The sequence below is a fragment of the Xenopus laevis genome, chromosome 3S (assembly GCF_017654675.1).
Source record: "Xenopus laevis strain J_2021 chromosome 3S, Xenopus_laevis_v10.1, whole genome shotgun sequence".
NCBI lineage: Eukaryota > Metazoa > Chordata > Amphibia > Anura > Pipidae > Xenopus > Xenopus laevis.
Window position 1 is genome coordinate 106,440,895 of NC_054376.1, and position 61,828 is coordinate 106,502,722.

At 39.9% G+C, this 61,828-nt stretch overlaps 1 protein-coding gene across 1 annotated transcript; it reads left to right on the forward strand.

Moving 5' to 3' along the window:
- The first annotated feature begins 654 nt into the window (after nucleotides 1-654).
- afap1l1.S (actin filament associated protein 1 like 1 S homeolog) lies at nucleotides 655-57,293 on the forward strand. Its single transcript, XM_018256153.2, has 18 exons — nucleotides 655-1,262; nucleotides 34,023-34,151; nucleotides 35,619-35,702; nucleotides 36,607-36,798; nucleotides 37,814-37,912; nucleotides 38,186-38,397; nucleotides 39,750-39,929; nucleotides 42,280-42,360; nucleotides 45,013-45,103; nucleotides 45,209-45,361; nucleotides 45,775-45,986; nucleotides 48,010-48,155; nucleotides 48,310-48,376; nucleotides 50,729-50,843; nucleotides 52,095-52,259; nucleotides 53,135-53,313; nucleotides 54,847-54,975; nucleotides 55,994-57,293. Exons 1-18 carry the CDS (start codon nucleotides 1,247-1,249, stop codon nucleotides 56,015-56,017), a joined length of 2,274 nt encoding a protein of 757 aa, XP_018111642.1. The 5' UTR covers nucleotides 655-1,246; the 3' UTR covers nucleotides 56,018-57,293.
- The last annotated feature ends 4,535 nt before the right edge of the window (nucleotides 57,294-61,828 follow it).

The following is a 61,828-nucleotide window of genomic DNA, read 5'->3' on the forward strand; positions in this document are numbered from 1 at the left end:
CCACTGATTATATTGACGTCAATGCCAAGGTATTTTAAGGAGTTGTGGCTCACAGTTTTGGGTGAAAGGGGATAGTGATGTGCAGGTCAGGGAAAACTGAGCCCATACCAGGCCCAGTTTTCCCTGACAGGTGTTTTACCGGTTAGGTGGCAACCCTACCGGGGAAGCATCTAGGCTGGGCTGGGGGGGAGGAGGGAGGGGGGTCTATGTGGGGTAGGGTTTTTTTAATAAGAGGTTTGTTTCTCCTTTAAGCATTCTCGTCCCTATACCTCCTGGGCCCCCCTGGTGATGGGTGAACCTATCCCATTTTGCTTCATGGAAAAATATGCAAATCAGTGAAAACTTTTCACATATATTGAATTATTTTTTAGACTTTTTATTCACTGCACATATTGTGCTATTTTTGGGCTACTTTTTAAGGGCCTCTTGGCTAGTTTTGGGCTGGTTTTGAAAATTAGACCTGGCAACCCTGGAGTGCAGTGTGAGTAACAGTACAACACTGTTTAATGTAAGACTACAACTTGTCAGTCCGTGTCAGTGTTGGGCAGCAGCTGCCGTGCCCCACCTGTCCTGCGCTCAGAGGAGCATATTTTTGGAAAGCACAAAGCAGTGAGATTATTATGTGAGAGGTTTCCCTTGAGTGGAACGTTTCTTGTTTCCTCTGGCACAGGGTGAGGCAGGACACTCCTCAAGAGCAGACCTTCCCTGGAAAGGCTTGTCAGCAATGTGTGGGCTAGTGACTAGTGGGGAGGGGAAGGCACTAAGACCCTGTGGCCTCTGAACAAATGAGAGGGGGCAGAGGAGGAGGCACAGGAAAAACTGTGCAAGTTACCGATGACTTTTTGCCTCCTTGATTTTTCTGGTAAGGGAGATGAGAGAGGGGCTGGGGGCTGAGATCAGAGGCATCTCGGCTAATCCCCACCGCTCACATGCAAGCATCCCCTCTGCCTAATATCACTGCTCAGATTAGCCCCATAGGGAAGCTATTAGGGCAAAGGGGAAATGTTCCTTTGCAGAATTTGGAAGAGGATCAGATAAACAACTCCTGAGATACTTGGACAGGACAGCAACTCCACAGCACAGGGGTCAGTGCAGAGACAGGGCAGGATCTGAGCCACCCATCAGCTCTACCCATCAGCTCTACCCATCAGTTCTACCCTTCAGCTCTGCCCATCAGCTCTGCCCATCAGCTCTACCCACTGACCTGCCACTGCCAATATCCGGGCATGCAGCTTTGAGCACAAACATGGAGCGAATCAAAGGTAAGTCTTCATCCTGCGCTACCTCTTACCTGTTAGGGTTGGCATATAGAGACAACATTATTATTATTTTGCATTTTCCCTATGTTCCTGCCCTGCCAACCTTGTGATGCATACTTAACTGCATGTGGCATGTCTTCTATTGCACCTGGTTGTAATCCTCCCCCAAAGCTTGTGCTTCAACTTCTGCCATAAAATGTGATAAAGGCAATTGCCAGTCCGTGTTGGTGTGCTCATTCCCTATAGGCAGCCTGCATGTCTTCTACTCAGGGTCAGACTGGGCCGGTGGGACACTGGGAAAAAACACAGTGGACCCCCACCGGACCAGACTTGCTCCCCTGATTATTGCGGCACTGTTAATGTATGTGTATGGGGGGGCATAGTTTAAAAGTTGGGAGAGGACCCCCGTTGACAGCCAGGAGGGCCCTTTTGGTTGCAGTCACGGTGGGCCCCCAATGTTCCAGTCCGACCCTGCTTCTACTCACACAACAGAAAGAAAATAGTCATGGTACAAATGACCTGCCCAAAACCTGCCATTTACAGTCAGGTTTTTCAGAGTAAGTATGATTTTAAATTGCAGTAAATATATGTATAATTATAATTCAATCCTTCACTTGTGATGTCTGTGCACAGTCAGTGTAATCTCAATAGTTAGAGACTAGACTGTCACTGAAATGAATACTTTTCTGTTGCCTTTGCTGCTCTCCCTGCTATTAGTGTGTATGAGTCATGGCAGCACATTAAATTAGCCCTTGATCAGACAAGCAAAGTGAGTCCTCTCTCAACACTCGTGTTTCTTTTGTTAGCTCTTTACAGGTCTCCCAAAGCCACACACATTCTTAGGGCAGAGACACAAGCTCAGGTTCGGGGAGACAAATCTCCTCTCCTTCAGGGCAACTAATCTCCCCAAACTGCCTCCCGCCGGCTAGAATCTAAATCGTTGGCGGGATGGCACTCAAGCGCTTTGTTTTCCGAAGTCGCCCGAAGTTGCCTCACAAGGAAACTTCGGGGACTTGGAAAACTAAGTGCTCCGAGTGTCATTGCGCCTGTCTATCTGGCAGGAGGCAGTTCGGGGAGGTTAATTGCCCTGAAGAAGAGGGATTTATCGATGGGCGACTAAATCTCCCCGAATCTGAGCGTGTATCTCTGCTCTTAAGTAAATGATCTACAGTCAGGGGATGCCCAGTATTTTGTTGTTGAACTGAGAGACAAGAGGAGAGTGGTAGTGCATGGCAGGACATTGCATTGCAGTAACTATATATGATATTAGAATGCTGGTAAATGGAAGAGCCAAAATATATTGTTTAAACTGCCGATATATGCTGATTTAGCCCACACCCACACAAGTTTTCTGGATTTGCTCACAGGAGAATAACTAGATGGCATTGGTACAAATGCACGTGTCATACTGAAATTTAAACAGTTTAAGCTTGTACAGGAACTCAAGAAATATTCTTATGGACCTTTTTATTGATTTTCTTATATTGCCATGCCAATGATCAAAGCTAAAGGTTAGGTTTTCTCAACCACAGTGCAATTTCAGAGAGGGCATGTTGCAATAACTGCTGACCAATCAGGAGAAGCAAATAAATGCATAACTTGCACATCCCAATTATAAAAGAGAGCTGCAGCAGTGGTAAGACACAGCAGAATGCAATGAGCTAGTGAGGGGCGAATTCGCTGTGAATTTGCACGTTTTGCCGTGGGCAAATTAATTTGCGAAACTGCGGAGGAAATTCGCCAGTGAAAAATCCTCTGCGTCAAAAAAATTTGCCCCCGCAATAGAATAGTCGAGTGCATACAAAATGTTGTGCATCAAAATTATTCGGCCACCCATTGACTTCAATGCGTTTCGCAAATTTTTCGGAAAAATTCATCCATCACTAAAATGAGCCAGTGGCCCTTCCAGTGGCGTTACTAGTTACTGGGCCCCATAGCAAACTAATTTTAGGGCCCTCATCATATACAGAGGTTTTTACCAATATATATATTGAACTTGCTCATTAATTATGGTCTCATGCGTGATGGGTCTTGGTTTCCACTGATTGGTTACCAGGCTGTAACCAATCAGTGACTTGAGGGGAGCCATATGAGTAATAACTGTTGCTTTTGAATATGAGCTGAATGCTAAGGATCAATTGCAAATTCACTGAACAGTTAGGTCCTGTGTGGCCCCTCCCCTTGAGGTCACTGACTAACTCAGAGTTAGAGAGCTGAAAAGCAGGAAGTAGTGTTCTGTTCTGTTATGCTAGACATCCAGTCACTCCAGCCTTTATAGATTACATTTTTGCCTAACTAACTATATTAGAATTTTTTTTTATTTCGCACAGCCTATCTATTTACCCTGTTTTTATTTTTTCACTGAACTGTTCCTTTAAGATAAGTCTTATTCCAACTTTGACCTGAGTCCTTATTCACCCCAGAGGACTCAAAAGCAAACAGCTCTGCAGTCTGAACCCCATTGGCTTGTGCTTTACACAGGATACAGAGGAAGCTGGGGCAAAGGGTGGGCCCAATCTCAGACTGATACCTAGGGGACTTCTCTTACTACTTTCCTGCTCCTCGACCTCTTGTTGTAGGGCCATTGTTAAACACAGCAGGACTTTGCCCTGAGAGCTCATGAGCTAAATTAGTGAATATATGTGAATGTAATTCAATAATCTGTCACACAGAAACAACCTGAATGGTAGCCTTGTTTATTTGTCTTCTCCTAATAAAACCAAACCCTGAATAGCTCTAAAGGTGGCCATAAACGTAGAGATCCGCTTGTTTGGTGATTTCGCCAAACAAGCTGATCTCTCCCCGATATGCCCTCATTGAGGTAGGCAATATCGGGTTTATCCGATCATGGGCCCTAGGGCCCAACGATGGGATCATAATGCTTCCAATACGGCCGGTCGGATTGCGAGACTGCATCTACGAACACATGCCACAATCCAACAGGATTTTTAATCCTAGTCTGATCTACATCTGGCCGACTTCCAGGCAGATATCGATCGGGGAAGCTTTGGTCTGTCGGCAGCTTTTATCCGCCCATGTATGGCCACCTTTAGACTTGCATGAGGATTAGGCACTCTTCTAGACTGATCTAGACTAATCTAGACTGCTGCACCAAACCTCTGTTTTACATCTCCTCTTAAATTAAGACATGTTATAAACATACTTAGTGATGCCAAGACAGCCATATCAATGGGTCTGCTGTACATTAGGATTCAGTGACACATAATACTGTACACAAACCATCATTTGCTTGCTGTAAACAGATTATAAAGTACTGTGAGTGTATAGTTTATTTTGTGCACTGAAAGTGTTTTGTGTGAATTTGTGTTTAAACATGCAATGGAGCCTGCTAGATGCCTCGTATTAACAATGCCTTTTACTGTATGTAGAACCACAAGAGGTGAGGTTTATGTAGGAGACTATGAAGAAAGGCAATAGAAAAGCTCTCATTTGAATGTAAAAATTTAATGAAGAGCTATAGGACGTTGAAAGTGTAAAATGCAGCCTCGTGATTGCTGCCAATTGTAGAGAAATCTAGTTTGGTATATTAGCAATTTAACATTTGTTACAAATTGTCTCTGTATTATAAATATTCTCTAGCATAGTAATAGGACATTATCTTGACATCAGTGGGTTACATCATTAGTTGCTTTGAGATGGTTGTTGCACCTGTGGGTTAAGCCCTTGAAATGTTATTTATTCTTAAAGATTTGCCCCATTCTCATGGTGTCAGCTAGTGACGCTGATCTCACTTCTGCCTGATACAATGAAACATTGTTGGGAGCCGTAAACAACATGGCCTGAACAATAACAATTCATGTTGAGCGTGAGTGGTCCGGAAATTCAGGCAGAGCAGTGCCATTGCAGAATCAGTGTGAGGAGCAAAACTGATTCTTCTAGGAAAGGCATTTTTTTTTGGATCTACACACAGTGCAATGGGCTACTATCTCAGGAGTTAAGAGCAAATGAGTCAGCAACTGATATCTGCCTGTGTATGGCCATCTTTGTTCAAATCGGTCAACTTGCCCCCCCCAGTCACTTGGCCACAGGCAAACATTCACAGACTTGTTGGGCCCCAATGCAGCTGTCATCCAATCTAATGACCAATCAGATGCAAGCCAGGAATGGCATCTTTTTGGATCTACACACAGTCCAGTAGTCTACTAACTCAGTAGTCAAGAGTGAATAGGTCAGCAACTGATATCTGCCTGTGAACAGCCATCTGTTAGGGTTGCCACCTGGCCGGTAAAAATTATGGTAGATCCCAATGTTATTAATAGGGAAAAAAAATAAATATATAGGAAGGCCGGTATTTTTTTCCAGAAAAGGTGGCAACCCTACCATCTGTACATAGCAGCCTACACACTTGTGACAGCAGATTTTGGGCCGCAGGAAATAAAAGATGTGTTCCCATGGGTGACAATTTCAGATGATTCCAATCAATGGTCACACTTCAAAATGTAGAACAGCAGTAATATATTTTCTTGACGGATGACCGTATACCTATAATTTAGGTCATGCAAATTAGGTAGAGCAGAGGTATGACTAATTGCATGTAAAGTGTAAAAGTTTAAATGTAAAGTGCAAGCATTTACTGCAGTGCTTTGCTATATATTAGTGAGTAGAGTAAACAAATAATGAAACAAACAAAGGCAATAGGTCCCAGCTTGCCAGAGTTCTCACTCTGCACGAATGTTGACTTCAGAGCATGTCTTCATGTCTTTTCACAGCTAAAGGGTTTACATTCTACTTTGTGCCACATTGATCTCAACACACAAGATGTTCATTGTTTCCTTAGCTGATAACCTAATTCCAGCTAAGCTTCTGTAAATTTTTCAACAACCTTTCTAAAATGTGTTCTGACTTGGCCATCAAGCCTGGTGGAATCAGGTTGGGCTCACAGCCTCACCTAGCTTCCAAATATATCATGTAATAATGATTGAGGCCAAAGTATGGAGATTCACAAGAGTAGGCTGGTGGATCCTAAACTGTGGGGCAGCCCAGAGCCTTGGTTGGAGGTCATATAAAGTGATAAATAGAGCTGAGCACATTTGCTGTTCAAGATTATCCTTTTTATTTGTATTCTGTAATTAAGTTTGACCATATTTCCCATCTGATTCTATTTATATTTGCTAAATTTGATAGATCAGATTTTAGGGTTTTGTTCCTCTTGACATTGCAGAGGAGCAGAACCATAACGGTTCCCAAGTGTTCCCGACTGGTATATTTTTTATTATGGTATCTGGGTGCATAAAAAAAGAGTAAATATTAAGTAGGAACTTGAGTTCCTCCATTCATGTACAGTATATGGGTTTACACAAGTTTCTTGACATTTTTCTAAATTCTGGGTCTGGTCACGATTGGAAAGTAATTGGATGGGTCAGGCACATGGTTAGTATCCATGTCTTATGCTTAGGAGATATGTCTATAACCAGTGCTGTAACACAATACTTATTTAATGATTGCCCTAAAGACATCAGATATTATGTGAATGGCCGCAACCAACTGTTGGGTGTGAATGAGTAAGCCATTAATTCTCCAACAGATTTCAGGAACCTCTATATTTAGGAGGGGATATCCAGCCCCAGGATATAAATAGTTGGCACCACACTTAATTGTGCCGCTGTGTTTGCTCTGTTAAATACTTTGCTAGAATGAGTCTTACTTTCTTGAAAAACTATAAATGTATTTATAAATGCCCAAAGTATTGACAATGTTTTGTGTGGTTGCCAGTCTTTTTTAAAAAGGTTGGCTAGATACACTACAAGGCCAACTAAACTGTCTAATAAAATACGTTGCCAGTATGCAGTGAACATGGATATCCCCATCCTCTCCCACCTCCACCCTGGCCTTTTGATTCTACAGGATAGGAGCATTTCCTATTTTTCCGGCGTTCTCTACTGTCCCCTCCCCAAGCAAATCCCGGCTTCCACCACAGGATGCGGCCTGCACAGGAAACATCTAAGCTAACATCCCGGACCATGCACCTGACCAGTCACCTTATATAGCATAGGAAGGGAAGGACTGTTGCTACAGCGGGTTCTAGTACAACACAATACCATTCTCTATGTCTAGGGTCTAAATCACTTTCCAAAGTTTGAGTTGCTATATGGAAACCTACTGGTTTTGCGTTTATATTGGTGCAGAAGAAGCAAATCACATAAATAAAATAATTGGGCTTATCAGAAAGTAATGGTCAGTGCATGACCTAGGTGCATAATGGGTGACCTGAAATATCCTGAATCATGTCAACAGGAATGTGTAAAGCTGGCCATACACAGGGAGATCCACTCATTTGGCGATGTCGCCAAATGAGCAGATCTCTCCCTGATATGTCCACATTGAGGTGGGCAATATCGGGCTGATACAATCATGGGCCCTAGGGACCAACGATCAGATCACAATGCAGTCCATATGGGTGGTTGGATCGCTGGACTGCATCAACTGACAGATGTGGACGCAATCCTACGGGAATTTTTAACCTGCCTGATTGAGTTCTTGCTGACTTTCAGCCAGATATCTGCCGACTCTGTCTATTGGCAACTTTTATCTGCCTGTGTATGGTGGCCTTAAGGGATTTGTCTCATACCGAGAACTACGGAGAAGGGCTTTTATGCATGTGAGTACTACATGGAGGGGATAACAGAAAATGGTGAAAAAGTGGATGGATTAAGAAATATCTGGTGACTGGGTAGATCATAAGGTGGCAACAGGTATAGGCCCTCATTTTAAACCAATATCACCACTGTCACATCAATGTCAGCATTAAAGGAACAGTTTGGTGTAAAAATAAAAACTTGTTAAATATATAGGCTGTGCAAAATAAAAAACATTTTTGATAAAGTTAATTAGCCAAAAATGTAATGTATAAAGGCTGGAGGTACAGGATGTCTAACATAACAGAACACAACTTCCTGCTTTTCAGCTCTCTAACTCTGAGTCAGCGCCACATGGGACATAACTGTTCAGTGAGTTTGCAATTGATCCTCAGCATTCAGCTCAGATTCAAAAGCAACAGTTATGACCCATGCGCCCCTCCCCTCAAGTCTCTGATTGGTTACTGCCTGGTAACCAATCAGTGGCAAAGCAGGAAGTAGTGTTCTTTTCTGTTATGTTAAACATCTACTCACTCCAGCCTTTATACATTACATTTTTGGCAAACTAACTATATTAGAAACATTATTTACACTGAACGGTTCCTTTAAAACAAACCCTAAAACAATGCAATATCTTTAATTACAGTATTCCAATAAGCATTTTTATTTAATCATGCCTAAACTATTCCTAGTTATATGTTTAATAATAAACTTCTAGAGAATTACCCCAAACAACAGCAAAATGCTCTGTATATTGCTATAATGTCGACTCTAGTTTAAAAGCTTAGTTCAAGAGATTAATGAGAGCTCCCCCATAATTCCCTAACATGGAAACCCTGGAGAGCCAATAAAATGTGCATACATGCAGTAATTAGTGTGAGTACATTGGGCTGCATTGTTGCTAGTACTTTGTATCACTTGCATTGTGGCACAGAGGCTCATATATCCTGCTTGTTTATATAGGGAACAGACACACACTGTGATTCGGGGAGGTTAGTCACCCGGCGACAAATCCCCTCTTCTTCTACCTGAATCGCAGTGTGTGTATCTTCCCTTAGTGGCTTTTTGACCACAGCGTAGAGGTGCGTGAAGCAGGCCAGCAGTATGTCAGCGCTTAATAGTAATACACCCAGGCACATTCATAATACAATTTCTGTTTATTAAAGCACAAGGGACTCTTGGAACAAGTGGCAGTTTCTTTTCCTTGTGATGGTTCATTCTGTGACCACCCAAACCCCTCCTTCAGTCCACAATGGCACATTTATTGACCTGAAGCCCTCCCCCAGGTATCTCAGAAACTATTCCAGTTAGTCATGGGTGAATCTAACTGGTTCTGCTTTGCCAAAAATACAGGAAGCGGAGAAAATTTGGCAAAATGCATTGAAGTCTATGGGTGTCAATTTTTTTTTGTTGTGCGAAATGCCACGTCAAATTGTTTTATCGCGTGCCTATTTTTTTTCACTCACTAGAGTCATCACTAATCCCAGTTCATAGCTCACTCAGGGTTTGATTCAGAACAGGCAGCTTATGTTTATACTGCTCTGTGGCTGTATAAGGAGAGAAGAGATGTCACTAAACACTGCCCTGTTTACCCTTTAACCTTTTTTAATTCTGTGTTTGAGAAGCACTCAACACCTACCCTGCACTCCATAGAGTATAATCCAAACCTTGAGTGCTCTATTCCAGCATTCCATGAATGCCTGGCACTCCCAGCACTACTTCAACCTTGGCACCTGATTGAGCGGCAAATGTGTTCTCTTTTGCATCATTTTCCATTCATCTCCACTACATGCACTCGGCTTATTAACAGGGTTTACTATTCATTTATTTTCTGTACAATAAATTGCAAAAGTGAGAGTGTTATCACTTTTAAAACGGAATTGCTTCCTAACTTTGATTTTAAAACTTCTTTACGGACATTGAATAACCTAGCCTTACCTTACCGCATTTAATTCTCTGACTCTCTTTTTACTATATGGCACTGAAGGATTTGTGGTCTTATAGGGAAGAATAGATTTCCTTTGAGATAGAAAGTTAGCCTTGTGATCACAGTCTCCAGAGTCCTACTTTCTCTCCGTGTGGGGTCCCAGGGCCTAGCAAACAAACAGGCAGCAGCTTCCTGGGACTTCTCCACCTCTACACTTTCTTTATTTTCTTACTTTTATTTCTGAAATGCAGGTTTGGTTTTTGTCTGTTCATTTTTTTTAATTAATTAATTAATTTCCTATCTCCTAATAGCAATATCTTTTTTAATATATCCAATTCTGATTAACTTGTAATTCACTGGTAATCTGAGACTGCAATAATTTCAGCACTGGCACTTAAATCGAATGAACTTTTAATGGTGTTTTATTTAAGGATTACATTTTTGTAACTTGTAATTAACGAACTTGAACTACAGTCTAGCTAATTTATTGGCACACTGCACTTTAAGGATTTAAGGATCGCACACAATTAATTGAGCACAAGAACTTTAGTTAACTAATTTCTTAATTCTTTTTTAAGGGTCAATTAACTACCAATAAATTACACCTGTAATCATTTATTAATTTATTTAAGTTACTATTTATTGCATAGAACACTTTGTCAGTGGGTAAAAACCAATAATTGGTCCAGCGACGGAGAGAGGGGGGTTTTACTATTTTCTTTACAAAAGTAATCTTTTTAAACATTTCCAACCATTTGCATTTATACATATTATTATTATTATTATTATTATTATTATTAACATGTATTTATATAGCGCCAACATATTGCGTAGCACTGATGCATATGATACATATGAGCTGCCATATTGTTAGCTTTGGCTGATAATCATCGGCACCATATGGTAATACCTAATTACCTATGTAGAATGATGCTGAACCAAGCAATATGTTTACCACTTTAACTATAATAAATGCTGCTGTGTAGTTAATAAAGATATCACGTGTTTAGTAACTAAATGTTGAATTCAATTGTCTGGTGTTAAAGAATTAAAGTGTCTGGTGGAAAGCTGAGAATTTTAAAAAACATTGGATATTATTATACTATAGGTATGAGACCAGTTATCCAGAATGCCTGGGGCCAGGGGCTTTCCAAATAAAGGATCTTTCTGTACAGAGAAAAAGGAAATCATTGGATTATGTGGATAAAATGTAGTCTATGGGAGACAGCCTTTCCGTAATTTGGAGCTTTCTGGATAACAAGTTTCCGCATAATGGATGCCATACCTGTATTAGACAAATATAAAGGGGATAAAAAACGAAGGCATAGAAACACAGTAGATGTTAATATATCTTTTATAATAATAGTATCTATTTTATAATGAAGGGATGTGAGCTGCCAAGAAATATTATATAGGCAGCTACTAGTAACACGTGCAGCTGCTATACCGTAAACCAACCTACCCAATGGCTTTTCCGTCCTCGCCTTTATCTGTTATATTTAGAGCCACATGTGCTTGTGTCTATAACATGATATATATATATTTAGAAACACTCAGCGAATGGAAGCGCTCTACAAATGCCTGTGGTTTGAGCAACTGTTGGAAACTGATTTCTTTGTTAACGTGATCCTCCTTCAAAAGATAATACCATACGGCAATCACACGTGTGACACCAAATTCAGAGAGGCCTGGATTTATGGAAGGTTGCATTGCATTTCACTGGAGTGGAGAGTATCAGCATTTACTCGTCTTCTCTTTGAAAGAAAAACTGAGGTTTGCTAGGCCTAAATATGCTGGATGGGCCCCATTACTGGTCAGTAGTTTGGCCTCCTTCGTAAGACTATAATTTAACAGGGATACTGTCATGGAAAACAATTTTTTTCCAAAATGCAGCAGTTAAAAGTGCTGCTCCAGCAGAATTCTGCACTGAAATCCATTTCTCAAAAGAGCAAACAGATTTTTTTATATTTAAATTTGAAATCTGACATGGGGCTAGACATATTTTCAGTTTCCCAGCTGCCCCAATCGTGTGACTTGTGCTCTGATAAACTTCAGTCACTCTTTACTGCTGTACTGCAAGTTGGGGTGATATTACCCCTCCCCCCCTCCCATCAGCCGAACAACATATCAATGGGAAGGTGACCAGATATCAGCTCCCTAACACAAGATAACAGCTGCCTGATAGATCTAAGAACAGCACTCAATAGTAAAATCCAGGTCTCACTGCGACACATTCAGTTACATTGAGTAGGAGAAACAATAGCCTGTCATCCTAAAGTGCTGGCTCGCTCTGAAAGCACATGACCAGGCAAAATGACCTGAGATGGCTGCACATTCCTACACTTGCTGGTTCAGGAATGAAATTTTATATTGTAGAGTGAATTATTTGCAGTGTAAACAGTGTAATTTTGAAATAAAGACGACATCATAAAAATCATGACCGAATCCCTTCAATGTACAGAGTGACCCTTTAATCTTTTGGGCTCCAGCACCACTGCACTATCCACAATGGTAATAGTTCCACCTCACATTTAAACTCCCAGAGCTATATTTAGCAAGACTCAACATGTAGCTCTGCTTTACAGCATGAGTAGTTGTTACCTGTCTGTGCTTTACAGCATCTGGCCACTAAGGTCCTTGTGGGACTTGTATGAGAGATGTAAGGAGTTCTGCACTAACATGTATTGTAACACACAAGGGGTAGTTCAGCAATTCTTGGGTTACTTTTCTGCTAGTGTAGAATCCTATACCAGCGATGGGAAAATGAAAGAGGCTAAACTTTAAAAGAAATATTCTACACTATATAATGTTTGTTCTGCAAGAATGGACTATGCAAAGACTTGTTACATGTGGCAGAGAAATCCTCCTTTATGTGGAATTCTTTTGTGTGTCTCTGGAAAAAAACACCAAATCAACATCATATACAAACTTTCTCTGAAGATGAGAGAAAATCCCTAAAATTAGCTCTTGTCCAATTTCATGGGTATCCGATCCTGTTGTGTCCCCCAGTGTTACAATGTCACAGTAATTACCATTACCAGTAGAAAGTCAACTGCTCCTCCCTGTGACCCTTAGGTCCCTGTTGTTTTATTTAGGAGGATAGAATATCTGAGGATCATTACAAACTGCACTATAGAACCGTGAGAAGCTTCATGGAGGGGCAATACAGAAAGGAACTGTGCTGTGCCCTGGGCTACAAAGATGGCTTCAGAAGCTGCATTATTTTGGTCATATACATTTCTTATTTTGTTAAAGAATACATGGAGGGTTTTAAATTTAGCTCTGTATGGTTTACAATTACACTGATGGAAAAGTATTGTACAAGTACTGCTTGCCCTTGAATAGCAAAGAAGTCTACAAGGAAGCTTGTTCTATATTCCTTTATTGTATGTGCTTATAATCAGTAGCCTAGAGCAAGCTCATTCATTAGGGGCCAACACATAATACTCCAGAAAGTGTGAAGTCAGTTTAAACAGCCTGTCTTTGTACATTTTTAATTTCTCTTTATATGGCTGATAAAATCATATTCATCCACTAAGCACAGCTGGGTTTATACTGGCAGCATCTGGTAGCAAAGCAAAGGTGTTTTAGGCCAATAACAGCAGTGCCCAAAACATTCTTCTCTCAAAGTAAATGGTAAGTGCTTTGACTATGGCAGTCGCTGGTGGTGGCAAAGAGCATAGGCTGCTTTTTTTCATCACAGCCGCTGTCAACATCATGCAATGTCATTAGAATACTAGGAATACACTGAACTCCCTACTTGCACTCAGCTTCGACTGGCTCTGAAAATACTGTGTGATGCAACCTATGCTGTGAGCACCCCAGAAACATTTTTTGTGACCACCTCCACTAATTACCATGTTCATTTTACAACATTTGGCAGGTTATGAAGGTTTGAACACGTTTCTGTGGTTTTTATGTGTTATTACAGTTTTGCTAATGAAGGTGAATTGCCCTTTAAGCTGCAAATCAGTTTCCCCAGGAGATCTGCTTATCTTAAATTGTTAAAAAAGTATCTGTTCTGGGCTCTCTGCCAAAAGCCAATTAAGTTAGAATCTTTTTCTAGCTGTTCAGTGCAGGAGATCAAAGAGAAAGTCCTGAAAATACTTTGTGCTGCAACCTATGCTGTGAGCATCCCAGAAAAATCAGACAGAACTTTACAGGGGCCTAACCTGCTGGTTGAGACACCTCTTACCACCAGTATTTACCAATGGCAGTATTCCCTTTTGAGTTTGTTTGCTTGCAACTTACATGTCTGAGCTGTTCAGTGTGGACCATTTTTGTCACCTCAACCTATGCCTTAAAACCTCTCAACCAGGTAGGAAGCTCCACAAATGAGTTTATTTAGTGCAAGACAGGTCAGCTGAATCCAGACCAGGGACCCCAGCATGCTGACGGTTTCCAGCGTCTCAAATCAACAAGCAGGTTGCATACCACCCAACATTTTGGAAATAGAAAGAGGGACAAAAAGATTTGCCTTGCAGACATTTTTCTGGCCACACCCCCTAATTACCATGTTCATTTTACAAAATTTGGCAGGTTATGAAAGTTTTAACATATATCTTTGGTTTTTATGTGTTATTACAGTTTTGCTCCAGCACATGTTTTCTGCTTAAGGGTTAAACCCATGTTTAATGTCAAGCCCAAAAAAGGTTACAACATTTCGGGGGCGTACCTGCTGGAGTATTTCGTTTGAATTGACTGGTGGAGGTGCCGTCCTCCTATACCCCAAGCACCGTACGGGAAATTGAGAGACCAGGTGTGCACCTGCAACCTTTGCTGATCTTATTACAGTTTTGCTAATGAAGGTAATTTGCCCTTTTAGCTGCAAATCAGTTTCCCCAAGAGACCTGATTATCTTAAATTGTTACAAAATTATCTAAGTATTTATTCTGGGCTCTCTGCCAAAAGCCAATTGAGTTAGAAACTTTGTATCTTTTTCTGGCTGTTCAGTGCAGAACATTTCAGTAAAAAACTCAGGACTGTGGATTGAGCTGTCAAAATCGGGACTGTCCCGTGTAAAACGGGACAGTTGGGAGGTATGTGGTTGAACTTGATGGAAGTTACTATGTAACTATGTTGCAATAACATTTAGCCTTGATTTGTGGAAGTTGGCCTAGCGATGGCCTAGATGGGGACCCAAATAAAGTCTGGGAGTCAAGATGTGTGACCCAAGCTTGAGTTAGTTAACTACATTCTGTATTTAAATTGCCATGGTAGAAAACCATTTACATTTATTAAAGGGGGTCAAAAGACCCACTCTATACAGTATGGGGTCCCAATTCGGGGAAAACATTTCGTACTGTTGGCTGTTTACTATTTTGTGATATTTTGTATGTCTTGTCTGTTATATATGGATAGAAATAAGTTGTATTTGTGGCTGTAGGTTACCATACCATTGTAATGGATGGTTGTCAGAACTAGGGATGCACCAAATCCACTATTTTGGATTCGGCCGAACCCCCGGATCCTTCATGAAATGAGTCCTAATTTGCATATGCAAATTAGGGGTGGGACAGGAAAACTCTTTTTACTTCCTTTTTTTGTGACAATAAGTCACGCAATTTCCCTCCCCGCCCCTAATTTGCATATGCAGAAGGCTTCGGTGCATCCCTAGTCAGAACAAAATCTTGTAGCATAAAAGATACAGCCATACCTAGGAACTCTGCAGCTTGAAAGTCAGCTCACTACATGGAATAAAGCTAGCCAACGCTGACCCTGGTGTGTGTGTGTGTGTGTGTATGGGGTGCCCAAATTTGATCTGTTATGTAATTGTTAGAGGTCTTGTTTGAGTAACATTTCCTGGGCCTTTGGCATGGTTCATGAAAGTTTTAAGGATTGATGGCCTGGCTGTGAGTACAATTCTTAAAGGGATACTGTAATGGGACAAAATATTTTTTCAAAATGAATCAGTTAATAGTGCTGCTCCAGCAGAATTCTGCACTGAATCCATTTCTCAAAAGAGCAAACAGATTTTTTTTATATTCAATTTTGAAATCTGACATGGGGCTAGACATTTTGTCAATTTCCCAGCTGCCCCAAGTCATGTGACTTGTGCCTGCACTTTAGGAGAGAAATGCTTTTTGGCAGGCTGCTGTTTTTCCTACTCAATGTAACTCAATGTCTCTCAGTGGGACATGGGTTTTTACTATTGAGTGTTGTTCTTAGATCTACCAGGCAGCTGTTATCTTGTGTTAGGGAGCTATCTGGTTACCTTCCCATTGTTCTTTTGTTTGGCTGCTGGGGGGGAAAGGGAGGGGGGTGATATCACTCCAACTTGCAGTACAGCAGTAAAGAGTGATTGAAGTTTATCAGAGCACAAGTCACATGACTTGGGGCAGCTGGGAAATTGACAAAATGTCTAGCCCCATGTCAGATTTCAAAATTGAATATAAAAAAATCTGTTTGCTCTTTTGAAAAATGGATTTCAGTGCAGAATTCTGCTGGAGCAGCACTAATAACTGATTCATTTTGAAAAAAAAAATGTTTTTTCCTATGACAGTATCCCTTTAAGGTGGCCATAGACACACAGATCCTATCGTACGAATCGAGGATTCGTACGATTTTAGGATTGTGTGTGGCGTGTGCCGACATCTTTTGTCCGGCGGAGATCGGTCGTTTTGGTTGATCGGTCAGGTTTGATTTTGACCGACCGATCCCGCCGGAACCCACGGCACATCGTAATCGGATCGTTCGGCCATACGGCAGAACAATCAGATTACCCCCGATAAAGCCATGTTTGTTAATGGTATATCGGGGAAAGATCCGCTCGTTTGGCGATGTGGCCAAACGAGCGGATCTTTGCATCTATGGCCACCTTTATTCTGCTCTAAACATACCACTGAGAATGTTTAAACTGATATAGAGTAGCTTCCCGCAACAGACGTGGAGATCTTATGAGGGAGAGGGGTGACAGGGAAGAGATAATAACATAGGAAATAACAGGACAATGTCTCACAGGTCAGATTGGAGGACACTATGTTGGTCTGAGCCACAAATACACACATTTAAATTTAAACCCCTCCGCTACGCAGGTTACTGCCTGAAATATTTTCACTGACTTGATCAGATTTACTGAAAATGAATTCATTCACTGAAGGTTTTCTAATGCAGTGACAACTCCCAAAGCATCCCCTTCTATAGACGCACTGATTTGTTTTCCTCGTCCTGTCAGTGCTTCTCCCTTGGCTTCACTCACTCCAACTGTGACATCACAGCACTTCCTTCCTTTGGCAACTACTCATTTCCCTTCTACCCCAGGTGAGGGCCAAGAATGTTGTTTGATATTTGATGTGTATATGTTTGTGTTCTGTTGTCTCTTGTGAATGTTTATCTGTTCCTGTGTTTGTCTCTCTGTATCACTGGGAGGGTCACTTATTACGAGAAAATGCAGTACATGCAAAGCTATTGGAATTTATTTTGGGTAACTGTTGTTAAAAATAATTGCTTCCTCCGGGGACAGTATTTTTGTCGTAGATAAAACGTTACACGTTACATTCTAGACATTATTTTTTTACCCTCTATGTGGCTCCTGAGGTGAATAAGAATGTGGTTAGAATATAGGAACACAGGAAAATGAATTCCTTCTGGGTGAGAAAGACAAACTGTTGTTTTAACTCAGCCTGCCAGAGGATCAAATGAACTATCTTGTAGAAGAAACTGATGTTATTATCTGACCCCCAAACATGATACAGGTATGGGACCTGTTAAACAGAATGCTCGGGACCTGGGGCTTTCTGATTAACCGATCTGTCCGTAATTTGGATCTTCATACCTTAACTCTACTAGAAAATCACGTAAACATTAAATAAACCCAATAGGCTGATTTTGCTTCCAGTAAGGATTAATTATATCTTAGTTTGGATCATGTACAAGCTACTGTTTTATTATTATAGAGAATAGGGAAATCATATTTTAAAAACTGGATTATTTGTATAAAATGTAGTCTATGGGAGACAAGGGAGAACTGGAACATTCTGGATAACGGGTTTCCAGATAATGGATCCTATACCCAGTGTCAGACTGGCCCACCGGGATACCAGGAAAACCCCCGGTGAGCCAAGGTATTAGTGGGCCCTCATGCTGTTAAACATTTGGCCTATTTCATGGCCATTCCCTATTTCTATGAAGCTAAATAGATAGAATAACAGTTTATAGTATGTAAAGAATAGAGACTAGAAGAATAGAGATTGAGTGAGGAGAGGAAGAAAAATAGTACTGAGTGGGCCCCTGGTCTAAGGTTTTTGGGTTGGCCCCTGGTGTCCCAGTCCGACACTACCTATACCTGTACAGTAAATAAAGTGGCAACCACATTGAAAACATTGGAGAGCAACGATAACTAAAACACCATTATAGCGCCATGTAAAATTTTCTATTCATCAGTTGTTTTCTTGTTACTGGCAAACTCTGCACCTTTTATAATATTATCCCCTGATTTTCTGGACAAGAAATTATCAATTTGTTTTAGTGATTAGAAGAATTCCAAGTAGTAAGAGAGAGAGAGAGAGAGAGAGAGAGAGAGAGAGAGAGAGAGAGAGAGAGAGAGATGATAGATGAAAGATAGATAGATAGATAGATAGATAGATAGATAGATAGATAGATAGATAGATAGATAGATAGATAGATAAGACAAACATACAGATAAACAAATAGATAGATAGATAGATAGATAGATAGATAGATAGATAGATAGATAGATAGATAGATAGATAGATAGATAGATAGATAGATAGATAGATGATAGATAGATAGATAGATGATTGATAGATAGATAGATAGATAGATAGATAGATAGATAGATAGATAGGACAAACATACAGATAAACAAATAGATAGATAGATGATAGATAGAGAGATAGATAGATAGATAGATAGTGTATTAAAAAGGGTGTACATTCTTGTTTCCATAAGCCAGTCCATTAATCAGATGGTTGACTGTAAGTGGTGTGCACCCTACACAATTCCAGCTCAGTGGGCAGGCGGCAAAACAGGCATTTAGCTCGTCATTGAGCATTTCCAGCTGTAATTACCTGACCTGCTTGTGCAATGGCAGAGTCTGGTGATTACTATTCAGGTTGATGGAGAGCCAATACTGAGCATTTTGCCTCCCTCTTGTCAAGCTGGAAACCATGTAGGCAGTAAAATGCTGGCACCATTAACGCTTAATTATTTTTATTATTTAGTATTTGAAAAGCTCCCCTGTAGAAAATGTCAGTTAGTTGGTGTAGGTGCAGAGCGCAGCCAGACCCACTTTTGCAACCTTACTGCTCTTGCACTAGCCTTTAAATGTATATAAGGTTTATAATGACATTTAATAACATTACTGAGAAAGAAAGAAAATTCAAGGTTTATATGCTAAGGCTAGGGCCACATGACACGGAGTCTCTGCAGGCCCTAGCGGAAGAGAGGGATGGGGCGTAGATTTCATAATTGGCCATTGTCGCCCGAAGAATAGGCGATCTGTCGCTGGTTGACTACTCTCCCCAAGTAGCTACATGTGCCACCAACCTAAATAATATCCTAATTAGTAGTGCTGTTACACCATCAGTATGGATGTAGTATGTCTTGTGAATTAGTTGAGTTGGCAGGTGTATTTTCTCCCAGGGTGATAAAGATCTCACAGGGTGATTGAGTGTCTAATGAATGCCCTTCCTTTATGTCCTGATATGAAATAATCCTGCACACAACAGAGAAAGAGAAGGAGGTGAGAAACAATTGCTCTTATGTATTCAGGACCAGTATCCCTTATCAGTGCCCGAGGGGAATGAGAAGGAACTGACCACTCTATTAATCCTCCTCCCGTCACTTCATTTACCACCCCCTCCTCCCCATGTCTTGGGCTCTTGTGAAGTTGCCTATTTCTTTAAGCTCAGCTCATTAGATATGTTAGACTGGACAGCTGATGTCATTACAGACACACATATCTTATTGCCAGAACCAGCAGCCACAAGGCTGGGTTGGATTTCAAAGTCAATAAACAGCTTTCGCTGGATGTGTAATTTCAGAAGAAGAAGCCATTATTCAGCTGAATGATTGTGCTTTTCGGATTTTATATCATTTTATCTCCTCTTCCCTTAATGGCTATACGACAGCAGGGGAGCAAGTGAATGTAACAGGTGAAAGTACTGTAACTTTATGACATATGGGGAAGTGTTTGAAATATTTGCTGTGTTTATAGAGCCACTAAAATATCGAGTTTCTTTTAAGAGGCCAATAAAACACCCTCTGCTTTGTAAAATAAAGTTTTATAGATGACACTTGTATGAACAAAGCAGTTTAAAAAATGTTTGCAGTATAAGAAAGGTGTTGAAGATACATTTAGGGTAATTAGGTAGATGTTCTATCTCAAAACTTTACTAAAAGGGTCAGAGGAAGATCTGCCTATTACTGTACATCATTTGTGCTATGCTATATGATATATGCATGTAGAATTGTTCCTTGTCTGGTAATCATGCCCTATTTAAGGTCTAATATTTGTTTTTGGCATATTGCTTGCTTATGATTCTCCCAGTTTATATAAAACACAGATGTTATTAGTCAATTAGTTAGAGTTCCAAAAGTATTAGGATCAGACCATTTTCACCTATAATCTAATGTATATATATAATCTAATATATAATATATATCCTTGATAAAGGCCCTAATGCGGGCCGAAACGTTGGAGATGCATCTAAGAATAAAATAACACTGTTTTATTCACTGAAAATGGTGTGTGATTCCTTCAATCTTCATATATATATATATATATATATATATATATATATATATATATATATATATATATATATATATATATATATATATATATATATATATATATATATATATATATATATATATATATATATAATGTTCAAAGTGGACCAGCACACCAAATCTTCAATCAAAAAAGGTTTATTTCAACATCACTCAAGTGTCCAACGTTTCGGCCCACATTAGGGCCTTTATCAAGGATAAGTGTAAGTGATCATGTGAGTGTTTAAATACAAAAAAAAGTAGGCGTCAAGATGACTTCATTAACAATCAATTAATGCAAACAAGTGTCTTAATACATTCAAGTGAACAATGTGTTTTATATATATATATGTATTCTCTGTATATATATAAAGCTCTTTTCCTGAAATCTGCTCTTCTGAGTGGGCCATGCTAAGTAAACCATTTTTACTGTGCCAATTAACTGTAGTGGTTGACCTGGTTGAACTTCTTCTTACATGAATACCAGTATGAGCTCAGAGGTCTGCAATGTGTCTATGTATGAGGGTGAGGGATGTGCATCCTTTCTAGGGAAAGAGTGGGGCTTTTGTTCACAATAGATCCCCTTCTCCCCATTTTACCATGTCAGACTGTGTGTTTCTATTAAAAAAAGCATCTGCTTTGAATCTATCACTATTTTAGGCTTGAAGTCCAGCATTGTCAGATGGTACTTTAGCCTGAGGTAGACTTAGAACCATGTATGAATGTAGGAGCAGATGATCGTGCTTTTCCACAGACAGGGGCACCATGCTTTACTTGTTTTGGTCTGCAGATAATTTACGCCCTGACCTAGCCCGGTATACTGCCTGAACTGTATAATCTAAAACATACATACCTCCAAAAGGAAAACAATGCCACATTGGAATAAGATTCCACCTCAACAAAGACAATTGAAACGCTGTGCAGAGATGAAACTCTGTCCTCTCAGAAGTGGGAGCCTGATATTAGATTGTTGGCATGCATAGAGATAAAACATATGTATACTATTATATATAATCATATATAATATATATTTATATTTAGTATAGTAGAGCTGTTTGCTTTTTAGCAATGTCAATTCCAGAGGAGAGTAGAATTGCCACATTTCATACTGAAGGCCCCTTTGATGTTAATTGTTCCTGCCAAGGTAGCGATGTTCTGCTTGGTGGTGTTACCCGGCATCCCATGGTGCAAACCTGTGAGGCGTTTCATCCCTTGCTTAAGGGCCCAGTTATCTGGGGCCATTAATCTTCTGCTCTGCAAACAAAAGACTTCAAAGGGAACCCAACTTTCCCTGCTGGGTAATCGGATCCTGCAGCAAAGTATATTGAGAGCTAGTGAAGTCCATACCAGCAGGAAATGTTTTATCCATCTCTGCACTGCTGTGCCCCCATGTTGCTGCTTCACTGCGCTCCTCCATCCTCTGTGTTATGTCACTATTTATATGTCATGGCTGCTGAATCAGTAATGCTTGTTTGTCATGTAGTGGCAATTGTATCTGGCCCGGCCTTTACCTCTCACTTATATGTGTGCCTGTCTATACTTTTTCTTCATTTTCACTAAAAAGTTCTTTCTCACTCAATATGTTATATATAAATATTTTTATCTTTTAATTATATAACACTGACACATTGTACACTAGAGTGCATATAAGGCATTCGAATAAAAAACGTTCACCAACACTCAATTTCCGCTTTAACAAATCTAGCTCATAAAGCATTGCTGGAGACTAATACAATATCATGATAATAAAATGACGTACAACTCCCAGGGAGATACTTTACCTCAGTTCTCTACAACTTGTTACATGTAGTAGGCTGATTACTTCTTATAAGATGTGTTTGAGGGTCAAATTATATTTAAACTATGATTTTATTCAATGTGTCTATGAAGCCCTAGAGCAGACTGTGGCCATGAAAACCATTTGAAGGGGCACATCCAGCCCGAGGGCCTCCACTTGGTCAGCACTGCTTTAGCTGAAGATTAGTACAGGTATGGGACCCATTATCTTGAATCCCATTAGACTCTATTTTATCCAAATAATCCAAAATTGTAAAAATTATTTTCTTTTTCTCTGTAATAATAAAACAGTACCTTGTACTTGGTCCCAACTAAGATATAAACAATCCTTATTGGAGGCAGAATCAGCCTATTGGGTTTATTTAATATTTACATGATTTCAAGTAGACTTGAGGTACAGGTATGGGACCTGTTATCGAGAATGCTCGGGACCTGGGGTTTTCCGGATAATGAATCTTTCCGTAATTTGGATCTTTGTGCCTTATGTCTACTAGAAACTCATTTAAACATTACATAAACCCCACAGGCTGGGTTTGATTCCAATAAGGATTAATTATATCTTAGTTGTGGGATCAAGTACAAGCTACTGTTTTATTATTACAGAGAAAAAGGAAATCATTTTTAAAAATTTGGATTATTTGGATAAAATGGAGTCTATGGGAGACAGCCATTCCATAATTCGGAGCTTTCTGGATATCGGGTTTCCGGATAAGGGATCCTATACCTGTATGAAGATCCAAAATAAATAAAAATCCCTTATCTGGAAAATTCCAGGACTTGAGCATTCTGGATAACAGGTCCCATACCTGTACAAGTCTAAAGGTGTAATAGCCCTATTACAAGTGCACCTCCTTTTTTTTTTTGAAGTCCTATACAGTACCTTCACACAAAGGCCGATTGCAACATGGTACAGATACGTTGGAAGTAGTCTCATTTTGGACTTTAGATGCTCTATGGTGTGATAATTTTTTCATTGTGCTGCTGCCCATGTGCACCATGGACTGAAGCTTTGAACAATTTTATTTTGGGGTTTAGTTACCATAGAATACTGACATGAAGTGTTCCACGTTAATGATCAACTACATAGCACGAGTGACTGGGCTAAATAATTGTTTCATATTTTATGCTGAGAAATGGATCTTTAGATATACAACATTGTATAATGTATCATATACAACATTTATCCCTTCAAATATTTTTTATTTTATATCGGTATTATATCGTCAGTGCTAATGAAGTCTGGCCCGAAGAATGTGATAGGTTGTATAACGGTCGGCACCCAACACCAGAACAAATGCCAAGCACCCTGGTCTCGGCTCGTGCTTCACCTGTAGTGTGACCGCCTTTGGCCTCGGGAGGAGCCCTCAGCTACTTGGATGCCACCAGGACTTAAACGAGAGGTGCAAGGCAAGAGGTTCTGGATAAGCAGAGGGGCACGACTGTTTAGCGAGAGTCTTTGGGCAGAAGGTCGTAGTACAAGGCGTTAGGCAATAGAGTAGTCAGATCAGGCTGGGTCGAGGCAGGCAGAGAATAAGCGTAGTCAGGCAGGGGTCAAACCAGGAAGTCAATCAGAGGGTTAAGCAGAATCGGAGTCGGTAAACAGGCAAGGGTCAGGATACAGAGAGTAGAATCGTCAAAGCCAGGCAGGAGTCAAAACGGGTATCAGAATCAGAATACAAAATACAGAAGCTTCAAAAGCACAAAGCACCAGGAACAAGATCCTATCATGGGCAAGGTCCTGTATCTTTAATAAGCCTTTTATACTTTTCAAATTTGGCGCCATTGCTCGCTGGCGTCATCACGCCAGCGCGCCTGCGCCTTTAAATAACGAGGATGCGCGCGCGGGCCCTTAGGAATCCAAGATGGCGCCAGACACGGATCGGCGTGGCGGGCGTCCCCGCTGCACCACTGGACCACCAGGGTAAGTCAGACTCACTACAGGTTGGTTCATTTGAAATTTTTAAGTGGTATAGACCTCCTGTTCAATAGGAAGAATATTGCTGTTGACCAACTCCCTTTTTGTAATGGGATTCTGAAAATTATAGAGGAACCTGCTTTTAATAGAATATCTTATATCACTGACTTTTGTCTTAGGTCTTATACTGATAATTGACACCCCTTATTAAGGGTTGCAAAGAAATGGTCATCCTTATTGAAAGTGAATATTACTCCAAACCAATTATTATCTTCAATTAGAAATTTTAATAAACACATTAAGGGTCAGGCCACACAGGGCGATTTGGGGAGATTCGGTCGCCTGGCGACTAATCGCCTCATCTTTGCGGCGACCAATCTCCCCAAACGCCTTCCCTGACTCTGCGCCAGCTAAAATGAAAAAAACTTCAGGCGACCTCGGAAAACTAATCACCGTGTGTGATTAGCGCCGGTGTTTTTTCATTTTAGCCGGCACAGAGTCAGGGAAGGCGTTTGGACTTACCCTAAATGTGAGGGATGGAGAGTCCAACATTTTAGATTGATTCACCTTAGTTATAGATTATTTTATTTGAAGAATTCTGAAGGTGTTATAATTCCCTATTGTCCTAAAGGGAAGTCGAATAATGCTTCTTTATTTCATTATATGGGGGAATCCCCTTTCATTTCAGAGTTATGGAGTAAAATTGGTAATTTTTTAAATGATAAATTGGACATTGATCTTAAGTTGTCTCCTGAATTGGTATTACTTGACTCTCAGGCGACTACTTCTGCTAGTTTCTTTCACAAGATGAAACATTGGAATAAGTATAAACCTTTTATATTCATGGCCCTTGCTGCTATCCGTAAATCAATTTTACGGGTTTTGGATTCAGGAAAACTCCCCGGACTTGAAAGTCATCTTGTCTTATCTTAGGTCTCTCTGCTTGGATGAAGCAATAACTTTTAGATATGGTAACATTGATTTTAGGGAAAAAAAGTTGAAACTGTGGTCTCCCTACTTTAACTTCTTGGAATCTGAAGATAAGGTTATTATTTGAAAAGTGTATGTACAGTTCTGACAGAGATTCTCTTTTTCATACTCATGGTAGTTTTAATAACTAATGGGTGATGTGTTAATCTTTTCCACTTAAGCTATAATTATTTGTTTTATTGTGTTGAGGGAGAGGATGTTTTTATTCTTACTTTATTTTAATCTCTATTTTTGATTAAAATATTTTATGATGTATTTTTGTTCAAAGACATCATTTGATGTTTATTTTCACTAGTCTGCCATGTTAATGTATTTTCCTCTATTCTAACTGACAGGATTTAGTAGGTCAATTTTTGTTGTTCTTTTTGTTCATGCAGTTTATTTGAAAATGCTAATAAACACAATTGAAAAGAAAGAATGAAGTCTGGCCCGGTGGCTGCTGGAAGCTGGCATAATGCTGCAGACAGTGGAATTATGAGCAGGAAATTCTCCCCAGTGTAACATTTCTCTTTTTTGTTGTTTTTTTCTACTTGAAATGGAACATTTTCATTGATGAATTCTGACAGCCTTTGTGCCAGAGTTTAATTGGGTGTCACTCCTCAGTGAAAAAGTGCTGATTTAGTAAGGGAGTCAGTGTTTCTCTTGGCTTTGCTGAGTTGGAAGGAAACAGAAGGGAATCGTAGATATAGGTGTATTAGCTGCTGATGGGTTTAGCTGGGGTGGAGGCAGGAAGGGAAGTACTAGGAGGATGTGCAGTTTATATCCAGCACAGTAGCAAATATGGAGAGAAACTTAGGGTCTATGCTATTGGCAGGCAGTTCTCAGTAAAGACACTGACAATCAGTAGCGATGGACGAATTTATTCACCAGGCGCGAATTTGAGGCAAATTGCCGCGATTCGCCGCCAGCGAATAAATTTGTGAAACCAGCGAATAAATTTGTGAAACCACCACGAAAATTCACTTGTGTAATCAAAAATGGACGCCGGCATCTATTTTTTTGGACGCCGCCAAATTTTCGCCAGTGAAAAACGAACGCCGGCATCAAAAACAAGACGCCAGCGCAGTTTCGCAGATTTTTCACCGTATCACGAATCTCGCGGGAAATTCACACATTTTTCGACGAAGCGAAACGCACCAAATTCGCCCATCACTACCAATCAGCCATCTTGCTTCTTTATAAAAGCTTTGTCTGTCTGTTTGCAGATGTCCATCAGCACAGAAACACAATCAAGCTTTTTTGTTTTCCACTACATAACAGTACAGTCTTATCATTCTGATATGTTTGATGTTTTCAAAGCAAAGTCTAGGCTAGTGCTGTACAACTGTAAGCCCTCGGGCCGGTTGCGGCCATCTAAGAGATTATTATGGCCTCTAGACAGCTCTAGCACTGACCTCTTTCGAAGACTTTTATAGTAACCGATTGACTCTTTATTTAGGAACAGTTGGGATAGCATAGTTTAGACTCTGGAAATATATTCAAATGTCTGAAACACTTATTATTTTGAGTGCAAAGTGTAGAACTTCAATTTTCCTTGAATGAACCTCACCCCAAATAAAATAATGAATAATAAATATGCTGAGCCAGTGCAAAATACAATTCCATGTTACTGGTGCAAATAGATCTGAAGGTAAGTTTGCAGAACCCAGCCCATTTTTAGAATGTGTAATCCATACCATAGTTTTGTGAAAACAGTTAAGCAAGTATTTTTGTCTTTTCCTAGAACTTTCTAGGTTTTATGCACCAAATTAAAATATTTTTTGTTAAAGTGGACATGTCACCCAGACACAAAAATCTGTATAATAAAAGTTCTTTTCAAATTAAACATGAAATTCAATTTCTATTTTTTATTAAAGCATTCATAGCTGCTGTAAGCTAATTTAAAAATCTCTGTTTTTGTCAATCAAATTACTTTCACTTTGCATTCAGCACTTCCTAGATGTCACTGCTCTCCCCACATTCCCCCAGTTCTCTTTACCATTTAATTGTGTAGCCAGGGCATGGGGATGGACATTGGGTCCCCCATTCTGGTGCCCAAACAAGATATTGAGATGATACAAGGCTTGTCTTAATAACAGTGTCCACAAAATGGCTCCTGCCTGCTTGCTATAATTATGAATTCCCAGACTGATGGAAACAAGATTCAAATAATTTATATTGTGTAAGTAAAGTTCATTTTGCTTGACTAATGTGATAAAATAGGATTTTGAATAATTTTTTTGGGTGACAGGTCCCCTTTAAGAGATGACTAGCATAGAAAGTTAAACCGGAGATTAACCTGGTATGGTCTAGAGCAGGGATCCCCAACCTTTTTTTTTACCCGTCCTTTAACTTTAGTAGACGAATCTGCAAACAACACTACATAAATAATTTTGACAGATCACTGTTCGTTAAAGGTGAAGATCAAATTCAAATGTAAAAAAAAAGTTGAAGAGCAACACAAGCATGCAAAAAGTTCCTGGGGTGCAAATTATGGGTTGTGGTTGACTATTAGTAGCTCCTATGTGAACTGGCAGCCTACAGGAGACTCTGCTTGGCAGTACACCTGGTTTATATGCAACTAAAACTTGCCTCCAAGCCAGGAATTCAAAAATAAGCTTAACCTTTTAGGCCACTGGGCAAAAGAGGCCATTCTTGCAGGGGACTGTTCTGCTAGAAGATGGCAGGAGAGCACTGTAGTCAAAGAGGTGCTCATCAAACAAAGAAAATGCTTTTTATTTTGGGGTTCCACAGGCACATACCCCTTGCTCCTCTTTAACTAATATGTAGCGTGAGCTGCTACAGGGTGCAGCATGGTATTGGTGTCCATATGCTTCAGATACTCTACACTCTAGAAATGCACTACATCTCCATGACATAACACACAAAGGCAGACATTTAACCTTAACTCACCTTTGAAAAGTCTTTTATATGAATGCTATATCTGTAGCTTCTAACCAAACACTAGTGCAGCAGTATTATAAGAACCAGATCTGTGGTTGACTGAGCCACTAACAGAACTGGCCAGTTTGGACAGAACTATTAATTTGGCCCTTAAATTCCCTATAGACGCGACGATTCTTCTTTGGTGAACGACCGATTTCAGTGCAGTCCGAATAATCCATCAAATTATCGTGCGGTTAGTGGGATTTGAACGATCATACATCTCACGATTTTTCAGCCGACTGTCAGAAAATTGATAGGCCAGGTTTAAAAATCTTAATTGGTCCCAGTGCAATCTATGTCTGCAGGGCTAAGCAGGCAGCTACTCTTCAGTTTTGCTGGCAATATCGCCTGAAATGGTCTTTTTAGTTGATGGACACATCATACATTTAAACGATCATTTCGAGATAATCGTGGTCTCACGATAACGATTGGATCTTTTAAAAATGTTTACATCTATGGCCAGCTTTAGACTGATTGCATTATAGAAGGCTCCAGAACCATGAGAAAGAAGCAGCAATAGAAGCATGTGCCATAATCCTACAAGCTGAAGGCAGGTGCATTCATAAGGTGAATGAAAGGAGTGGAAATAAAGCACAGACTAAAGGAAAGCCTGGAAGGTGCACAAACAATTATGAGAATTTTGTAAGGAAATGGAAATAGGAGAATTAAAGTGACCTTGGAAAGGGAGAGTGTGTGCTCCTATCAAAAGGTGCCAAGCCTTTGCTCTCTGCTGGGTCCCTGTTTTGTGTTTAAATTAAAGGACCTTTCCCAGCATTGTTTGCCAGAGCTGGTCTGATCTCATGGATTGTTTGTACAGCCTTAACCCTTCACCTCTTCATGTCTGTCATTTACAGACTGCCACTGTAAAGCCAGCCATCAGCCAAAGAACAAACAATATGTAACCCCTGCTTGAGTGACATTGCTTGCTCTTGACCTCAGTCTGCAAACACTGGATGCCCAGCAAAAAATTGTGCTGTAATATTTTCAGATATGAACGTTGGACTTTCATCAAAATACAACATTTAGACTATTACCTATTTATGGCTTATAAATCCTTATTGTTTTTTTAATATTTAACCTAAGGAACATGGAAAAGAGTAACAGGTACACCTATGTTTTTATTTCAGTGCATTTTTATTGAATATCAAAATTGTACAGACTGTTTTTGAAAAGTAATATATACAGTATCAGAGTATATCAGAGTATATAGACATACGCTGCTGGTTTCTATTTATCTGTCACCATTTAGGGTCCCAGTCGGAAGTGTAGTTAGGGTGACGTTTGTTGTAAGTGCTCATTTGCTGTCCTGGATATCCCTGTACTTAGATTATAACATTTTGTCAATATTTATATCAGGAAACTTGCTCTAAACTGAGAGATGAGCAGTCTGTAGGCCAGTCAGGGTGTGCTGTAGGATTTAGAGAGCTTATTAACTTCTTTAAAACGTCTTTTTACTGTGCACCTGTTAATGTAGTCAGAGTGTGAGCACCTGTGAATGAATGTGTGCTTGTGCAGCGTATATATATATATATATATATATATATATATATATATATATATATATATATATATATATATATATATACAGAAAATGTCAAGCATATAATAAGTTCCTAAAAAAGCAAAGTGCACACTGGGTACCTTTTCAAAAAATATCAACTTTTTGTGCACCTGGCACATACTCTGGGCTCTCTGCCAAAAGCCATTTAGGTTTAAGGGTCTGGCCACACGGGCAGATTCGGGGAGATTAGTTGCCAGGCGACAAATCCCCTCTTCTTCACGGTGAATAATCTCCCCTATCTGCCTTCCACCGGCTAAAATGTAAATTGCCGGTGGGCAGGCACACGGAATGCTTAGTTTTCCAAAGTATCCCGTAATTGCCTCACGAGGAAACTTCAGGCGACTTCGAAAACTAAGCGTTCCGTTTGCCTGCCCCCTGGTGATTTACATTTTAGCTGGCAGGAAGGCAGATCGGGGAGATTAGTCGCCACAAAGAAGAGGAGATTTGTCGTCTGGCGACTAATCTATCCGAAATTGCCCATGTGGCCAGACCCTTAGAAACTTTGTATCTTTTTCTGGCTGTTCAGTGCAAAAGATCAAAGAGGAAGTCGGGACATTTCAGTAACAATCCTGGACTGCGGGTTAAGCTGCCAAAATCGGCAGCACCGGATTTGCAACTAATGCGCTCCTAGGCCGGCTGCTTCCTGCGCACCCTAACCCCGACGTGTGCGCGCACCGTTGCGCACGCTAACACCAACGCACACTGATGTGTGGGCATGCCCCTTACCCCCAGCTTACATTGAAACTTACCCGTTCAGCCAGCTTGTCCCACTATAATTCTGCTCCCGGTTTCCTGTAGGAACCCGGAAATATACAGTAGATGTGGCTGACGGGATGCCGCCCCTTCAAATGTGCCGCCCTAGACCCGGGCCTTTGTGTCCTGCGAAAAATGTGACAGTTAGGAGGTATGCGGATACACATATATGTACTGTATATATATAGAAGGATGTCTTAAAAGACCAAGAATAAATTCTCAGTTAGGGCTATAATTTTTTTTTTTTAGTGCCCAGCTGGGATAAAACGAAAGTCAAACTGGGATTTCCTTGAAAATAAAAGAAGGAAATCAAGGTATTAAAATGCCATTTAGCTGCGATCAAGGTGATAATCTAATCCAGTTATGTATTTACATCATTGTAAGAAAAATATTATTGGTTCTTTGGAGAGGAGATCAAAGGCGGTCTCCAGCAGTGGATTTTTCATGGAGGATGTTACACTCCTGTGATAAATAATTCACTTGCAGCCCACCTTTAAGGCAATGATAATACTAGCAGACTTGCAGATTGTCACTGATCTTTACAGATATACAAACAGCATGAGATCTTGCGCAGGCTCAGCATTAATGTATCACTAATGTATCAGCTGCTTCCCTAAAAGTGCTCATGGCTTACCTGTGGCCTCTGTGGGTAAGAGCAGTTATTTGACAACCACTAGAGTTAGTCTGTGGGGGTTATTTATCAAGCTCCGAATATCCGAACAAAAAAAAAAAAAAAATATCGGAGCAAAAAAAAAAAACTATAAATTTTTCGAGATTTATTAAAGTCTGATGGTCTAAAAACTCAGAATCCGACATCCCAGTGTCTGTGCTGATGTCCATACCGATATCCGATGATTTGGGGGTTTCTGCACAAAAAAACAATTCAGAGTTTTCGGGTAAAGCTCTGAAGTTTGCCAGACCGGGCTTTTTTCTTCATAAATAAGGTCCATTCGGGAATTTGGAGTTGGATATTAGAAATACTGAGATAAATTCGGAGCTTGATAAATAACCCCCTGTGTATAGCCAACGTTATGAATCCATCAAATGTAGTTAAATGCACTTATATGTGTACTCTCTATGTCATAAATGCATTTCTTAATGGAAATTATGCCTTTTATTGAGCAAGTGCAACTGAACATTATGAGGCGTAACTTCCTGTTTCCTGTAATGGTGCCAGAATGCATGCATGGCCACGTTCTTCCTGCTGTTCCTTGTTTTGCCAGAGAATATATCTTAATTTAAAAAAGAAAAATAGTGAAATAAATGTTCATTTGCTATATCTCATGGTGTTGAAGAGCAAATAATTCACCTATACAGATGTGTGCACACAAGGTATGGGCGCCTTGGTTTGCAGGAAGTAGTGGCACAGTTTTTGCTCAAGGCCATAATTATTATCATTTCCACGGTAATTGGCTTTTACTGTGTTTAGAATAAGGGCTAATGGAAAAGATGTCAGTCATTAACAGATGATTGCTCATTCATTGCTTGCCAGCTCAGACTACTTGGTTTTATCTGAGGTCACATAAAATGGGTGTTCCTCATGTACTTCCCCCCTTCCCTTTCTGACACATTCTACAACAAGGTGCAAAGAGCTCTGACAGAAACAGAGGCGGGAGTTCACACTTCCTAAATCAGAAAAGGGGTGTTCTATTTACAGATGCAGCGGGATCCCTTGGAGTCACAAACCTTTTGCAGTCTGGCTATATTTCACACCCTGGCATTCTGAAAGCCATATAGACAGCTGCAGACTGATATTCTTCTATCTTTCATAAGTCAAACAGGGAATAGTATATGGAAATGCGATAATAGATGAGAGATGGCTTCGGACAAATTATAATTAATGTTGGAATGTATGTAAAGCTATTCAACCCTTTAGATTTAGTTTTCATGCTGCCATACTAGTTAAAGCCTTCTGAGACCAGGGATAATGTAAGTGGTTTCCCCATAGCTAAGGCTGCAGGGTAGGTATCCTGGTCTCACATCTTCATATATCCTCATGTATTAATAGAGTGCTAACATATTATGCTATTACATATTGAAAATACCAATTACATACAAATTTTGACCAATACAGGAGGTAATGTTTACAGTTTAAATTTTGTTAGGACATGTTATAAATTGTATCTGAATTTGAAGGCTACAATCAAGTATTGTGAATCAAAACAAATATGCAACTGGAACGTATGTGTATCTGGCTCTTGGTTATACTATTAGTCATACCAGTAACCTCAACTGTCCTGCCATAATGAAATATCTGAGATAAGGAGGTGCATATCTACCTCTGCTCTCAGGTTTGATTACATTACCTTTCAAATAATAGACACTCACTTCACATTTCCCAAATTCTTGTTGCCTTTTCTGAAGATAGACAAAACCTATTTCTGTTTCTATTCACGGCTGTATCGGAGTTCTCTTCCTTCCTCTCCCACATTTCTGTCTCATATCCCTTTTTCTTTTTTGTTCAGCACTTCCCTCCCTGTATCTCAGCGTTTAAGTGGCCCTAATGCGCCTTCATCCTGTGCATTTTTTCTTGATTGTCTTGCTTATTCATTGTTACTTAATGATGTATGATTGATGCAATGTATTTTTACTGTTTCATAATTATTTCCAACATTAGTGCTGGTGCTAGTTTTTGTTCCTACTTTTGATATAACTGGAAATGAATCATTTTGTTTTCGAATCCAGTTTTAAAAAGATTTACAATTTATTTGCACTCGGTTAATACAAATATTATAGTCAAACTGTTTAAGTGACTAGGGGTTGAGCCATATGCAGCTAGGCTAAGAATACAGGTGTCCATATACTGTGTCTGCATTCTCTTTACTTTTAATCTACTGTGCACACAACATCAAAGTCCTCCACCTGTCACTGAGAACATGATAAACTTATGTATATTTCAGCCAAAAAATGCACAGTTGAGCATTGTTAGGCTGAAATCCACCCATGTGGGCAGTGGCAGCTGAATGTCTTGAGATCAATGCAGGCAGGCATGGAGGTATTAGCAGTAAAACTGCAGTGGAAAAGCTAAGTGAGATACTGATCCAGTTGTGTATAGGCAAAATTAGGGCTAGGTGGCCATAGACGCACCAATAATATCATATGAAACATATTTTCGTACAATATTCAATGGTGGGAGACAAGCCGACCAATATCGACAGAAGACTTGGATATCGGTCGGTTCATAGATCAGGCCGGCCTTAAAAATGTTGATCTTTGAAGACACCTGAACATCGGCCATTGTTAGTGCTGAATCATCAGATACAGGTAGAATTCTATTGTTTCTACCTGTATATCTGACCAGTCAGCTCTACACGTGTGTATTGAAATTGGAAAGATGTGTAGGAAAGATGTAGGATTGAGTAGTGTGCCATGCAGCTGTTTACTTGACATCTCTGGATCTGTTCCTTAGAAACTGTATATCTTCAACATAACTGCTTCAGGTTTCTTGTGTATCAATGAGTTCTAAACCTTTAGCTAAAGAATTGTTATCTGTTGAGCAAGACCCTAAGCATTTCTATAGCCTGCCCATGTTTGATGTCAACATGCCTCTTTTATTTTTCCTCAGTTCTGGATCAACTGCTACCAGAGCTAAATGTTCTTCTGAAGCTTCTGGATCATGAGTTCCTGAGCGCTACAACTCGAGAAAAGCAAAGTGCAGTGTGCAGTATCCTGCGCCAGCTTCAGCCGGCACCTGGTAAGAACAATGGCATTGAATACCACAGGGTTAATGTTATGACAAGTGCAAAGTTTGCATATATATATATATATATATATATATATATAAAACATGTGCTCACCACTAGTTTTTAAAACCATTAGGCGGGGGTGCAGCGAGGCTGTGACCATATATATATATACACACACACACTGGTAGGTTGTACCAACTGATATCCATAGTAAATGGTAAGGGAGCCTGCCATACATGTACAAAAACCATATCAATATGACCAGCTCAAGGTCAGAGGTTTATTGCCGTTTGGATGTCTTGGGGAGAGCAATTCATTTAGGCTAAGGCTACACTAGGCGATAGCGCCGCGATTTGACTCGCGGCGACTTTTCGCCGCGACTTTTAAGCCGCAATCGCTGGGGAAACTTTTGCGCTGGCGTCTATGGGGAATCGCGAAAAATCGCCAGCGTAAAAACACACGAGGCGATCTTTTTTCTATTGTCGCTCGAAATCGCCTAGCGAGGCAATTTCGAGCGACAGTAGAGAAAAGATTGCCGCGTGTGTTTTTACGCTGGCGATTTTTCGCGATTCCCCATAGACGCGAAAAATCACCAGCGTAAAAACACACACGGCGATCTTTTTTCTATTGTCGCTCGAAATCGCCTAGCGAGGCAATTTCGAGCGACAGTAGAGAAAAGATCGCCGCGTGTGTTTTTACGCTGGCGATTTTTCGCGATTCCCCATAGACGCCAGCGCAAAAGTTTCCCCAGCGATTGCGGCTTAAAAGTCGCCGCGAAAAGTCGCCGCGAGTCAAATCGCGGCGCTATCACCTAGTGTGGCCTTAGCCTTACTCCACCTCAGCATGTAAGTTGTTGATCTAGCCCTGACATTTAATGACTATATGCCTTGTTAAACCCAAGACTGGATCCTTATCTTACCAACACCAAAACTAAAACCAAGGTAATAAATTAACTTGTGAATAACCAATAATCTAGCGGTTTCTTTAATCAAAACTCTAAACTCTACACAAGTCAATAAAAAAAAGATTATGGGGTCACCTGAAACTGCAATTCTAAACAGGTTAATTTAATGTACAGTTTATAAGGCAAACACAAAACAATACCAGCATAAAAAGACTTAAACATATATGCAAGTGGAAAGACATTGAAGGAACCCCTCCCCGTGTACCATGCAAAATAATTTAAAGTATTAGCACAGGTTAATATATTGATTTTTGTTTCATACTGTAAATGGGAGATAGTATTGACTTATATAATGGCATATGGTAAGCTTTAAAAAATCCCTAAGCCAAATATATCAAACAGTTACAACCTCCTCACTACTGAAGAATAAAACTTATATAGTATACTGACTCAAACTTTATCTGGCAAAGTAGAATTCCATCGGATTTTTAGTATTAGAGTATTTAGATCCTGTTGAACTTCCGCTCCCTAGTTTAATGCCTTTCCCGTAACTGTCTTCTCTTTGTTGCAGGAGATGAGTTGGACTTCCAGTATATGAACACTGCTGCTTATCACAATGGCACCAGCTTTGTGGAGTCTCTGTTTGAGGAGTTTGGTATGTGCGCTCACTGGGGAACTGAACTGCTATTGTTGTTGTATATCCCGGTTAAAGGGCATGTAAAGTCTAAAATAGAATAAGACTAGAAATGCTGTATTTTGTATACTAAATATAAACATGAACTTACTGCACCACAAGCCTAATCAAACAAATAATTTATGCTTTCAAAGTTGGCTACAGGGGGTCACCATCTTGTAACTTTGTTAAACATCTTTGCAAGACTAAGACTGTGCACATGCTCAGTGTGGTCTGGGCTGCTTAGGGATCATCATAAACAAAGCTGCTTGAGTTCTGCATGGCTGGGAAGTAAGGCGGGGGCTCCCCCTGCTGTTCATAAGTATGATTGTTTCCCTGCTCAGCAGTTAGGGACCGTCTGACAATTCCTATCCACAGCAGTAAATGAAGGGGGAATTTCACTGCATACAGTCAGGTTTCTTATGAAAATGGTAGACATTTTTTAATTAAATTACATTGGAGATAGGTTTCTTTTTCATTAAAGAAAGTAAAAATGGGATTTTATTTTTTTGCCTTTACATGCCCTTTAAATACACATCTCAAAAAAAATCTCTAGTGCTTCTTTCTATTTGTCCTCATTTTCACTGTGATTCACCACAGGTTCATTTTACAGCCAGGCACCCTCATACCCTTCTTTAGTTACACTTTATTCATTGCTGTGTCTCTTTCTTTTGTGCATGATCAACATTTGCAATGTGTTATATTTGCAGCATATTTTCTCTCTAAGCAGTTTTGTCTTTTCCAGGTTATAAATGCAGTATAAATGTGGGCAATAACATACTGCATGTACCTGAGATCAATATATCCACGTGTGTAATTTTGCACATATATAAGACGGACATTTGTAAGATAGAATGCGCGATTTAACTGAACACTTCTCTTGCAGATTGTGACTTGCATGACTTACAGGACATGCAGGGTGAATACAGGGACAGCAGTGAGAACTTGTCCTGCCAGGTTCCTCCACCTCCTTCTGCACCACCACCACCTCTACCTACCACTCCACCACCAGAAGATTATTATGAGGAGGCAGTACCCCTTGGGCCTGGAAAAATCACAGAATACATCACTTCCCGAAGTAAGTAACATTGAAAATAAAATGAAGTTAAATAACACCGAGAGCTTTTAAATAGACAGTGACAACATGGTGTGAATTCTTCTTAAAGGAGAAGGAATGGTGGTGTATCCCACTTGAGGGTGCCAAATGTTAGGCATCCCCAAATGATTGTATTTACTTACCTGAAACCAGGGCCGGAACTAGGGGTAGGCAGAGCAGGCACGTGCCTAGGGCGCAAAGGTGGAGGGGCGCCAGGCATGTACTTACTCCTACCCCTAGTCCGGTCCCTCTCTGCCGACCGCCCATCTGTGCGAGTACGCGAACGCATGCGTAGATTCGGGCATGCGCAGAAACCTGAAACCTCAGGTCGGTGCTCCTATCACCTGGGGTTTTTCTAGCAAGCACCACGGAGCAATCCTCTATTGGCTTTTTCTTTCTTCAAATTTCCCGGGACAGATACATGCGCAGTAGAACAAAATTGCCGACTTTTTTGTTAAAGTTAGGCTATTCGCTCCAATGCGCATACACAGCCGCGAGAAGAAAGATGGCTAATATTTGGCACCCCCAAGTGAGATATGATTTTCCTTCTCCTTTAAGAAAAGCCACATGGTAGGAACTACAGAATTGTGCTGTGTCTGTACCTTGCTGGACTTTCCTTTGTGACGTGGCATAGACATAACATGGAGTCTGTGCTATTGCATGCCCAGAGTTTTAGAACAAACAATGTTCACTGTGTTCATTTAGAAAAAGATGTATTTTGTTATGCAGTGCTCTGTCAAGAACCAAGATGGGGAAATGAGCTGGTTCTAGCATGGCCCTGTATGTTTACGTTACTAAAAACCTAGGTGATATTGTCCTTAGATATTCATTTCACCTTTAGGAAAGCTACAATCTCCTTCAATCTTGGATTAGGGCAATGTGGATCATAGTTAAAGTGGGTTTCAACATCTGAAATAAACTTTATATCCTGGTGTCTTATTTATGTCTTTTGTTCGTTTTATGTTTTTTCATACCCATATGTTTGGATTATTTTCAGATAGTTCCAGTCCTCCAAACTCCATAGAAGATGGATATTATGAGGAAGCAGATAGCAATTATCCTATGACTCAGATTAATGGGGAACAGAAAAATTCCTGTAAGTACCATCTGAAATAACAGAAATATATCCTATTGTGAACTATTTGGCTGTGTTTTATTTGTCTTAACAGTGAGGCCTATGGTACATGGGGTGACATAGTGCTCTTGCTGATAACAGTGGACGACAAAACACCCCTAACTGACACCACTTCTCCTAACAATGAGTTGGATATGGTGGACACTGTCTTAATTATTTTAGCTAATGTCTCTTTTAAAGCTAAATATGTATGTAACACCCCTCTTACTGGCTGCTATTGATCTTCATGCACAGATAACGAGTCTGACGGTCTGAGCAGTTCATATGAGTCATACGATGAGGAAGACGAAGAGGGGAAGGCTCAGCGCCTCATGATCCAATGGCCTTCACAGGAAGCTTCTCTCCACCTTGTTCGAGATAGCAGGATCTGTGCTTTCCTCCTTCGCAAGAAGCGCTTTGGCCAGTGGGCAAAACAGCTGACACTTATTAAAGATAACAAGCTGCTGGTAAGCTAATACTTGGGGGCCGATTCACTAAGCTCGAGTGAAGGATTCGAATGAAAAATACTTCGAATTTCGAAGTATTTTTTTGGTACTTCGACCATCGAATTGGTTAAATTCGTTCGAATTCGAACGAAATCGAACGAATCGAACGAAAAATCGTTCGACTATTCGACCATTCGATAGTCGAAGTACTTGCCCTTTAAAAAAAACTTTGACCCCCTACTTCGGCAGGTAAAACCTACCGAAGTCAATGTTAGCCTATGGGGAAGGTCCCCATAGGTTTGCTAATCTTTTTTTGATCGAAGGATTTTCCTTCGATCGTTGAATTAAAATCGTTCGAATCGTTCGATTCGAACGATTTAATCGTTCGATCGAACGAAAAATCCTTCGATCGATCGATCGCAGGATTAGCGCTAAATCCTTCGACTTCGATATTCGAAGTCGAAGGATTTCAATTCGAGGGTCGAATTTCGAAGTATTTTTAACTCGACCCTTAGTGAATCGGCCCCTTAGAGTGCATTTCTTGCTCTTTGTGACTTCTGGGTACTAACATGTGATAAAAATAGGCACATCATTTGCAGGGCACTGAGAACTATAAAAAAACAGCAACAACAAGCAAATGTGATTCTATATTCATGCTCCAAACAGGGAAGGAAGCTATTTTATCTTTTGATACTTCCCACAAAATGAAAATATTGCAGCTGCCAGAACGGATTTGCTGAATCCACACTTTTTGATATGATAGAAACAGCAAATCCTTGTGATGGGGACTTGGATAGGGCGTCTGTATTCTTTCACAAGATGCCAAAAGAAAACTGAAACAGCAGCAGATACTAGCCTAATGACATTTCAATTCAACTCTCATTTGGTGACTCCTGCTGTTAGTGGCATGATGGGGATATTACAGTGGCATGGGGTGGAACTGCACTTTGGATTCCAGTAGAAATATTTGCATTTAAGTTACATGCCATTGAATGCAGTGATGTTTTGCCATAGCAAGTGTCAGTTTTCATCAACCAGGGAATTGCTGCACTCATATTGCTTTGTGGCAGGAATTCAGGTCTGGGAGCTCTGAATTTTGAACATTTATTGATTGCCAATGACCATTACCTAACACAAGACATTTAAGCCAGGGGTGATGCTGGCCATTCGGCTACCAGGTATAGAATCTATATAGTCCATGCTGTCCTACTGCCTAGCTTACATTCATTATCTGCCATACTGCTTGTCTCCAATGCAAGTGCACATAGTGAACACAATGATCTGGGTCAGCCGGTTGGTTATATTCCAAATGGTTACACATCGCTTCTGTGTGATTTAAAATATTTTTCTTTTCAATGTTCTTCTTTCTTCAGTGTTACAAGAGCTCCAAGGACCGTCAACCTCACCTGGAGATCCCTTTGGCCCTGTGTAACGTGGCCTATGTGCCCAAGGATGGGAGGCGCAAGAAGCACGAGCTGCGTTTCTCACTTCCCAATGGGGAAATGTTGGTTTTGGCTGTGCAGAGTCGGGAGCAGGCAGAGGAATGGTTGAAGGTGAGCACAGCGATGTGTCATGTGCAAAATAAAGTTAAAAGTAGAACATCTCTATATTTTTATGTTTATATTTTTGATGATTTTGTAACAAAATACTGTACAGTATTATTGTAACAATTCTAGTTCTTAATGTACAAGAATTTTTTAGAAGCCCCAAATTAGTAATCAGGGACTTTTCTCTGTAGTATCTGTGTGTGTGTGTATATATATATATATATATATATATATATATATATATATATATATATATATATATATATATATATATATATATATATATATATATATATATATATCTACAGATACTACAGAGAAAAGTCCCTTTTTATAAATGAAAGCAATGCTGTGGGTATACAGGTATGGGACCTGTTATCCAGAAACCCGTTATCCAGAAAGCTCAGAATTACGGAAAGGTTGTCTTCCATAGACTCCATTTCATCCAAATAATCCAAATTATAAAAAATTATTTTCTTTTTTCTCTGTAATAATAGAAAAATACCTTGTACTTGATTCAAACAAAGATATAATTAATCTTTATTGGAGGTAAAATCAGCTTATTGGGTTTAATGTTTAAATGATTTTCTAGTAGGCTTAAGGTATGAAGATCCAAATTACAGAAAGATCCGTTATCCGGACAGCACCATATCCCGAGCACTCTGGATAACAGATCCCATACCTGTCTGTTTATGTCATATTTGTATAAACCTAACACTGCCAGTAATTAACCTCAATACCCTTCATATTGTGTTTGCAATTAATAGATTTAATTAACAAAGGAAGCCTAGAAACAACCATCATTTTTTACAAATCTAGAAATAGATTTAGTAAATTTTAATGAAAGATCAGAATCAAACGTACAAGCATTGACAATGCCAGGGAGTTTTAAACTCCAAACTTAGTTAATTTAGTTGTAATTGACAAGTGGTAGTTTACTCTCGACCCACTGTATATCTGGATAAATAGTACAGCTAGCCCAGTGTGAGTTAATGAGACTAATAAGCAGGTTTTTTTCATATCCTTGCTTTCTACACACATCACTCACAACTACTGTAAGCAGCAAGCTGTAATTAAGCCTTACAGGGTGATGTTCATGGGCTCCTGCTGTTAGGCTCAACACAATGAAGTGTTTTCTTATGAGTGCAATACTGAGCTACAGTATGCTGAACAGTGACATCTAGTGGACTCTTAGTTAAACAACCATTTCAACTGAGAGGACTTGCAAATTGTAAGGCTAACTATACCAAGGACCACATGTACTTGGAAATATTTATTCAACCCATTTGTGCTTAGAGACAGTTGGGGTAATATATAAAGTTTGTGCAGCACATATTTATTCGCAAATAGTTGTATTTCCCATGCTTTTTCGTGAATGCTAAAATATTCCGTTCGCAAATGAGGCTGGTGTTTGCTTGAGTGCGCAAACTGTGCGTGAAAATAGCATTGACAGTAACTTAAATTCACAATTTGCTAAACTGTTTTGTGAATATTTTCTCTGCCTCCAAAGTCATGGTGCAATTCAAAAGGAGAGTGTGTGCATACATATTCGCAATTTGAGATTTTTGCCATATTTAAAAATGTCTTGTGGACATTCACAGTGCTACTAAAATTTGCAATTCTGTTTGCACACTCTTATCCAGCTATATAAATATAACCATGCGCAGGGCAAATATATTCACTTTTCGAAGTTTATAAATGTGTTCTAGACAGTAGCAAGTCCAAGGCAAGGAAGATAACTACACCCACTAACCCAGACATCAGCACTGGATATTAATAGGAATTTATAAATATTAAAGGGGTTGTTCACCTACTAGTTGGTTTTAGATAGAGCACCAGAAATAGCGACTTTTTCCAATGACTTTCTATTTTCTATTTGTGACCGTTTTTCGAATATTGAAGTGTAAAGTGTCATTTTTCACCTTCTAAAGCAGCTCTGGAAGGGGGGGTCGTCGACCCTGTAAACTGTTCTAAATTGATACATTTAGTTGATACATTTCTTATCTTTGTCACTGCTGAGCAGAATCCCTGAGTTTTATTAAAGCCAGCTGTTAGAATTGATACAATAGTTGCTAATACTCCAGAGATGTTGCTGAGAAATGTATCAACTAAATGTTGCAAAATTGTAACAATAGAGTCTGCACCTGAATTACTGAGCTGCCAGACTCAAACACCAGAGACACGAACATTCAAATTTAAACTTAGATTTTGGAAAAAACGTAAAAAATAAATAATGGAAAGTAATTGAAAAATTCTTTATTTCTGGGGAACATTCTGAAAACAACTGAACTGAAAAAAAGTGTTTGGAAGGTGAACACCCACTTTAAGTGTGATCAATGTGTTCTACCTTTTGCAGATAATAAAAGGTGTTATCAGGCCAAGCACAGGAAGTTCTCCAGCCTCCCCAGCCCTCAGACACAAACTAGATCTGGACAAGGTGAGATAATTGGTGCCTGACACACAATCTTACAATGCAGAGTTCATTTTACTCTAATATAATAGTTTCGGAGTTGCTCAGAAAGTCTACTGTTATGAAGTGGAATTAATGTGTTTCCTATTGCCGGTTCTTTAAATATATGGCTCCATACATGCGGAACAAATTGAATCCCTTCCCGGCATTATTGGCTCTCCTTTAAAACCAAAACAGTCTGTAAGCAGGTCATCATTTAGTACAGGGCTGTCCAACTGGCGGCCCGCGACCCCCCCTTATATGGCCCTCCACATCAAAGTCTGCCTGCTGTGTCTGTTTACCATATGTAAGATTTAAAAGGTATTACTAGAGAGATTTAGGGGCAAATTCATCAAGGGTCGAATTTCGAGGGGTTAAATCCCTCGAAATTCGACTGGGGAATAGAATCGAATAGAATCAAATAGGCAAGTCGGGCGAATTTACGCGCTGGCGAATAGTCGAATTGGCGAATATTTGCCAGGCAAATAGGCGCTCGATCTAATATTCGCTCAAAGGATTTTCATTCGATCGAATGCCTTTTTATTCGATCAAAAACTTGGAAAACAAGCCTATGGGAGTAGGTTTTAGGTGGCGAAGTAGGCAGTCAAAGTATTTTTAAAAGAGACAGTACTTCAACTATCGAATGGGCGAATAGTCGCAGCGTTTTTGCGCTCGATTCAGTACTTCGACTATTGAATGGCGAATAGTCACAGCGTTTTTGCGCTCTATCTATTCGAATCATTCTACTCAGGCGAATTTACGCCAATTCAATAGTCGAGGAGCACAAAAAACCACTCGAAATTCGACGTTTTTTTACTTCGAATCCTTCACTCGAGTTTGGTGAATTGGCCCCTAATTGGCCCCTGCATTGTTCAAACCTCAAATTCACACTGTAATCCCCTGTATTGTTCACACCTGTGATCACACTTGTGACACCTCTATTGTTCACATCCTAAAGGCCTGTACTGTTCACACATGAGACCCAGACTGAAACTGCCCACATTGTTCACCTGTTCACACTTTATACAAAATGCTAATGAGGCACCAGCACTGTGTCACTGTATGTAGTACATATTAGACTGGTCCTGATTCCTGTCTCCTGCTCTGTTCTGCCTTCCATATGCTCCCTGTGTGTGTCATACTTTGGTATTTGTTCTGGGGGGTTGTTAAAAATTGAAAATTGTTGTTAGGGGCCCCTAAGGTGTTTAATCATATGCTGGGGTACTGTATTATACACAGGGGAGGAGGAGGCATATGGATTTATGGGTATGTCTTAATATGACTTAACTTTTTTCACATATGAGTGGCATCCCTGCCAGGTCAGGCACAAGGTAGTTCAGCACCCTAGGCAAGAGCTTCAATCAGTGCCCCCTGTCCTTTATTACCATTTACCTCCTTACCATGATGGTTTTTAAATAAAGAGAGCAAGAAAGTGTACAACATTTTTTAATTTATATTACTGCTCCCTATACCTGTACCAGCAAGCCCAGCAGCCATCATACAGCCCTCCTGCAGCCATCATATTGCCCCAAATCTTAACCTGTGCCAGCAGCAGCCAAAAATATCTGATCACATTATATTGCCCCCAAGTATTTATGTACCTGTGCCAGCGCCCAGCAGCAACAGCAAACATATGGGCCCCAAATCTGTACCTACTGTGCCAGCAGGAAGCTTCACACTTTACAGTAATAGAAAGAATGTCTTAAGTTCAGTGCAACTGTGCAAGGCTGAGAGCAGCAAGAGCCACACCAAGCAGCCCCCCAGCTCTCTGCCTCTCTCTCTGTCACCCAACACATCAGTGACATCATTGACGCTTGTACGAATGTCGCGCTGCACCGCACAGAAGGAGCTATTACTTGCCGGCAAGAGGGAGAAGGTGAAGGAGATGGATTCCACCCAACTGGGTGACCATGATTACTGAAACAAATTATTAAATAAAGGCTTGAAAAAAACAAAAAAAATAAAAAACGAAAAAAAAAATCCTCTTAAAAGTGCACCCCTCAATGTTGGCACCCTAGACAGCCGCCTACTCTGCCTACCCCTAGTTCCGGCCCTGATCCCTGCAGTGAGCACCAACCATTTGGTTTTTTGGTGTGCTATTAATGTGGACATGGTCTTGCGGTAACATGGGTGTGGTTTAAAGTGGGTGTGGTCTAAAAAACAGGGAGTGGCTAACACTGGCTTCCGTTATCGGCCCTCCACCATGTAGATTAGAAAAATTCCAGCCCTCGGTACCATAGAAGTTGGACAGCACTGATTTAGTACCTTTCCCTTAAGCAATGATTCATGGAAATCAAAAGAAAGAAACTATATTAGGGGGAAAATAATTACAATGTATTAAATATTTTTGCTCTTACAATCAAACTGGTTCTTCATAGATAGATAGATAGATAGATAGATAGATAGATAGATAGATAGATAGATAGATAGATAGATAGACAGACAGATAGACGATAGACAGATAGACGATAGATAGATAGATAGATAGATAGATAGATAGATAGATAGATAGATAGATAGATAGATAGATAGAGGTATACTGTAGATGATAGATTGCAGCAAGTGAGTGCTATGAGATTGCTTTTTTCTACTCAATTGGACATGTCGTGCTAATAATTATGAGCGATGTTTGCTTCACAGAGACTGTCCCATGATAAGACATCAGACTCAGACAGTGCAGCAAATGGAGAGAACAGCTCTCTCAGCAGTGGAAAGGAGAACCGTGACGCAGGTGAGTTGTGCAAAACCAACAAGACTGACTTCCTTGGCCACTGAGCTATAGGTCAGTAAGTTCCATTTACAGTTATAACTGGGTCCCTCCATATGTTCCTTTCAGGGAAATGTCGGAAGGGGGGTTTGGCAGAACTGAAAGGGTCCATGAGTCGAGCTGCGGGTAAGAAGATCACTAGGATTATCAGCTTCTCCAAAAAGAAGCAATCAGTGGAAGAACATCACACTTCATCTGCTGAAGAGGAGGTTCCCTGCTGTGGTAAGTGACAGCGACAACCCAAACACCCAGTGTAAAATGAACAGCAAGAGCCATTACGAATTTTTTTTTTTTTTTATTAAACTCCATTCTCCCCTGGGAATGTAATTAGTAATAGGCTTTAGGGCTGCTGTGCCGATTCAGCACTCTAGGCTTTAAATAGATATAAATGTCTCTAATACACATGGAAAAAAGCTTTGAGATTTCAGTAGGTATACTATGTAAAATATGAAGGCATAACTTATTATGTGCACAAATGATAACTTGTTTGCATTTTTGCTTTAAGTAGGAGTAGGATATTGCTGGTTTCATTGAGATTTTCCTTTGAATAAGAGCACTCCTAGTAAATACAATTATAACTGTATAATTTCATTGCACGCCATGTATAAAGCCTTTTTTCTATCAATTTGCTGCAGGCTATCTCAATGTGCTAGTGAACCAGTGCTGGAAGCAACGCTGGTGTCGCTTAAAGGGCCACACGCTTTATTTTCACAAGGACCGCAATGACCTGCGCACACACATTAATTCCATTGCGCTACGTGGCTGTGAGGTTTCACCAGGGCTTGGTCCTCAGCATCCCTTTGCTTTTCGTGTCCTACGACAGGGTCGGGAGGTTACTGCTCTAGAGGCAGGTATCTTTGTATTGTATTGTATTTATTTATATAACATCACAAATGCATTCAGCGCTTTGCAATGTATAAACACAAACATATATACTTAAACAGCTTAAGTGCTTGGAGTTACAATACACATCTTCAATTAGGTCCCTGCCCCAAAGAGTTTATAATCTATTAGGAAGAGAAGATAGACAGAAACAAAATGGGAACAGGTGCATAGGCCAAGGGTCTTCCAAAGGAAGACTAGTGAAGAATTTCAGCTAGAAAGTGATTTTTAAGGAGGTTTGTGAAAAGTGCAGTAGTATGTTATTTTAATGAGACCCCATGATTTGACAGCTCATTTGAACAATCATGGGACTGTGCTGCAAGACTGTGTCCTATTTTAATAAGTATTTGTTTAAGTTTAGCTCTACAACTTCCTGTGGAATTCTTGTTGTTTTCTAGCATAAACATTGCAATAATCATATTTTTTACACATAAAAGCATGTGTGAAATTTACCTGTGGAGCAAAGATCCTAGAAGCCATTAGAAATGAGGTTTGTGGGACAACTGGCCACATCTTACTGCACATATGGAATCTATTGTTAAAGGGGAACTATAGCAAAAATGAAAATTTAATGTAAGTGTAGCGCTATAGTAAATTGACACTATTGTGGTAAATTTTGGCTACTTTTCTTTACTCTCTTTACTCAGGGGTAAGCCCTCGCAACGGGTGGAGGCAGGGTGTAGTGTGACTGTAACCGTGTGCCAATGCACAAGAATTGGGCGCCAGAGGTTCTTTGATGATTAACCAAGAACAGTATTTATTTACAGTAGCACATATCCACAATGGAGCATAAAGCACAAATAGCATAAAGGCAGCATATACTCACAATAACATTATAGGCTGGATCCCTACAGGCCAGGGACACATCAGCAGAGGGTTACACAGCGAGTCAAGAGGTATTGCCCAGTTTTTAGGATCACCTTAAGTGGAATCTAGAGGAATTCCTATCATCCCTAGTCTCAACATTTAGTCCCTACTCAATGTAATTGAGAAGCTTTGAGATTCTCAATTACATAACCTCCTAGAGTGATCTATAAAAGAGTATGCTATCACTTTACTAGGGCCACTGCTACTAGGATCCACTACCCATTCCCTTCCAGCCTGCTTGGTTGGGCTAAAGTAATGGACCCAGACTGCATGGTTTCCAGGACCTTTATATTATGCCACAGTGCCATCTAGCGTACACTGTGAGAACTACAGGGGTTACATAAGCAGAGCTAAGACACAAGGTCCCCATTTGCACCCATTTAGGCGTCCATATTACTAGGAATGTGCCTGTCAATAATATGTGAGGGTGTCTACATTTTCACATCCCTACATTAGCTTCATCATACTGAAATAAGAAACTTTCTTTAAAGACAATTAATTAAAAATTCTGTACTGTTTCTGAAATAATCAAGTTTATCTTTACTATTACTATCTTTATTATCTCGGCATCTGTTTCTCTTCATTCTCTCTTCATGCAGGAGTTGGGTGTCAGATAATCATTGACAGTTAGATTCAATATATCTTATGGGGGGGCGCATTTTGCATAGAAGATGTACTAGAGCTCACTCTATTAAAATCACCAGAAACCATGTCTCTCTACATGCAGAATTTTTGCAAAAGGCAGTTTTGTTGCTAGTTTTTGTTATGAAATCAGTTATTTGAATGAGCTATAATTAATTTGCTAGGAAAGGAAACCTCCCTATAAGATATATTGGATCTGTCAATGACTATCTAACACCCAACTGCTGCATGAAGACAGAATGAAGAGTAACAGATGCTGAGAGAGGAATAGTGAACATAAACTTGATTATTTCAGAAATGATGCAGAATATTTAATTGATTGCATTAAAAAAAAAAATCTTATGTCAGTATGCTTAAGCTTATATTACATTTTCCCCTTTAAATCTGGTGAATAAGAGTAGCCTGTAGTAGTTATGCTTTCTTCACAACGCTCCTTCCATGTCTGCTCTTTATTAATCATGGTCTCCATGTCTTGCCAGGCGAGCTGTTCGGAAGAAATGGGGCGTTGGCTGGGGCTCCTTTTGGCTCAGACCGGCTCTAAAACCAAGCCAGAGGCCTTGCACTATGATTATGTGGATGTGGAAACGATAGCCAACATTGTCACTGCTGTGCGTCACTCCTTCCTGTAAGTGTCCTGTAGGGGCAGAACTAATAGTAAGCTTTTAAGTGATATAATAACCAACATTTTCTTAGCACTATTCTACCAGTAATTATTTGATGTCTTTGTTGCCAGAAATGTCATAATATGTTTATTTCTTTTTTTATTTCTTGCTATCAAGGTGGGCAACATCATCACACAGCAACAGCAGTGACTCAATATTGTATGACGACGTTTCATATGAGAAGGTACTGTCATAGGCTTCTTGCCTGGGGGTTCTCAGTGAGATAGGCATACATTTGTATTCATTTTGTGGAAAGGAAGCTGACCATTGTTTTCCCAGATTTAGCCGGGAAGTGTCCAGCACATGCATGGGAAGATCCCCCCCCCCCGCAGGGAATATAACAGTCATCATATGGGCACCCAAGAGTCACCCCCTTAGGCTTGAGCCCTCAATTGTATGGCCCTGATGATAAAGCAAACAGATAATATATTCAGCCATGTTTCAAAGGAAGTTGGAAGCAGGTCTGGACTGAGAATCAAAATAGTCCCTGGCATTTCAGGTTCCCAGAGGCCCAATCAGCCCACACAGAGGCCCAAACAGCCTCCACCAGTCCACTAAATAGTGACTTTCTATGGGACCTTATAGCAGCCCCTCTGGCATTTGCCAGAACCCACAGATTGCCAGTCCAGGCCTGGTTGGAAGGCAATCATGCAGTCACTTTTAACACAAAATACTGTAAACTGTGAAACTTGCAGGAAAGTTAGTGAAAGACTCAGCCAGTTGTGAATAGTTTGGTTGCTCGGGCAGCAAGCTTACAGAGAACAGCAGGTAGCATCCTTTAAAGGACAACAAATTAAAGTGTTTTAAAGTAATAAAAATATAATGCAGTGTTGCCCTGCACTGGTAAAACTGCTGTATTTGCTTCAGAAACACTAGTATTGTTTATATAAATAATCTGCTTTGTAGCAATGGGGGCAGCCATTCAAGGGAGAAAAGGCTCAGGTTACACAGCAGATAAGCTCTGTAGAACATAATGGTCTTATCTGTTATCCACTATCTATCCTGTGCCATATAACCTTTTTTTAAATTTCCACCATTGCTACACAGCAGCTTGTTTATATAAACAATAGTAGTGTTTCTGAAGCAAACACATTAGTTTTACCAGTGCAGGGCATCAATACATGATATTTTCATTAGTTTCATTGTTGGTTGTTACTGTTCCTTTAATGAGTTCTGGTTGCTACCTGGCTCATTTGCCAGCATTGGGCAGATTTACAATAACTGGGCAATAACTCATGGCGACCAGTCATTTGATTTCATTGTTTTATTTGATGCTGACTGAACAAAGCTAATTACTGATTGCTTGTTATAGATTTGGCTGAGGGCACACAGAGCGTTGGCCAATACCACATGTGCCCAATGCCAAGGTGCCAATTTTCCTGAAGCACTTAAAGTTAGGGTTTTTTCATAGGAACAGGATTTTCCAAAAGAGAAAAACATCAGCTTGATGTGAGTCCTGATTGACGTTAAGGTGCCTAAGTTCTATGTATATTACATGTAAATCGAGTAAAATTAAAAGTATTTTAGGGAACGTAGTAGAATTCTTTTTCTTCCATGTTGCACATCTGTTTTCATTACCAGCTGCATTCTACATTCTCTCATCATGTGGATAAATCTGCAATGCTTCAGGTGTAGCAGAGATTTCTCAGCATGCTAGAATAGTGTATAGCAGAAATGTTTCATTTATGGAGCACAATTTCCTTTAAGTGATAAAGCAATGCAGCTGTAGTATTAGTAGTGAGGTGTATTGTACATGGGCTGTGGAAATGCACTGTTCAGTGTATGAGCCTTTAACTAACTAGACATCCAGAATTAGAAAAATACACCCATAGGTTCACATTTAAAGGGCATGTAAAGTCTAAAATAGAATAAGGCTAGAAATGCTGTATTTTGTATACTAAATATAAAAATGAACTTACTGCACCACAAGCCTAATCAAACAAATAATTTATGCTTTCAAAGTTGGCTACAGGGGGTCACCATCTTGTAACTTTGTTATACATCTTTGCAAGACTAAGACTGTGCACATGCTCAGTATGGTCTTGGCTGCTTAGGGATCGTCATAAACAAAGCTGCTTGAGTTCTGCATGGCTGGGAAGTAAGGCGGGGGCTCCCCCTGCTGTTCATAAGTATGATTGTTTCCCTGCTCAGCAGTTAGGGACCATCTGACAATTCCTATCCACAGCAGTAAATGAAGGGAGAATTTCGCTACATACAGTCAGGTTTCTTATAAAAACTGTACACATTTTTTAACTAAAGTATATTGGTTTCTTTTTCATTAAAGAAAGTAAAAATGGGATTTTATTTTTTTGCCTTTACATGCCCTTTAAGATTATACACCATCCTCACTACATTGCATCCTTAGTACAGATTTGGTGCTGTACTGTATCTATTAGCCAACATTTAGCAATTAGTCTAGTGCATTTAGAACAATAAACACATTTGTTTATGTGGCTTTTTGCATTGGAATAGATTTTCACCATATTAATAAAGTTCCCTAATACTTTTAAAAATGATAATCTCTGATATTTTGTAGGTGGAAGACCCCAAGCGGGCCCCTGGAGTTGCACAGGTTAAACGCCACGCCTCCTCCTGCAGTGAGAAATCCCGACGGGTAGAGTCTGAGGTTAAAGTGAAACGCCATGCATCCAGTAAGTGATTCCTTGGAGGATACTTTAAACAATGCATTTGTCACAGGAGACAGAACTTATTTACATTCTCCTCTGGCAATAATTGTATCATGGCAATTCATAATTTGTGAACTGTGTCAGCCACACAGTTTGGAAGTATTGCATAAGGAGAGCTTCAATCATGGAAGGGGTTGTCAAACGTTCAGAACCCCACAGTGATTTAAATCACTTATCTGATAACCTGGGCAAGTGCTCCTGTTAGCAGAAAACAGCACAGGCCCGGGGTACTTGTGCGCAAGCACCACAGAGCAATCCTCTCTTCTGCTTCTTCTTTCTTCAAAATCCTGGGGCAGACACAAAAAAAGCCAGCTTTTTCCACTGCACAGGCACACTTGCATGAAGGACGAAGAAGGAGGATTGCTCCATTGTTCATAGCACAGAAATACCCTGGGCCAGTGCAGTGTTCTGCTAACAGGAGCAACAGCCCAGGGTTTCAGACAAGTGACTGCTCTTACGGAAGAGGGCGGGTTTAACTTTTTGCACCCTCTAGTGATTGAATCTTTTATTTTCATAGATTCGATTTAGTCTGGCTCAATACTAAAAATTTGGCTGAAGTGCTGTTTGGATTAGATGGTGTCCAAGCACTTTGGCAAAAGAAGTCAGTGCCCCCAGCACACTACATTCACACAAAATCACACAATTCCTGCTCTCATTTTAAATGTTGCCTTAAAGCTCTCGTCCCTTGCTAAATTCTCTCATTCTCACAGTGAACAAAACAGACTTCCCTTTAAGATCTGGCTGAGCCTGACTTTGTTCAAATAACACATATTTTCTTATTTTGGCCATGTTCTTTCCAGTAAAATAGATTAGATAATGTTTTGTCCTTCTTGCATCTGCTTAATAAGCTTTTGGCTACTGCAGCATGAACAGATGCAGAAGTAGCAATAGCAGAAGCAGCAGAGTAATATTTACATGAATGATAAGACAATGGTTAGCCAAAGAAAGCAGCATTGTGGCATCTTGCTTGTGCTTTATATATGGAATTATATATTCTATTTTCTATTAGAGTGCAGTGTTATGGCAGGAATGGACATAGACTTGTGGCCATGACAACCCATAATGGCCAAAATACTAAAGTTTTAAGCTATAAGGGGTTTAAATATTTACAAATAATAGAAACCTGAATTTTTGAGGTGTCTTTTTTTTTTACTTGATAAGTGCAATAATAGTTTTAGAAAGTGTGCATCATAATATGTAATTTATGTTTCCCAGATGCTAACCAGTACAAATATGGCAAAACAAGGGCTGAGGAAGATGCCCGGAAATTCATTGTTGAAAAAGAGAAGCTTGAAAAGGAAAAGGAAGCCATTCGGAACAAGCTGTTTACCTTGAAAAGAGAAAGGAGGGAACTGAAGGAGATGCTGAAGAACTGCTCAGGTAGGACCAGAAATGACCAGTACCTTGGACAATCAGTTCTGTCATATAAAGTTATTTTTATTGAAAAGTGGGTAGGTTTTTATAGATCTAAAGTAATTTGCCAATGTATATAGACACATATATAGTGGGGCTTTGGTCAAGTAGAATCAGAAGTTAGGCTGGGAACTCAGAAGAACCATTTCTACCAAGTTGGATGCTTTGCAGTTCTCATTGCAAATTTTGACAAGACATGTTCTTGCCCCCAGGAAATTTACCAGAGGGAAGGCAAAGACATTTACCAAAAGCAACTTGTATACAGGACCGAGGGGTCTAGTTTATGCTGGGTATAAAAGATGATTTGTAGGAATTGAATTTATTGAGAAAAATAAACAAGCTGCTCGCTGCTAACACAATTATATGTTGCAGTCTGCGCTATAATACAAATAGGTGATATCCTTTGGAAAAAATGCCACAGTCCTGTTATTTATGGGGACCCAAGTGCAATACCCATATCAGGTCCTTGGGATCATCTGATTTCCATTTTCTGGCCCCAGCTCTTTCAGTGTAAGTGTTACATACACATAGTAGTACAGATGATAGAAAATGTTCAGAATTTGCTGCTGGTGTTTCAAAATATACATGCATTCATTTATTCAACACTATGTTTTTTTAACAGAGGCCTCCCGTAACACTGGTCTAGTAGGTTCATGGGATTTTGATACAATTTATAATGCATGTCTCTTGGAAGTTAAAGCAACATAATTCCTATCATTGATATCAACATGTCTGGTGACGTTAATATCAGTAACTTGTACGGATGGGAGTGAATATCGAGGAACCACTAATGTTCTAGACTCCAAAGACCTTCTGTTTAGAAATATGTATTTTGTGTTCAGGAAAGCAGCAGCAGGAGATGGAGGCAAGGCTGACTATGCTGGAGGAACAGTGCAAGAACAACGAGAAAGCTCGTGTAGACTTGGAGATACAACTCACAGAGGTGAAGGAAAACCTAAAGAAATCCCTGGCTGGAGGGCCCACGCTTGGCTTGGCAGTAACTGGCAAGTCTGAAAATCAAGTGAGTATCCTTCTAATGTTATTCTTTGCGAAAGGACAGGTCTGCCATTGGCCGAAGAGACAATGCTCTGGCTTTAAACTTGTCGTTTTGACTCCATATTTGGACAAGAATTCAGTTTACTTACTGAGGGTGGATAGTTGCCAGGTAGTTTTGCCTCGGCCAATCTGAGCCAACCTAAATGGGAAAATCATTGTTCTGTAATTATATAAGCAACTCTATTAACTTTCAGCAATCTGAAGACTTACTGCTGCATCTGCCGTACAGGACCCCTTACAATTTAGGCTTAAGCCACATGAGGCATAGGGGCAGATTTATTAAAGGGCGAAGTGGCCGTCGCTATAACAAATTCGCCAGAAATCCAATTTGCAGGGACATCAGCAATTTACTAACAGGCGTACAGGACAATTATTTAGCGAAAGAGATCGTCGCGAGCGTAGTTTGGCGCCAGGCGAATTTTTCGCTCAATCGAACGATCGTTACTCCTCAAATTCACTAAGGTGTGAATTTTACTGAACGTTACCTCTTTCACCACCTTAGACCAGGCGAACTGATAAAATGAAGCTACATCCTCCTCAATCTTATTTTAGTGACATCATTTCCTGTATGCCAGAAATGCATTAAAGTTGCAAAAAAACGCTGTTGTTTTTTCATATTTTAAAGCCTTATTGCCTTCAGAAGTTCTAACTATTAAAGATTTTTGTGTTAACATTTTTTTTCAAACCATTTGAGGGGCATGTCTCATTTGTTTCTTTTGTCTTTATTTTGCTTCCTTGGACACTTGTAATAATACGTGGCCACTTCAAGCATTTGCACCATCACTAATAAAGACATATATATATGACCTGTATCCGCCCTATTCAAATTGACCTAAGCGTAAGAGTACTAATTTCACTAGGCAGAAATGAACACTAGCAAAGTTCGATATGAAATACTTGTGCTCAGAGGCGATCCGTGGGCTGCTGCTGCCTGAGGCAGAAACCCCAATGCCGCCCCCCTCTCCCGTTCCGCGCTTAAAAGTTTAGTGTCGGAGCAGGTCAAAAGGGGCTGCATTGCTAGCGCAATGAGCGCGTACTGCGCTTTCTGCACTAGCAAAGCTGAATTTCTGGTTTAAAAACCAAAAATTCAGCTCTTAAAATTATAGGAGGCTTTTTTTTTTACACCCCTTGTAACTGCCCGTTCACTGCCGCATGAGGCAAGGTACTCACCTTCAAGTTTCAAAAATATACTCCAAAGAGTTCTATTCAAAGTTAAAAACCAATATTTTCTAATATTTAAAAGAGTAGGCATACAGACCCATTGATGTTCCGCCTAAAGGTACTCACCTTGCCTCATGGCAGGAACAGCCCTGTTTGCGCTGACAAATTAACGCGGAGCCTTCGATGACAAAAATTTGCCCTATACGCATTGTTTAGGTGGTGAGGAAATGGCCAAACTTAGCTGTTCAGTGTCTTCTTTATTTATAGTTTATGTGTCACTTTTGTAAAATATTAGGATGCACCTAAAGTTTATTCAATTTCCTGCCCCTTTTGTCAGCCTCAAAAAAGCCAGCAGACAAGCAGCCCACCGGAACGCCTTGTACCTGTTAACAGTGCGGCTGAGATGAGACGCAGAGCTCCATCCACTGAGGCATCCAACAAAGGCAAAGTGCTACAAAAGGCCAAGGTAAGTACAGTCATCCGAGAGTAAAGACAACAGGACACAGGGTCCACATACAGTTGTCATGCACCCTTGCCATTAGGCACAATCTTTACAATATAAGTATATATGTCACAATACAATATTTATTTGCCTTCTTGATTTTATCCGTGTGTACAATTTGATTTATTTCTTACTATTTATTAATGTCAAACATAACCTAATTCAGAATAATCAATTAAAGAGACATATTCTTCCATTTACAAGCAGGCTGTGTCCTCAATGTAAAACAGTTATGAGAATAAAGCTTGTTGTCTTGATGTAAAATGGTATTGCTTTGAGCCAATAAACCACATTCCTCATTTTTCTCACAATTCTCAGAGGCAAATTTATCAAGGGTTGAATTTCAAATTCATGTGAGTTTTTTTAAACTCAAATTAATTTAAACAAACCAAAAACTTAAATCGAATTAAAATTTTCACTTCAACCCTTAATAAATCTGCCCCTCAGTGTTGTACAGTGCTTCATGTAGAGTCCTGCACGAAAACAATTTCTAAGACCCGAACCCGCAGCACACGACCTGAACCACAACCCGCATATTTACCCACTTTGATCCGCTACCCAACCTGGACCCGCAACTGCCTAATCCACAACCTTACCCGCAATCCGCCGACCACCATTAAACAGGAAGTGATTTTGCAGAAAACCGGAAGTGACATCATCAAAAGTGGGCAGGGGCGCAAACATGTTTTGTAAAACTTTAAAAGGAGTAAAATATAGACAATATTACATAAGATAAGAAATTTAGATGAGACCCGCAGGTCCGGCATCTATACCTGCACCTGAAAATCCTCCCCTCATTCCACAGGGTGCCCGCTTTTTTTGTGGGTAACCCACGGGTACCTGACCCGCTGCAGGACTCTAGCTTCATGTTGACTGTATATTTTTGTACAAGCAGGTTAGAGTACCGTTTCTGTAAGCACCTGAAACAAGAATAGGTGAGGAACTTTATTGGTTTTTTTTATTCTTGTCCTTATTATTTCAGGAGTGGGAGAAGAAGAAACCCTAAAGAAATGTTCCCTCATTCTTCTGGTGATAAGAAAAGGCACAAATAATGTAATATCAGACATGGAGGACAATGTAGCGATGGAGCCCGGCCTCTGACTTCTTTTCATCACTGTCTATACAGAGGAAGCCTCAGACTTTAGGACAACAAAAAATAATGTGGAACACTGGAAGCCAAATGAACTATATAGGAACTCCCAAACCGTTCTGTATGATACAGTAAATTTCATGTGCAAGTTAATATCCTAAGGAAATGGGGACACTTTGTTATGAATGACACTGTGAGGAGTTGAGTCACTGGAAATCGTACAGGCTGCACCGTTTTTGGCTCAGGTTGGAACTAAACTTTGAATACAGTAATAACTGATCAGGTTATCGACAGGGAAGTGCAATTGGGATGCATTTGTCTAGATGATGGAGAATATGTTGGTGCCAAACATATTTGATTATTAGTGGCCCTGGGGGTATGGATCCTAGAAGGAATCTGACACAGAATGGGATGGAAATAGTCATAGTGAAGGGTCAAAGAAAAATAATGTGAATTATTGCAAAGTGTGAGAGATTATATTTTAGGGCCTATTGAATGTGATCTTACCTCTGCACTGCCACTACATTCCAGAGCAGCTTCTAAGAACAGAATATAACCTATTCATACTTGCGGTTTATAAGTTTATTCCACAAGTTCTAAGTCTAAGTCAGTTTAAAATTCAGGAAGTAAATTAAACCTTGTGTACAAATAGAGTCTATTTTGTGGGATCACTGTACATGTATATAATGTGTACATTGTAGTGGCGGTCTTTGTGAGGAAAGCCAACTGTCACACAACTGTAAGATTTGGCTAAGCAAAAAGGATTCGGCCGATAAGGAATCTTGCCTGGGATTTAGGTCAAAATGAATGTTGTATTCAGTGCATCTCTGCTAACAAGATTATGAATCCATAGGTTTGTATCATAGAAAGAAAGCAGCAGTAAGTGTGTGTGCGCGACGGGAAATGGTAGAATAAAAATGGTGCTCCTATTTAAGTCACTCTAGTTGGCTCACTCAGGACTATTAAAGGAAGTCTAGGGCAGACCATGACCATAAAGCCTGTGATCCCCTTATAAAGGATCCTGATAACCCATTAACCTCCATATAGAAAGACTCCAGGAAACCGTGTGTGGAAATTCATTTCGGGCCATGTCGACTTTACACTTCTAATTGTGCATTTTATGTACAGAGAGTTCTAAGCACTTTAAGGATCGCCAATATTTTTTTTTCCAATAAAATAAAGATGTACAGAGTTTCTTGAGTGTTATTACTGTAAAAATATTTTTAGGAGCATCAAGTTATTGCTGCACATCTTTCAAAAACTAGGGGCCTCATTAACTGTCCAAACTGTCACAATTAGTTTTTTTTCCCCTCTTCTCAGATTTCCAGGGTTGTTGCTTGATCCACGCAAGCAATAAATCAATATAAAAAAATTGCAATCTCTTTAAAGGGCATGTAAAGGCAAAAAAACTAAAATCCCATTTTTACTTTCTTTAATGAAAAAGAAACCTATCTCCAATATACTTTGATTAAAAAATGTGTACTGTTTTTATAAGAAACCTGACTGTATGCAGTGAAATTCTCCCTTCATTTACTGCTGTGGATAGGAATTGTCAGATGGTCCCTAACTGCTGAGCAGGGAAACAATCATACTTATGAACAGCAGGGGGAGCCCCCGCCTTACTTCCCAGCCATGCAGAACTCAAGCAGCTTTGTTTATGATGATCCCTAAGCAGCCCAGACCAAACTGAGCATGTGCACAGTCTTAGTCTTGCAAAGATGTTTAACAAAGTTACAAGATGGTGACCCCCTGTAGCCAACTTTGAAAGCATAAATTATTTGGTTGATTAGGCTTGTGGTGCAGTAAGTTTATGTTTATATTTAGTATACAAAATAAGGCATTTCTAGCCTTATTCTATTTTAGACTTTACATGCCCTTTAAATTGCACACAAAGGACAAGGGTATCATCAGGACATGCTGTAGATACTCTCTTGGGTATTGTCCATTGTTGTGCATTTATTTGGTTCAAATTAAGTTGTGTATGGGCTTCGCTCACAGCGCAACACTTTGCCAGGCGTAGTTTCGCCAGGACAACGCTAATTCACTAAAATCCAAAGTTGCATCCAGGGTGCCGAACGCTGGCGAAGTTGCGCTAGAATTACTGTGCCAAGCGAAGTTGAGCTAGCGTTGCCTATTTTGCATATAGCGGGAAGTTAAAGTACAATGGACATATATGTTGCAGCAAATACATTACACTACACAAGCCTGGGAAACCATAATACAATAAAATAGAGTTGTTATATTGACCTACACATGAGCCCAGTGTATAGTCTATGTCCCATATGTTAGGAAATGTAGGGGGGAAGCCGGTTACCCCAAAAAAATTTACATTCTTTTTCAGCCTATCACCCTGAAAAAGAAAAAGGAACTCCTATCTACTGTATTGCACTTCACCTGGTCTGAGGTGGCAAAGGCAAGTTTGGCACAAGAGGTTACGTTCAGTAAAATCTGCATCTTAGTGAATTTGTGTAGTTACGTCCATTGGCCAGAGCGCAAATTCGCCTCGCGTTAGGGAGGGAAGTACCACTAGAGTCTATCTCCTTCGCTAGCAAAGTTACCCCTGCGAAGTTACCCCTGCGCCCGTTAATAAATCGGTGAAGTACCGAAATGACATCAGCGTTAATCACTTCGCCCTTTAGTAAAACTCATCCATGCAGAAGAGGTCCATAAGAGGTTGGTACATGCAAGCCTCCACACACCTATAAGGACTCCATGAGGACAGCACAGTATAGGTATTGTGTTCAAGCTCAGATAGGTAGATCATTAAGAAGATACAGCAAGTGCAGCTACAGTAGCAGTCAAAAAATAATATTGAGTGAAAGTAATAGATATATACGTTTGCACTGGAAAACCAGCCTCAGGAGGCCTCAGTAGGAGTCTGAGATGGACATAGTCTGGACCTTGGTGGGCCCCTGTGAATGAGGGCTTATGGTAAGTGACAGAGTAGAAACTGCTGTGAGATATAAAAGCAGACTAGCTGGTAAGGCCTCCGCACAGGTGCCGGCAGACGCTGCAGATTCTGGTGCTGAAATCCGCTGTGTCTTCCTGCACCTGAGCAGAGTGTGTTTCACTCATATGACTGTAACGCCAGGCGCGAATTTGCAGCAAATTTCTGCTTTTCACTGCCGGCGAATAAATTTGCAAAACTGTGGCGAAAATTATTCGGACGCCCGTTTACTTTAATGCATTTGGACAAAATAGGTGTGTGTATAAAAATTGTCGTGGGCGTTGAAATTGACCCGCGTCAAAATAATTTTGACGCCCCCTTGACTTCAATGCGTTTTGCAAATTTTTCGCCCATCACTACTGTAAAGTAAGGTGATTCTCTGCATGACACCTGCCAAGACTGTAAGGACTCCGGTGGTTATGGCCCAGAGACTAATGAATGAAATTCATTGGCGATTAAGAAGCATATTAAGGGGCATATTTATCAAGGGTCGAATTTTGAAATTAAAAAACATCGACATTCGAATACAAAAAGACCAACCGAAATGAAGTCAAAGTTTTTTTTTTTGGTCGAATAGGTCCGTTTTCGATCGAATAGGTCCGTATTTGGCCGAGTTATTGAGTTATTTCGCTTTTTATTCAGCAGCTCTCCAGTTTGCAATTTCAGCAATAAGGTTGCTAGAGTTCAAATTACCCTAGCAACCATTCATTGGTATGAAGAAGAGACTGGAATATGACTAGGAGAAGCACAGAAAACAGGAGTGATAAACTAAAGATTTGTTGCTTTACTGAGCATTTGTTTTTAGATGGGGGAAAAAAAGAGCAATTTACAGAGCATCAGGAGGAGTGTTAAAAATGTATAAACTTTAATGGTTCAAATTAAAAAATTTTCAGCATGTCAGCATACAAATGAGTGGATCATACGCTTTTGTAGCGTCTCGCATGATCCCACTACACACCTTAAGCTGGTCATAGACACACAGATCCTATTGTACGAAACGAGGATTCGTACGATTTTCGGATCGTGTGTGGAGAGTGCCGACATCTTTCGTCCGGCAGAGATCGGTCGTTTGGTCAATTGGACAGGTTTGATTTTGACCCGACTGATCCCGCCAGAGCCCATTGCACATCGTAATCGGATCATTCCGCCATACGGCCGAACGCTCAGATTACCCCCGATATAGCCATGTTCGTTAATGGCATATCGGGGAAAGATCCGCTCGTTTGGCGATGCCGCCAAACGAGCAGATCTTTGCGTCTATGGCCACCTTTAGATTTAAATCTGGCCCGATTCCAAAATTTGCAAAATACATTAAGTCCATAAATTATTCAGAAAGAGTTAATCATTCCAGTAATTTCATCATAAATAGCAAATCCTCAAAATATAAATAATAAATTAATTAGCCCTAGTCAATCAGTGCATTCTGATAATAACATGATAATTCCCATTCTCTGTTCATTCCTCCTATGGATTCCGAAGTTATTAATCGGTAAAATCAACGAGTAAGCCTCTTTTCTTGATAATCTTTTATCATAGTCACCTTTCCTAATTTGGGAACAAGGTTTATCAATAATCTGAAAAGTAGGGATGCACCGAATACCGAACCGAATCCGAACCCTAATTTGCATATGCAATTAGGGGTGGGAAGGGGAAAACATTTTTTACTTCCTTGTTTTCTGACAAAAAGTCACGCAATTTCCCTCCCCGTCCCTAATTTGCATATGCAAATTAGGATTCGGATTCGGTACGGCCGGACAGAAGGATTCGGCCGAATCCTGGCCGAATCCCGAACCGAATCCTGGATTCGGTGCATCCCTACTGAAAAGTGATACATTTTTTCCCTTCATGTTTCTCTATCATATGTTTCTCTAGTGCTGATTTAGGGGCATATTTATCAAGGGTCGAATTTCTAATTGAAAAAGTCTTCGAAATTCAAATTCAAAAAGACCAACCGAAATTAAGTCAAAGTTTTTTTTTTTAGTTGAATAGGTCCGTTTTTGATCGAATAGGTCCAAATTTGAACCATACAAATCAAAGGAATAACGCATTCGATCTAATTTAATTCAAAGTTTTTCCCAGAAAAAACTTGGATTTTTCAAAGTCCACCAATTGACTCCAAATATGTTCTAGGAGGTCCCCCATAGGCTAAAACAGCAATTTGGCAGGATTTATATGGCGAATGGTCGAAGTCGAATTTTTAAAGAGACAGTACATGATAAATTTCAATATTCGAATTTTCGAATTTTTTTCAAATTAGATTAGATTTCTTCACATATTGGCAGGATTTGCATTGAGTCCTTCCACTGCCATAGTTACCCCGGCGTTTTAACCAGTTCTTAGTTACCAATATATTACTGGAATCAAATACACTCTTTGATAATCTAGAGCCCAAATCCATTGCTTTTTTATAAACAAAAGTTGGGTTCTTTCCCGGATATTGCATCAAAATGTGATCTTGTAAGAGAACATCCCAATGTTTCCGTACACTTCGTTCAACAAAACGAGTACCTTTATTATATGTGGTACAGAAACGTAGTGTAGGGTAACGATTTTCACACATTTCTATTTGCCCTTTTGTTCTAAAGCAATTCAGTACTGCTCTATCATAGGCTAATTTAGGGGCAGATTTATCAAAGGTCGAAGTGAAAATTCTAATTAATTTTTTTTAAATTTTGAGCTAATTATTGTGTACTTCGAAGAGGGAACAGTCCAAATTCGATTTGAATAAAATTCAAAAATGTGAATATCGAAATTTATCACGTACTGTCTCTTTAAAAATT

Excerpts from the sequence above, each read along its gene's own strand:
- afap1l1.S (XM_018256153.2), top strand. Across the intron at positions 42,361-45,012 it reads ACAAACTAGATCTGGACAAG|AGACTGTCCCATGATAAGAC; the intron begins GTGAGATAATTG and ends TTTGCTTCACAG. Across the intron at positions 45,987-48,009 it reads GGGAGGTTACTGCTCTAGAG|GCGAGCTGTTCGGAAGAAAT; the intron begins GCAGGTATCTTT and ends ATGTCTTGCCAG.